Source organism: Oenanthe melanoleuca, chromosome 1, assembly GCF_029582105.1.
Source record: "Oenanthe melanoleuca isolate GR-GAL-2019-014 chromosome 1, OMel1.0, whole genome shotgun sequence".
NCBI lineage: Eukaryota > Metazoa > Chordata > Aves > Passeriformes > Muscicapidae > Oenanthe > Oenanthe melanoleuca.
The window spans coordinates 98,722,227-98,794,315 of record NC_079333.1 but is presented as its reverse complement, the minus strand read 5'-3'; the positions used below and the strand labels follow the sequence as shown (position 1 = coordinate 98,794,315).

The 72,089-nt window shown below is 43.9% G+C and overlaps 1 protein-coding gene across 1 annotated transcript; it reads right to left on the bottom strand.

Annotated features, from left to right (window-relative positions):
* Positions 1-17,684: 17,684 nt before the first annotated feature.
* Positions 17,685-56,430, bottom strand: PTCHD1 (patched domain containing 1). Its single transcript, XM_056506048.1, has 3 exons — positions 55,567-56,430; positions 42,924-43,584; positions 17,685-25,217 (listed from the first exon to the last, which is right to left on the bottom strand). Exons 1-3 carry the CDS (start codon positions 55,993-55,995, stop codon positions 23,563-23,565), a joined length of 2,745 nt encoding a protein of 914 aa, XP_056362023.1. The 5' UTR covers positions 55,996-56,430; the 3' UTR covers positions 17,685-23,562.
* Between the last annotated feature and the right edge of the window lie 15,659 nt (positions 56,431-72,089).

The following is a 72,089-nucleotide window of genomic DNA, read 5'->3' as shown; positions in this document are numbered from 1 at the left end:
CCTGGGTGATCACTGTGCTGGGAGTCTGCCTGGGATCCCTTCCTGGTGCTCCCAGCTCTGAGAGCTCTAGTGCAGCTTTTGGAGTTTTCCTTGAAGCTTCTCTTTCTGAAGTCACATTACCATATTGCATTATGAGGAGGCTTTAATTGTCAAAGAGACCAGCCTAGATAATGATACTCCAAAGGCTCAAAAAACAGAGTGTAAAAGAAGTAGTATCCTTTCTATTTAAAATATAATAAAGGATATTTCATAGGTTTCATAGAATCATAAAAAGGCTTGGGCTGGAAGGGACCTTAAAGATCATCTAGTTCCCACTTCAGTGACTTCTGCAAGTGCAGGTCTGTTGGGATGTTCCCCTGAGCCAAACCAGCAATTCCCTGGAACAGGCTCCAGACCTCACATTTTCCTTCCCAAGACTTTCAGTGCAAGCCTGTGGTTCTTGGCTGGATGGTGATGCCTTCAAGCTCCAGTTGGATCAGTTCTGCTGATCTAAACACGGGGATTTTGGAACTGGTCCTTTAAATCTGTGGTGCTGGGGCAGTGTGAGCCAGCCCAGGGCACTGGCACTGGATGGAAAGAGCTCAGGGCTGTTTAAAAAGTTTGAGCTCCTTCAGCAGAGGTTGTGGCACCCAGCTGAGTGAGAGAGCTCAGGCAGCAGCTCCTTAAGCTTCTCACCCATTTCTTTGCCAATGACCATCTGCCCTGCTTGAGCCGTGTTCCAAAGCTGCCCTGTCCTCCTGGAGGCAGCCTGCAGCTGCAGGTGTGAGGGCTCCAGCCAGAGCCTTGGTCCTAAGCCAGATGTTTGCTGATGAGTTTGTCACAGCTGTGAGGCAGCCTGGGAGCCTTGCCAGGCTGGCTTCTTGTCCCTTGGCTTAGGCCTGAATGGCAAGGTAGACATGTCATGGGAAGCCAGGCCTGTGTTTGAAAGGTGCTGCTGTTACCCCACTGGTGCAAGACCCTGAACTGTAGGCAGGCTCTCTGACCACCCAGCACATCCAGCTGCAGAGATGGGTCACTTGGAATCAGCACAACATCCCTTCTTCATTTCACAGATTTGAGAAAACTCCTCAAAGTGCACACAGCACACTCACATGAACTCCTCCCCTGCCAGGGCTGTCCATGATCTCTGCAGCCAGTACACATGGCAGATGACTCCAGAGAGCTATAGCTGTCCCAAACTTCTATCTACACTAAAGGTGTAGTCAGGTTAACAGATTATAAATTTATTATAAAAACAACCAACCAACCAACCAACCAACCAACCAAGATATAAAGCAACCATTATGTAATTTATCATTGCATTATATTTTTCTATTCTATTATTTATTAATAATACATAAACATATACCTAAAAACCAGATCATATAAGTGAATACTATACAGCTGGGCTAATGTTACAAGAATAATGCTTGTCAGTCAGCCAAAATCACTTCTAGGTGTGGATAGCAGGTATGATGTTTGCACAGCAGATGCTGCTTATGTAGAGTGAAGCTGTCTCCAAGTGCCTCTACAGTACAGACAGGCACAATCATCTGATTCAGTTGGGATTAGGACTGTGTAATTTAGTACTGTAGAGAGATGAAAAGATTTTTAAGAGGATGCTGCCTGTTAGTGGAAGGGATAAATTGGAAGTGCTGCTAAAAAGCTTTGGATTTTGCTTTCAGATACAGAGAAAGGACTCTATAGAGAGAATTCATCTCTTAATCTCTGAGCAGTAGAGAACTGGCCACCTGACAGAATTAAACTGAGTACTGTGGTCATTCAGTTACTGTTTTATTTCTGAGGTTATCTGATTATCCAGAGATCGCATGCATATCCTTTCTGGTTGTAAAAGCTTTCTTTAAATAATGCAGCCAGATAATCAAGCCTCACTCCAGGATACAAAAATATTTATAATTGTTTTTCTATGTTTAATAGCTTTGCTAAAATTTAAGAGTTTATATTTAAAACTTTCACTGCCAAAAAATGTGCACAATTTCTATTCTCTGAAACAATTTTCCTGTTTGCAAGAAAGAGGGGACAGCCTTGCTCAGGTAGAGCTTTAGGGCAGGGCTGGAAAGCTGGGTGAGGAGCAGGGCTGCTGTCAGGATATGTCCATTGTGAAAATACCCCTGAAAAGCTGAAGTTTCTGCTGGCTGTGTGCAGAATGCTCATGGTGTGTGTGTCTGTGGTGGAGAGGGACATGGGAATGGGTGAGGGGAGGCTGGGATGAGGAAGGGGGAGGCAGGATGGAGCCCTGTGGGATGAGAGCAGGGCTCAGGTGGGACTGAACCAGAGGCATCGAGATCCACCGGGTGCCAGGAGGGTTGAACTGGCCTGAGGAATAGAATAGCTCAGGGTGCAAGGGCAGAAATTCTCTTTCTGCCATTGTGCAGTGTAGTTCCTTTTGCTGAGGACCGAGTGGCCATTTGCCATTGTCACCTTTGTGACACCTGTGCAGAAGATTATTCCTGCCTAGGACTGCTTCAGGGCTGCAAGCCTGAAACCTGGGAACTTCCTAGCCCCTTCTGCACTTGTCCTGAGGGTTTTCTTACAGCACCGGAAGGAGATATGGAAAAAAAAATCAGTTTTCAACTTGCCTGTGCAAAGCTGACTTTACAATTCTGAATGGAACAATTGCAGTTTTGGGTTACTTGCTCACTTCACACTCAGGGTTTTCCACTTGTTGTAAATAGTTCAGGTACAATGTAAATAGTTCAGGTACGTAGTTCAGGTACAGATGTGTCACAGCCATGGGGAGGAACTGTCACCTCTGCTGTATTTGCTGTAGGAACTGGGAATCTGTGCAGTGAATAAGATGGAACACGAGGAAGTCTTCTGGGATGGGCTGTTAAATACTACCCTGGAGAGCTTTCTTGTCTTCCTGATGTGCCAGAATTCCACTGGGATTTAAATCACATCACTTCACTGACATTTCTCACAGGTGATGCCTGTGTGTTCTTCAATTTCTGGATGTCTTATCTGAGCCCTTCAGTCTGACTTGCTGAAATGAAATGAGGAATGCTTGGAGTTTCCAATAGAGACCAAGAAACTGCATTGCTGTGGAGAAATGTAGCTCAATAAAATGCCTGGTTCCCTAAGAAAGTCAAACTATAAACTTTTAAAGTGAGTTAGCCCTTCTGACATTAATATTTCTGTGCCTCAAACCTCTGTTTGTAAAATGGATGTAAGGAAGTTTCCTCATTTCACAGGACATTTGGGAGAACAAAGTCATTGATCTTGAGAAAATGCTCATATGCTGAGAAGTGGTAGGGAGGTGAATAATTCTGTATTACAATGTAATTTGAGTAACTTGTGATAAGGGTGGCATTAGAGGAGAACTGAACAAAGATGGAAACAATACAGGGACTTAACAAAGTATTTTGTCATTCCCCCAGTGGAGAATATCAGGGGAGCAGTGCTGCCCTGTCTGTTCTGTGTAAAAAGGGCAGGAGTGGGGTAGGGAGGATGGTTTGTGCAGTTCAACAGCACACAGGTGGAGCTGAGCCAGGTTTGCAGAGCACAGCCCTGCCCCAGCAGCTGCATGCTTGGCACTGTCCCTGGGCTGTGGAGGTGCTGCACAGCACAGCACCCAATAAAAGGCACCAAAAGAAATCCAGGGAGGGTGTCAACAAAACCTTGTGTAGCAAAGCCAAGTGTCCTCATCCCTGGGTGCTCTGTGCTCTGAAATGCTGCTGCCCAAGGGTGTCCCTGCACTCAGAGCCAGCAGCTGTGGCAGCTCAGGTACCAGTGCAGACACACATGCAGCAGGGCTGAGGTGGAGAATTAATTTGCAATTCAAATGCAGTTACTGAGGTAGATAAATTTAATTATTTAGAGACATTCAAGCCAGATTTCTGAGTGCCACACTCATGTGTATTTGTCAAAAACGATCATTTGCTTCATTTACTCTGCAATGATTTTCATATTTTGAATTGTCACCTCAGCTCTTAAAGTTGTGATGTATGGCTGGCACTGAAATATCTGAGGAACTCCAGACAAAGAGAAAATGCTTGGGAATGTGGCTGAGGCTGTTCTTGCTCCATGTGACAAGGAGAAGGCTGCACTGCTCAGTGCTTGCCATCACACCTCCATCTGCCAGGGGTGCATGGGGACAAAGCCAGATCACCATCGTGCCTGGAGGAGCACAGTTTGGTGCCACACATTACAGGAATAAAGCCATACATTACAGGAAATAAAGCCATACATTACAGGAAATAAAACCTCAGCAGATGAATTCCCTGCAAGGGAGTGGGAAAATCTTTCTCGCCTTATTTACCTTGGTGATTTTATTGAGGTGAACTTTCATGAGAAAGGCAGGAGGAGATGAAAGACTCAGAAGGAGCATGCTTAAGACAGAGATGGAAATTGGAACCCTTTGGTAGGGCAGAAATGGAAAGAAATTGGGAGTAGATGTGCAGCAAGTTTTCTGAGAGCATACATTTAATGTTACCCTTTTCAGATGCATCATTGTGAGCTGTACACAATTTTCAGCCCAGGCAGATCTGGCACCAGCATATTTTAGAGGCTTTTCAAGTGGAGTGGCACACTGCAGCTTCAGGCCCTCTGTTCCTCATGATTAATGCATCCTGCTTTCTGTGTACGAGGCACCTCAAGCTGCACAAGTACATCACAGGCACATAAACGGGCAGAATTCAGGAAGGATTTTTCTTACAACCCTGGTGGCTGAAAAATACAGAAAATTTTCCTTCTTTTCACCTGACCTCATATCTTTGGTGAACTCCATTTATCTCAAAATAAGAAACCTGCTTGTTTTGCATTTTGATGGATGATTCTGCTTTATGACATGGCATTTTATGACTAACAGAGAGTATTTCTGGAATGGGTCTTATTGTGCAAATCAAAGATATGCTTTTACATCATAACCAAAAATATTGTGGGACACTGTCCTTAAAAATAATATTTATTCTATATTTTTATTTTATCAAATTTGTTTTCTACCTGCTGTACATCACTGTGACACTTTCTTTTGTTAAAAGACCTCTAGAGGGAAATAGTAAGTTTTCTTTCCTTTTATATTATGTGCTTAGATACCTTGACTTTTAAAAGGGAGACAAATCCTGGCTGTTTTAGAGTCTAGATATAGATATCTTTGATTATATAGGCTACTCAGGAATATATCTGAATTTGTTCTGTTGCTTAGGTGGATGAAGCACACAGTACACGAAGCTGTAAGTCACTCCCTCTAGTTAATCAACATGATTGAGAATTATCTGTCTTCCCATCCCAAATGAGACATACAGAGAAACCTACAAGCATGACAGCTCTCTATGGATCACCATGGCTCTGGTATCTAGACTGATGTTCCAATGAAGAACCATTAGGTTTTTGCACAGGCAGAATGGTCTTGAAGACCCTGTTAGATTTTAGGACGTGCTTTTCAGGATTAGTGTTTGTGACTCAGGCTGATGCAAGGAGCAATGTGCTCCTCCCCATGTCCCAGCAGGCAGGCAGGGGGACTGGCAGCTGCTGGGAGCTGTGCCTGCAGTGTCCCTGCTGTCCCCTCCCAGGTGTGCAGCACCTGAGCTCACCTGGTGGAAACCACAAATCTGGGAAGAAGTGGGGCTCCCCTCGGGCAGCTGCAGCACTGGGGTGGGACAGGGCAGGGGCAGCCTGGCAGCAGGGACAGACTGACAGGAAGGACAGACTGACAGCAGGGACAGACTGACAGCAGGGACAGACTGACAGGAAGGACAGACTGACAGCAGGGACAGACTGACAGCAAGCACAGCCTGGCAGCAGGGACAGACTGACAGGAAGGACAGACTGACAGCAGGGACAGACTGACAGGAAGGACAGCATGGCAGCCCAATCCTCTCCCCCAGAGGACATGGGCTGGGCTCCCCAAGGAAGCAGGGCTGGAGCTGGTGCTCTGCCCCTGTCACAGACCAAAGCCCCACTAGAGACAGAATGAGCTGGGAGATCTTGTGTCAGCACCTGTGAGTTGGATGGAAAGGTAGGAAACAGGCATCCCCACAAACTCCAGAAACCCTCTGACCACCTGCCACCCCTTCTGGATTGTCATGGCCCCCATCTGTTCCCTGCCTCTCCTGTCACACTGTGTCCCCTGTGCTCATCCACAGCCTCCACCATCCTGAGCACCTGAGCTTCAGGCCTGAAAGGAGATCTACCCACTCATTTGCTCATGTGCTGTCAACATTCAGGTAATGCCAAGAAATCTTTGAAGTGGTTCCACTGGTGAAACATTTATCTGACTTATGTGACACTATTGCTTCCTTGTCTGGCCCCTGTTTGCAGGTGTCTCGTCAGACCCACCAGGTGGATGGATGGATGGATGGATGGATGGATGGATGGATGGATGGATGGATGGATGGAAACATCCCTGGTCCAAGAAACTGGCCTCAGTGTGATGATTCAAGCATTTGAGTACTCACTTTATGTGATACATTGTAAGCCTGAGATATTGAAATGATTGAGTAAGTTTGGGTTGCTCATAAATTTTTCAGTGTCCCTTGCAAAGGATGGGGGAGAGGCCAGTCAGGCCTGAGTTGCCATTAAAAGAAACAGAAAATACCACTATTAATAGCTAGTGGAGAGGTGCTGGTTTACTAATTTATTTGGTTTTTCTGTACCTCCAGTTTGCATTAGGTCCAATGAATTAATGAAATTTGAATGAGTTTACAATATTTTTCAGATAAGACCAGTCCTTGCACAGAGAAAAAAAGAAATGTAAGAGGTAGTATTCAATTATGCAAGAATAGGGAGAAAGTACAGAGCAGCTGACTCAAGGCAAATAGACTGACAATGCTGTGGTGCTGCCAATCTATCCTTTAATGATTATTTATTAAGAACAGACAATATGTGAACTCTCCCTCACTGGCTTCTCTTCAGTTGGATGCCATCAATTCAGGAAGGCTAACAACAGTGGTTGTGGAATAGACATATATTAGAAAGTGTGTTAGAGGTTACAAAAAGATGAAGAAATGGTGCAGGTATGGAAGGAGTATTGAATTTGCCTTTTCTGCAATGAAACCAGCATGGATTTGAATGCTGCTGTTGCTATTGATTCTTGTTGACTTCATTGAGAGACACATGCAGTCAGGGACATGGAGTTTGATTTTATGTGCTAAACATTTAAGCAAAGCTGTCTGTGGCTTTTCAAGGCAAAAATTCAATTACTGGGATTTTGACTTCACTATCTATTTTCTCAGAATTATTTTGAGATCTGGTCTCATTCCTGCCTTTCCCCAATACCTTTGTTTTTCTTCACTGTTTCTTCCTTTCTACTGATGACATCTCTATATTTTGCCTTCTTTTTCTGCTTTTTTCCATTCCACTTATTTCTTTGACTTACCCCCCGCCCCCGCCCTTCTGTTAATCTCTTTTCTCTCCCTGCATGCTTTCTGTTCTTTCATTTGCCCCTTTTTGTTTCTCCATGCAAGCTCTCTCACTTTTACATTGATAGACTAGCCACAAGCAGTCAGAAGTTTAGGCTGGCTTTTTATGGCAGTAAAGAGAATGAGCCTTTCCATTTGTGAATAAAATATTCTTCATAACTTTGAATGACTTCTAGCAGTCTGAGATGGTGAAAGAGGAAGTCTGAGGTGAGCTTCTGGGGAAGATGATTGTGCAAAGGCAAACACTGCAGTGTACATGGCATTCTGCATTCTGAAAATGTTAAAGAAGGAATTTGAAGGAGCTGGACACTGTAAGCTTTTAATACTGTATGTTTCCTTGTCAAGTGGCTCTAGCAACAGAAATATTTCATTGTGTTCTTTTACCAAACCCCTTAACTGTGTGCACTGAAGTCACAAGAAAATTTACAGAACTGCCTCTGTATAATGTGATAATCAAAAGATCTAACTGCATCTGGAAAAACAACTGCAGTTCAAGCTTTCCTTCCTATTCAGACTGTTTGCTGAAGGACCTTGCCAGTTCTCTGTCATCATTTGGCATTCTCATGTTTTACATGACAGGAACAATGCCTGTTGAGTTAGCTGGTCTGTCTGGCACCCCTAAGCTTCATGACAGAGGTGAATTGAAAGTTCTCCACACAAGCATTTAATTCTTTGTTCCAAGGAGCAGAAGGAGTTCCATGGACTGTACCCAAAATGGCAGAGATGTCAAGTATGGTGGCAATTTCTTTCAAATAGGAACTATAAAAATCAGATTCAAAACTAACCAGGTGTGTGCAAACGAAGTGCATGCAATATGCAGTTGGACTGAATGACCCTAAAGGTATTTTCCAATCTAAAGTGTTCCACGATTCTATGATGATGCTGACTAAGAACATTCAATGGAAGAAATAGGGCACATTAACAGCAGAAATGGGATGCCTGGAGGAGTGCTTCTTTCTTCCCCTGGGTAACCTTGCTTCTCTTTAGCCAGTTAATTTGGAAAGTGGGAGCTCAAGAGAGTTCTTTATTTAGCACTGGCAGTAATTCTCACCAGCCAGCCTTAATCCAGACACATCAGATCCAGATTCTCAGATTAGGAGCTTTGCCCCTCCATGTCATCAGTGGGCAGAGATATCCTGCAGAGCCTGGTGAAAGAGGGACCTTAACTAATCTCGAAGGAATCTTTGCCCTGAGGACCAGAGGAATTTGGTGGGACAGTTGCCACATGTAGGTGGTATGAAAACTGAATTGAGGAGCAAAGCAACTGCAGTGAAAACACACTCACAGAAGGCTGCATTAATATAATTTCAAATAATGAATATGTGAGAGGAAACCAATTTGCTTTTAGATATCCCACAAACAGAAAAAATATCAGATAAATTATTCATTGTGAATTATTTGCATAGACCGATAGGAACTCATTAAATACCGAAAGATAGATTTGCAAGAAAGAGATGGAGAAAGTGTTTAATCTGGTATTTCTTGTCTCCTAAGCTTCCAATAATTGTCTATCCAGCAAATTAATTTGTCTCTTTCTTCTGATGTTATTCTGTACTTCATGGACCCTTCTGAGTGAATGTTTTACAACAGAGATTTTCTGTGAGCTAAAGAGCTTGAATTTCACAGATACATATTAAAGTGCATCAGGAAACAGTAGAAGACATCACATTTTCTCCACTTATTGTGGCTGAATTGCTACAAATTTTAAATTGCCATACTTAAAAGTATTAGCTACAGATACATAAATCTCCAGTTTTTTTAAACACATCCCAGCCTCTACAGGCCAGGAATTCAGTTTTTATGCTAAGTAACATGACAAGCAATGGAAGGTGCTTCTGTTTCTGAATACACAAGTCTGAGCCAATTTAAAGGGACATAGCTGGGGGCAACCTAAATTGCTATACCATACTTGAGTTGGAAAACACTGGATTTTTGTAAGAAAAGGGGCTGAATTGGTATCTAGGTTGTATCAAGCAGTTTTTTGTGTAACCACTTCCTTAAACCCTGCTAAACATGGTCCCATAGCCAGCCTAGGCATATTCCCAGTGCATGCCTATTCTGGGAATTGGATATACAAATTGACTTATATTTGCTGCAAATTAAACTGATTGTGTCTTGTCCCACGTTCAGGGCACACAAGAAACATTTGATACCTGCTCTTATATGTTCTTTTCATACAGAAAAGTGTTAGTGTGGTTCTCAAATTCATCTCTTCTAGAATAAGCAAGCTTTCCTGAAGAAAGTGCATTTTTCTGACTCCTCATTCTGATTTAATTCCATACTCTTTCCAAGGGTCATGCCCACAGTGTTCAGTTGAAGATTCATCTCCTCTAAGGAGAACAGAAAAAAAAAGTCATCCATGTCTTCTGTATGTGATTCTTTTAATAAATTGGGAAAGGATTAGATGTGGTGGCTTTGTAGCATTGCCACAGTTTTTATTCACTGTGAAGGAGTGACCAAGTGCAATCTCTGATACTCTTCTGCAAAACTGCTGTTTAATCAGTTTTTCTATACTTTGTGTTTGCACCACTGATTTATCTCTCTTCCATGGACTTGGCTTTTCTGAATTTCTTATAGTTGATTTCACATCATTTTTTCTTTCAATGGTATGAGTGTGTTTTGACTGTTCTCAGCCTTCAGAATGCTGCAGTTCTTTCCAATTTGGGCAAACAATGCTTTATTAATATATTCTTTTGTGCACTCTCCATGCTGGTAGTAGTGAAAACATTGAGTGGAGCTGGCCCTGAATAGCCCATGTGGGATCTCCCCCTCGTGCCTCTGCTAGAGTACCACTGAGTGCACCAAATGTGAGCATGCACACACGTGCAAAAGTAGAGATGGATTTGAAATGTGACCTGATAGTTCCTATTGTACCACAATTACTCTGGGATATGAACACAACTGAATTTCAGAAACACTTATCTTTTTTCCAAAATAGTGCCATTTGACATTGTAATTGCTTTGTATTCAAAGCACAAACCAAAACTGCTGCCACAAAACCCACTGTAAGAAATAATGATATGCCCTCTCCACTCATTGTACTTACACTAAACTCACAGTGATAATTTTGTAAAAATTAGTAGCATGCTTGGCTTTTGTTCCCTCTGCAGTATTTTGGATATCCATCATTAGAGCATCTTTCTGTTTCTTGTGGTGTATTGAGGAAAGGAGAAAAGCAATAATTTTGCCAGAACTGTGGATTGCTTTCCTTTGCCAATGGAAGTTGTATTGGCTTAGGCCATAGGGGAAAGGACTGAGATCAGCCTTTTGCACAGGAATCTCTTCTGTGTGTCTGTGAGATAAATGAGGATGAGAACAAGCAAGGAGAGAGGAGGAGGGTGGCCTTGCAGGAGGGCAAGGTGCCAAAGAAAGACAGAGAGGTTGAAATGTGCAGAGTCACTGCCAGAGGAGAGGGGACAGTCCTGCCCTGCAGCAGAGCCTCTGTGTGTTTCAGACACTGGGTGGGATAACCCAAGGCTCCTGGGGCACGCTGGCAGGACCTGGCTCCCTGAGGAGCTGTGTCACCTCCCTGTTTTGAGGGTGTGCCAGAGATTGATCAGCTCTCCAGCTGTAACTGGGAGACCCTTTTCTCCTTTCCTTTTCCCCTCCAGACTTGGTAACCGAGGGAGGAGCCCAGGAATTAGAAATCCTTTGGTACTTCATTACTGGCACATTGCTGGAAAAATGCAGTCCTTCAGGCAGTGACCTAGTTAAGGCTCCTATTTCTGCAGAAATTTGGAGTTCCCACCTAGGAATCTCCTGGCAAATACCTGGTGAGCCATTCCTTTTGTCTCCCACACTCCCTGGAAGGTTGTATTCCTCTCTTTGCAGGTGTAATTCAATTCAAACAAGAGCTGCATATTCCTTGCCAGTCCCTGCCTGGTTCCCCAGGCACTGGCCGAGTCATTGCCTTCCCACCAACCTCAAGGGGAAGTTGCATAATGCTGCAGAGATACAATGGAGAAAGGGATATTTTTAAATGTGTGCTTTATTTTTATTTTTTTTTTAAACCTGTATAAATAAATACAAAATGACAAAGAGGTTCATGTTTACTAAACATTGCATTTGATTGTATGACATTACACATTGTGTGTCACAATAGTTCACCTTGTAATTGTGTCCTTTTAGCTGTTGGTGCATAATTCTATAACTTGTAGGATACAATTAGTCCTGAAGCTGCATCCAGCCACCCCTTTAGTGGAACCCCTGAGTACTTACAATTGCAAGAGTGTATTAGGGGAGCTCTTGAGTCAACTGGCCAAAATTGGGGAATTTCATAAGAGAGGTCTGTCATAGCAAAAGGAGAAGGTAATGGGAAGTGTAGGATAGATTCTTGAGAAAAGAAAAAATATAAAGGTCTGGAGCATTTTTATTTCTGGTTTTTTGCCCCCTTGGTTGTTAACAGAAACATACTGGAATTAATCAAAGTCAGCAGAAACAACAGGCTCATTTAGGAATATGATTTTCTTCATGCTCACTGAGAGCAGGCAAATGGACAAACCTTGCATGATCAGTTTTTACCTGATGAGTTGGTTTGTGTTTGAAAAGGGTAAAAATATACTCAACCACTTGATGAAATGCTGATTCTCCAAACCACTTACCATCCTCACCCACTGAAGGTCAACTGCCAAGGTTTTATAGACATTCCCTGATCATGATTCGCTTGCTTGCTTCTTTAAATTGCACTCCATGTGCTTTTTCACATTCATTCTCTCGTTCATTCTCTTCAAAAGGCTTGAATAGAGCTACTTTGCCCTCGCATTTTGAGCTTATATGAGCTTAAGTATTTGCTGCAATCAATTTTTCAATTCTGTTTGGCCTGTTTAAAGCAAATTGTTTTCACATAGGTTAGAATTTTGTACAGATTTTTCCCAGTATTCTGTGAAATACGTATAAAATAACTGTAAAGGATGACCTTTGACTACTTAAGATCTATGGCTGGCCACCTGAGTATGGCTTATATTTGGTCAATGGCTGAATATATATGAATGGTAACTCTGTGTCTGAAAAAACCAGTTACAGATTTGAATAGAGTGTGAAAGCCATGGATCTGTTGACCTTACAAATAAGCCACAACAAGAAGTTAGAAACTATAGAAAAGTTTTTTTGGCAATCTTTTCCTGATGTTATTTTTCCTGCATCAGGACATTTTTGGTAACATTTAGCTGATTATGCATTCAAATCCATATTTCCATAGAAGTGCAATGTTTGCTATTGTCTGCATTTGTCTTGATATCTTTTCTTAGCTCACATCTGGCCTCTCCTCTCCTGAACAGAAGGTTTTGTATATGATTTTATATGCTTTGAGTTTGTTAGACTTCTCCTTTCAGAACAAAGGTAAAAATGTGAACTTTCCTTAAAAGAAGAAAAACCAGTCTTTTCTGCTGAAAATTTCAAATCCAGCAAAACTATTCACCTCTCCTCCCCTTCCCAGTGCTTTATTTCCACTGGACAACATAGTTTCAATACAGTGGTTATACTCTGCTTGGAGTATCCTGAAAATCCATAGTTCTTCCTGGCTTGGGAGTGGAATAGTGAGCACCTTCAAAAAATTTTGTACTGGAGATGAAGTTCACAAAATTACTGGTAATTGATCCTCACAAAACTAGCTGCCACTTAACTGAAATGATGGGACTTTTGCTTGCTTTCCAGTTCTCTCCTTCCCACCTTCATTTCCAGATGTACTAACAGAGAATAGAGATGGCGGGTGTGGAAACCTTCTGGGGCGAATAGAAGAGTTCATATTTTAAAAAGATTTGTTTGTTTTGAACAAAGTCTTTTTCACCAAAAAACTATCTCTGCAAGTTGCAATATGAGTGTCAGAGGCAGGGCATAAAGCCAAAGGCTGAGAGCTACTAAGATTTGGGAAGGCACAAGTGTGAGGATGCCTGGACAGCATCCATAGCACATCCACTGCTTACAGAGGCCAATTTTTCTTGTAAGCTTTAAAGTACATTAGAAGTTTTTTGCTTTTGCTTTTGCACAGCTGTCTGCTGAAGGAGGAACAATGCTTTGCCTTGCCTTGGCTCAGGTATGGGTTTCCTGTGCTCCCCTCTGTGTCTCAGGTTGTCACCCAGACACTGTCAGAGGGATCATCTGCCTTGAACGCAGACTGACAAAACGAAACTCAGCCTTTGGCTGCCAGGGGAAGGGGGAACAGTTGTCTGCAATGTGCTGGGTGGTGCTGTATACAATAACAAATGCTATTAGCTGTAACTCCTGAGAAGTCTGTAGAAAAGTTGATGAACAGAAAGAGTTAAGTATTTCAGTATTCACCCCATAATTTTTCCATTTCTCCCCTACCCAGGTTCCACACTTTAAAGCTCTGTTGGTTGTAGTCGTCAATAATTTAATATTCTTACCTTATTTTTGATCTGGTGCTGGAACAGACCACCTGAAGAGCTCTCCAGGGCTGTGAGTACATTTAGGAGATTTTCTGTCCATGTTTTCATGGAGTTCTCTACAATAAATCTAGACATTTCTCATCTGAGTTGATTTTTTTTTTTTGTCTCCCTTCACTTTACAGTTTCCAATATGTATTTGTCATTTCTACCTGTGAAATGTTCTCCATGAATTTATTATTTGCTTCTCACTTCAAATATTTTGTACTCTGAGATTCTGGCTTTGAAGCATATGCTGGGAAAAAAAAAAAAAAAAAAAGGAACTCACAGATGTTAGCAATCTTGTCCATAATTCTGAAGTCACATATCACTGCTCCACATTTCCCCTTTCTAAGCCAAATTCTTTTAATATTTTTCCATAAATTAAGTTCTTCAGCTTTATCACCACTGACTGTGAGGGAAGAACTCTTTCTTTGATGGAGAGGTTTGAAAAGTGCTGAACAAGCAGTTTAATTGATATTCTCTCTCTCCCTCTCCTCTCCCTACTTCTGCAAATTCCATACAATAAATCTGCTGTATAAACATCCTCACAGATGGTGATATTAAATATCATATGATGTCCTGAAAGTGAGCTTTGGATGCTTCTCCTTGCTAGTTCTAATAGTGTTATGTCACTCATGTATACATATCAGAGGCATGGCAGGTCAGCAAAATGTTGTTGGCTGTCCTGTGACAGCTGTTGTAGGCACCCTTCCAGTAAGATCCAAGATATTGAACAGAAGGCTCCCAAGAGAGGGGCTAAAGAGCAGGAATAATCCTGAAATTATAATGTGGCCACTGCCTCTGGATCCAACACCAGGAGAGGCTTGGCAGAACCCCACCTCTCTTGCAAAAAGATCTAGTGATATATTGATAGGAGATACTGATTGGAAAAGCTGTCATTAGAGCTTTGGAACAGCCTGCAATATATGCAGAGGGGAAAGAAAAGAGAAATTCAATTGCAGATGGATGTCCTTGAATCAGGAATCACCTTAAGAGAGCTGGAATTTCCCACTTTTTGCTGTAGGTTATGTGCCTGAGGGCTCGCTTCGTCCGGAGAGAAAACCTTCAAAAGAAAAGAAAATAAATCCTTCCAACACATGAGTATTTTGTCAGGAAGTTATGGCTATTTCAGAACATTAAAGTCAGCTGCTCTTCTCCAAGTAAGAGCTGCAGTAAAATAGTGAGGGTCAATTTGTCATTTTTAAGTAAGTTATGAGCCAACATCCATGACCAATCTCTTTTTCTGTATGATTCTGTTTATATATCACGTTCAATTCTCCAGCGCTGGGCTCCAGATTAGATTATGAGTGATATCCTCCTTTTATTCCAAAACAACGAGGTACTGAGTCTATATTTGCAATCATATAATTAGGCAGCTGTGATTTTTTATATTCCTTGTAGGGACAGATCCTGTCTTTTATTTAACAGCCTTAATATACATTACAGCTGCTAGTCTTACATATGTTCATATGATTTTTCTGTCTCATACTAGCTTAGACCTTCCTTCCCTTTGCAACTCAGAGGTTTTATATAATTTCCTTCTCATCCTTCTGTCACAAAACCCCTGAGTTTTATTGACAGCTTGGCATTTTTGCAGCCAGTTTCTTTGTTCCTAAACTCCTTACCAAACTTCTCTGTTGCTCCTCCCCTGCTGATCCATTACTAATCTCAGTACAGTTAAACTATTCTTCCTACCAGCTTTCAACAACATTTCTGGGTTGGTTTTCCTTCTCTTTATACAGAGCCAACTTGTGTTGGGCGTATAAGAAATACATAATTGGTATGGGGGTGTATGCACTATATATACATTACTGGGGCATCTCATTTTCCTGAATATAGCTGACAAATAAAAATCATTTTTTACTTGCAGCATCAGGGAACAGATTGCTTATTATGAAATATAATCAGTATGTGAAGGCATATTTTTTTACAAATTGTGTTTTCTGGCATCAGTTTGTTTGTACACATTTAAAATTTTGTTTCCAGCAAACTTCACCTGTGCAAATTGGTAATTTCTAAGAAGATAAATGTCAGTTTTGCTCAAAAGTATGCCTCCTCACAGAACAGAGCATATTTCAGAGGATTCAATGTGGTCAAAAAGAATCAGAATGGGATATTCTGCATTAATATATAACACATGCTATGTGTAGTCTGGATACCCAGCTAAGGCCTTTAACATGCTTCTTACATTTCTCAAATGTATAAATTTCCAAGTGAACTTTTTTTTCTGCTGATGGACTGTTAGATGTCTTATTCCCTGGCTCTTTCTAGTTAGTGCTTGGCATATATTTCAGTTATTTTCTGCCAGTAAACTGAAGTCAGCAAAAAAAAATAAATCCTGTTCTTCTCAATGAGTTCTAGATTGCCATTAATCTTTACAAGTTTAAGTGATATTTACAGGATGAATGTAAACATGAGCATACTTCACTGTTTTGGGTCCACAAGCCTGCCTAGTTTCTGTGTGCAAGTTAGTTGTGTAAATAAGAAAATATGGTATTTTGGAGCAAAAATATTCTGACTTGTATGCAGCAGTGTAAGAATTGTGTGTGGAATTCAGACATGCTGCTCACGAACATTTGTTGGGCTGAACTGTATTCCTTGATAAGCTAAAAATCAGATTTAACATGCCTTTATTTTGAAGGCATACGTACAGATGAACTTTCAGAATAAAAAGTGCTGATTACACATTTGGAAAGCCTGAATTTTGTAAATTAGATCAGTGCAGATTTGCATGAAGGAGCTCTTGCTAACACAAATGAGGAACACCAGCCTGGTAAGGGGGTTTTGCTTTTTGAGTTCCTGTGTGATGCTTAGACATGACCTCTCTTACATTACACTAACAATTAGGAAAATTGATATCGTTTGAGTTTCAGTTTCAGACAGAATTTTTGGCAACTGCTTCTGGATTCTGAATTTAAGGCAATGAGAGAAAGAATGACTGGAAGGGACAAGGCCAGCAGCCATAAAAGGTGACAGGAATCACCTTTAAATTGCAAACCCAAACTTCCCATTAAACTAAAGTGGCTGAAAGCCCTTGGTAGCCAAAAACCCCAAACCCCTGCTATTTGTTGCAGTGACTTGGGATTGGATCTGGCTCACCTGCTTTCACAGTAAAGTGATGCACATCTTATTTCTGCAGTCAGGTATGACAGAGCACCTGTAGCTGCCACCCTCATCCCTTGGTGGGGTGGTTTGCCTCTGCTTTGAAGCAGTTGGTCCAAATGGGCCTGTAGGGATGCTGCTCCCCTTCTCCAAAACATTAGGGGAAAAGTGGAAATGGGTGATCTGCTTGGGCGTGGGAAGAAGATGATTGAGCACAGTCATCAGAAGATCCTGGAGCAGCAGCTGTGGCTCTGCTGGTGGGAGAGGTGGGTCTCAGTGATGATGGGCCTTCTAAGTTTGTGGATGGTAAGGTCTTGGTAAGAAAATTTTTAATAGTAATAATTATGTATAATTGCAATACCTCTGTTCAACAGTAATACTTCAGGTCTACCTACCTACCAGATCTTAGAAGGTCTTGTTCTTGCTTGAGGAAATAACCTGTAGCTTTTAATCAAATCAGTTTCAGATTTTTGCCATAGCTGTTGGTTTGCCTGCTGAGGCTGGGGTTCTGCTGCTGGATCATCTAGAACATCCCCAAAAAGCACTTAGGTCCCAGTAACATGGAAATGAATAGATGTGAAGTGGTTTTCCCGTGCTTGCTGCTGAGCAGTGTGCAGCCTGGAACAACAGGGGCTCCTGGAGAAGCAGCATGCCCATCATCCTGGGGACATTGCTGGCTCTGTGCTGAGCTGGTGCCCCTGAACTACTCCACCACCCCTCTCTGTGGGGACTTGGAGACCATGCTCCTCCTGACTATTTGGGTTAGGCCAGGAAAATCAGCTTGTTGCATTGCTGATGGCATGGGATTTCTGTAGCAGTTTGGGAGCACAGGAAGCAAAGAGAGAGACAGCCATTTTATTTTAGGCTTATGCTATACATTGAGATTCATTATACAATTTTTCCCCTAAATTAATACAAAAATAGTAAAAATAGATTAAAAAAAGCCTAAACGAAAACCCCTGACATCTTGCAAGCCATTTATTTGATGCACAGATTAAGACTTCTTGGAGCTTAAATAATCTAGAATTGTTTATGCCGATGATTTTATTTTTTTTTCCCCCCAAAATTAAAAAAAGGTAATGACTTGCAGAATGCCAACGACATCAGAACAATTTGTGCCTGAGAAGCGGCTGCCCCAGGCAGGCGCACGTGGTGCTGAGGTGCCCTCACCAGGCAGGAAGCTGTGCCAGGACAAAGGGCAAGGGCTGGCATGTCAGGGCACTCCATTCTGCTCCACCCCATGCACCATGGACAGGAATTTATGTTCAAATGCCCTCCTGGGATCCTCCTGCCATCTCTTTCTCAAAAAACGCCAACCGAACGAGATCGCCCTGCGCTTTCCTGGCAGTGGGTGGGTTTCACAAGGGCTGGGGTCCTGGGGGCTCATCCACCACAATCTGGAGCTAAAGCTTCTTCCTGTTCTCTAATAAGATTGGGGAGGGGGAATAAGGTTGCCCTCCCCACTGCACAGAGCTGAGGTCACTGGGGGTGCCCTGCAGCGATGGTGTAGTGCCTGGCCACGGGTGGAAGATGCTTCCTACCTTGGGGAAGGGGCTCTCCCCCCTTCTGCCTCCTTCTTATCCGACTTGTGTGTACCCCAGAAAGGCTTACTTCTTTCACAATATTTATAAGAAAATAAATGACAAGTACTTTTAGTGATAAATGTAGGGATAAAGCCATGGAAGAAATACTTTGTCCCTACATATCTGAATTGTACGATCTGATTTTTATGGATCAGAGTTTTAACGTGTGCAAAGGCAGGGGAGGAAAAGGCTCTGGGTAATTCTTTCTAATCAAGAGCTTCCAGAAAGTGGTTTCCTACAGGGTTTGTGCCTCACCACGCAAGCACTGGTTCAGTAAAACCCACCAGCAGTGCTGCCACAGTGTGAGAATAGCAAGGAGCTGTTCCTGCACAGAGCTGATGCTCTCTGCAGGTTGCACACCCCAGGAACCCCTGGGCAGGGCTGTGGGATGGGGACAAAGGAAGTAGCAGCACCACAGCCCCGGTCTGGCATCCCCAGTGCCCACACAGCAGTGCTGTCCCTGCCCCTCCCACACTCCCATCCTGCTGGAGTCCACAGCAAACCCAGAGCTGACTCTTATTAACTCACTTCCCTTCCCTGTGTCTCCCTGAACATGCTGTCTGCTCCCCAAGTTAACAAAATAGGAAAAACCACCACTTTGCTAAGTTTTGAAGTCACCAGGTCTTCTCCCACAACCCACTTGCTTTGCTGGCTCTCTGTTTTTCAGAGAAGTCAGTTTTCTTTCTGGACTCCCCTGATCTCTGCCCAGTCATGCCACCACTTAGTTTTGTTTTCCCTTTGAATAAAAATAAAGGTGTTGGCTGATGTGGGATTTCATGGCTCACAGGAGGACAGTCAGCCTAGAAAAAAACATTTAAAAGTACACCTTTCAATTTACAGTACATGTTTTACCTGAATTCAGCGCTGGCTCAGAAGGCTTCTGAGAGCAGATGTGAATCCTCTCATGACTCACCATAACCTCAGGCCACTTTGGTACTGTATTCCCTCCAGCTTCATGCAGTTGACCATGATAAGTGTATTTGCTTGTCTTTGGAAAAGAAGCTATTTTTCTTTGATAGACAGGTTTTTCTCAACATTTCCAGCTCTAATTTTAATCTAACACTTCCACATTTCTGCTTTGGGCAGAAAATTCTGTCTTCATCAATTAATTTTTATGGCAGAGTTATTCCTGCTATAACAAATTTTCTTTATTTTTTTTCTCCGGTTAGAGTCATTGTAAATTGAAAGTGGACTTGTGCTAACACAACATCAGAAGTTATAGTACAAGAAAACTGGATTGGTCTTAAGGGCCATATGCAGGTAGGTTGGCTCTTTTCCCCCATGCTTACCCTGTAGTAAAAATATACTGTACACCATACCTTACTGTATGGGAACTTTAATGTTTGTAGAAGATATATGTGCTCAGTGAGCCATAATCCTACATAGTCTTGTTAGCCTTAGCTAAAACTTTCACTGTTAGATTTTAGTCAGTGCCTGACAGTGTATAATACTCTGTTCTACTCACTGAATTTATAAAAATTTGGATCATCTATATTGCAAACAAAACCACAGTGATACTCGGGCTAAAAAGCCACTTAAGAGTATGACAAAAAATCTGCTGAAGCCTAGGTAGTCTTCCAAACTGGAGGTTCACCAGTAAGGGTAAAATCTTATGCACAGTTAGCCACTGGGAGTGCTTTGGACTGAGAACAGAGCGCTGTGTCTGCACCTGCTCATCAATCAGTGCAGGGAGGTCCATTGACTTTGGTGAAGATAATTGCTCCAGAGGAAAAAGTTGAAGGGGAGGAAGGCCAAAGTGGCTTAGCATAGTCTGAAACTTTGAGAACATGGTTCATGTTGAGGTATTCAAGCTACCTGCAGAGAAGGAGCATTTGGTGCATCCCTCAGACACATCAGGATCCAGGCAGGAGTCTCAGAGACCTGGGCTGAGTGCACTTTGGACACTTCCATGGCTGGACCTTGCCAACCCTGGAGGTGGGGAACAGAATGGCAGCTTGATGTGAAACACAGTGAAAAATGTATCTAAGTTGGTTTTGGCTCTGTTCTGGGTTTTCTGTCTTCTGGGGATGCTCCAGGCTCCTGCCTGTCCTATCCCTGTGTGGAGAGGGGCAGGGCTTCTCTTTTCCATCCCAGTCTTGGGTGGCTAGCAGGAGTTACTGGAGAGAGTAACATGGCACTGGGGGAGAACTGCTGGGACAGGAATCTGCCCTTAAAAAGACTTTTGGGAATGGGCTGGACAAACATCCTTCAGAAATTATTTAAATGTTGTTGGCTCTGCCCTGGGGGCAAGGGCATGGACTGCTTGACATCTCACCCTGCCTTCTGTGGACACTCAAGCCTCTCTGCAGCACTTTGTCACAGGAATGCCTCCACATCCCTTTTCTGACAGGTTTGGAGATAGAGAAGTAATTTTATCCCTGGTTTTATCACCTTTCTTGAAGATCTCTAAAGGCCTCACATGGTGAGATTTAATAAGAGATCTGTGAAACTGCAAGTTTGTCTTTGGATATCCCTTTAAAGATGCTCCTGTCTATGCACTGCAATTAGATGTGAGGAGGTTTATGGTAACTATCTTGGCATCTGGTGTTTGTAAGTGATAGCATGAGGGATAGCAGAGGTGTAAAATCAGTGTTTGCCATGTATTCCTCTCGGCAGTGTACAAACAACCTCTTTGACACGTCCCATTTCCAAGTGCCCCAAAAGTCAGTAGATTTCTGCAGAGGAAATGCAATTCCTCTGTAACTCTCAGCTAATTTGCTAATGCCCTCAGAAGTTTAAAAGCCACTGCAGCTGCCTGTTGAACAGCCAGGGGACAGGGTGACTGGTATTTAAACAACATACTGATGATCACAGAAAATCTACAGTGAAGTAGAGTTAAGGAGTATTTTTTTTGGCTGGAAAACATAGCCCCAAGCCTGAGTCTAAAGAAAACAGGGGAAACAGATATTTTTCCTAGCCTTACATTCATTTGGCTGTCTTCAAGGTGTCTGCCTGTGTTCTGCCAAGGCTGAAGTTGTAGCTGCAGCTTCCCAGCTGCTACCAAAGCAACTGCTGTTTACTTAAGCAAAGAGCCTGTGCATTCCTGGACACAGCTTCCTTTCTTCTGGTCAGGAAAGGGACTTATCCAGGGGAAAGTAAATGTTGCCAGCTGCACTGCTGACTTGTTTTGCTAGTGAAAATGTTACATTTTGCTTCAGGGCAAAATATGTGGTTATCTTATTTTCTGCTAGGAAGGATGCATCAGAAGTATCTCCTTTCTTGAAAATTAATATTCAGTAGGTGGCATTTTCAGGTTTTGCACAGGGCATTTGGGGGTCACTAGGATTTGGATGCTAAAGAGGTGCTTCATGCAATGAACACACCCTGGGTTTGTGACCACAGACGTCCTGGTGACCATACAGGTGCCACAGGCAGCCTCCTGAGCCATGGTGCTCCCAGTGCTCCAAGCCCCATGGCTCTTGCAATACCCCTTCCCCTCCAGAAACTGTCATTGAAGCAAACTTTGTGCCAAACGCTGAACACTGTTCAAGCACTCTTAGTTTCCAGATGAGCTGCAAAAGGGAGTCTGGTTGGAATACATTCATCTTGCACCACAAAGCACGAGTCCATATGAGACCACCCACACACCAGCCACCTTCCTGCTGCTGGGTTTTCACAGGTAATGTATGGTCAGAATACTCTCAGCAAAACCTACAGAACTGGCTCACATATCCCCACTATGGTTCAACCACACGATAAAACCTTACAGTAAAGAGCCTGTCGCTCTTATGGGTGGAGGGGGTGGAGGAGGGAAGAGATGCTGCTTTTTCTGTATTACTCCACATCACAGATGCTGACAGAATTATTGATTTAGAACTCACGGCTCCAAAAAGACTCAGTAATGTAATCTTTTTAAGTTAGGGGTTTTTTTTTGTTTTTCCCCCCTCTCAGATGTGATGTTTTCAATAGGCCTCTTAGATAATGGGCTCTTTGGGGACGTTGTTAAACTTGCTGCTGCTAAACCACAGTCCCAGCCTTCAGTTTGTTCCACACAACTCTTACTGTCTCCTGGAAGAGCCCATAGCTGCAAGGTCTATTGCTTCACAGGTACTCTAGGAAGATGGAGGGATTAAGTTATACATTATGTAAAACTACCCACTAATCCTCTTAGTGTGCATTACCAGTGAATGGCCTGAAATAGGCTCTCACTAAAAGAGCCCTAACATTCACTTTCTTGGTGACATTTTACTATTTGAGGTTTGTATCATGGATTTTGGTGCTGAAATATTCAGTACACCATCTTCTGTCTGCTGCTAGGTCCACTCCCATATCTTAGTAGAGTGCTAACAAAATTACAGTTGGTAAAGCAGATTACATGTTTAACTAGTAGTGAGACATGTATAAAATAGAATTATAGATTTTCTAGAGTGACAGAGTCACATGGATTTTTTTGTTCCTTTTTTTTGTTCTTTTTTGTTTTTATAAGAAAAAGAAACAGCTATAAAACCATGATTAAAAATGTTACAAGGGATGATTTCCATTTTAAAATAATGATACTTTTAGGAAAAAAAAAGTGATTTATAACATAAAAGTGTTTGGAAAGCACTTGGTTGCTGTGTACTGCCTTCTTTCCCAGTACAGTTTGCTATCTTTTATATAGTCTTGCATAAATGTTTAGATTAGGGGAGAAAAGAAAAATTAAATGCGATGGCAAAGACTTATTAGAGCTGACTCACTGACTTGAGTTATTGCTGTGCAGAAAGTTTGTAAAGCCTTTACATCCAGCGAACATTTAGTGCTACTTCAGCCTTGACAGTTGACCTTTCAACATGATTTGGTTTAGCCACAATAATTGCAGCATCTGCAGTACAGGCGATGCAGACGACTGCTTAAGAACCCAACTTCTTCCATTAGATCTTACTTCATGCATCTAAAATTTAACCTCTCTTTGCATGGGTATGCAAATTCTCCCATATTACCTGTTACAGGAACTGAGCAAGGTACAATACCCCGGCTCTTTTAATTCTTTAAATTTATTTTTAATTTCTCCCATAATTTTGAATATTCCTGGATTTAGCTTAGAGGAGGGAGGGGAAACCTCCAAACTCCTTCCTGTCCCCACACATTTAGTCAGTAGTGGTTTCTCTTTTTTTTTCTTAGTAAGACCTAGTGTAAAAAAGCAACCAACAAATCAAGTTAGACTGTTGTAATTTGGTCAACCACTCGGGTGCTATCCATATCCACCATTTCAACACACTCTATTTCCTCACGGTTTTCAGGATTCTTCTTCTCTTTCCTCTTCTTCTTGGAGGGTGGCAGGAAAGTCAGTATCACAGGTAAAATGGCAAAGCAGTGAAAGAAGGTGACTAATGCTATTAAAAACAAGCACCTGAACAGTGTACGGGTCAGATTTGAAGGCACAGCTGCAAGAGGAATCAGACCAACAATATAGCAGAGGTAGCTCTGCAAAATAGCTACCCCATGCACTTCCAGGGCATTTTTCACCCATTTAGTTCTTGTGAACTCTTTGCCCAGGACAAAGGTTGACAACAGTGGAGCACAGTTGTCAATTGTATAATTAATTCCGTAAATTAAGCACAACACAGAAATACAATCTAGTTCCACTTTCCACAAGGTCATAAAACCTATAACTCCAAATTCAACCGAGGCAACAGTTAGAGTGAGCCACACATTGATCAGAGAGTCTGCCACCAGGAATGCAGAGAAGAAGAGCAGAAATAAAGCACTAATGCAGGAGTTTTGTAAGGGGGCTCCCACTGAAGAGGCATAACGATCCATGTACACAAATGATGGATTGAAAACTATGAATTTCACCTTGGAGGTGAGAGAGAGCTTCCTCAGAGTCTCCAGGAGGTCATAAAGTTCTTCCCTCTTGGTTTCCATTGTCTTGGCCACCAAGAACATCCTGGAGGCCACAACATCAACTTCATTGTTGTACTTCTTGGAAAAGATGATATCCTCTGAAAAATGGGCAAACTGAGGGGTCTTCAGGAAGGAGTTCCTCAACATATCAGTGAAATTCTTCTTCGGCAATCCAGTAGATATGTTGAGTTTCCTAAGGTAATTTAAGTAGCTTTCGAACCAAGATATCCTCACAAAGCCCTTGGTATACTCCAGCACGTCCTCCTGGACACTGGTGTTCCAGTACTCGATGGACTCGTAGATGTAGAACCCGATGACCGGGCTGTAGTTGCTGAAATACTTCTGCTGGGCAGTCGTGTACTCGATGGTCCGAGTCGCAGTCGCTACGATGTTGCTCAGGTCTGACCCCTCACTGACCTGCAGGTAGCCCATTAAGGCAAAGGAAATATAAACAAGGTAAAAGAGAACTACAAAAGGCTTGACATAAGTGTTTGTTATCCAGTCACAATAATAGCGTTTCAGGAACCACACCAGGAGATGACTCTCGTAAGTGTTCGTTTCCTCTGAATCATCCGTGTCCTCGCTGAATCTGGCTGTCAGAAGAAACCTATACCATGCAGGCTTCTCTTGCAATACCTCTGGCTTTGGTACCTTTCTGCAGAAGATACTATGCTGGTAGTTGTTTTCTATGTAGCCAGTAAACACCAGGCTGGAACCATAAAAGGAGAGTACATAGAGGTAGTTGAAGAAAATTGCAATACAGGAATTGCAGCAGAAAATTCTGGCTGCTTCAATGTTAGTGAAGGGGCTGGCACCTATTCCAAAAGTGACCAGGTACATGGCAGTGGTGAGAGAAAACGAGAGCATGGAGTCTGCAAAAACAGCTGCAGTCCTCTCTTTAACGTGTTGGTCTTCTCTAGTTTTTCTCCAGGAGGACAACATTTCAAAAGTCCCATACAACCCATGACCTACAATAGAGAACAAAGGTAGTGTTTCAAGTATTCAAATCCTGAATTACACAGAAAAAAGTAACTTGGACATGCTAAAAGACTCAAAGGAGACACAGCTGGCTGCTACCAGGGCTTGAAGGAAACGTCCTGCAGAAGAGAGAAATGATTATGGAGTGTAAACCACAGGAGCATGTTTGTTACCTGCCTAGCAAACCTTACTGCCAGAGCTCGAGGAGAGTTCTGCACTGCTGGCACAGGATTAATGGGTTAAAGAAACAGGATTTTTTTTACTCTGCTTGGCTGTTTCATTTCATTATTTCTGAATGCCTGTGATGGAAGATGCTCTCAAATTAGCTTTTCCTGGTGATGGTATCTGACCTGTGGTGAAAACAAAGAAATACGACCTTGAAGTGTCTATGCTGGAAGCAGAGCATTAGTTGGCTGCTTTGTAGAAAATCTGTAAAAAAAAAAAAAAATCCACATAAGATGAAAATTATCCATTAAATCAGTTACTGATTTCTCCACTTCCTGTACAAATTTTCCATCAGGAAAAAAGAATTCCTAGAAATGGAACAAACAAATAAAAGCACAAATAAGTTTTAGAGAAGGAGAGTGGTGAAACTGATATGGAGCTCCTTAAGGCAGCTTAAGTCTTCTTTATATATCTTATAAAACCAAATACAACCCTATATTTCTTGGCAATGCCTCCACTTTGTAATGTATTTAATTGACTCTCAAAATGGATATATCATTCACAAAAGGAAAAGAAAACCTGTTGACCTAAACCCCTTTGTTTAACCCCCAAGTGCAGGTAAATCAGGAAAAGTACATACTTTTATTTTAATCCCTGGTTGGTCATGTTCTCTTACAGTTTCTATGTAGTGAAGATGCATTTGGAGGACACAGACCTCTGCTGTCTGGCAGTGAACCTAAGCTGGGAATGCAGCCATTGACCATCTACATGGTGAGAGGAGCTGAAGTAAATGTAGTTTGATAATTTACATAGAGATAAACAGAATACAGTATTTGTATCACACCTAAAATGCAAGATGGTAATATTTTCTCATAATAACTCATTATAATGTTCATTTTACTTATGAGATCTTTTCCATACAATCCCAGCCTCTTTGCTGCCACTTGTCTACTTCTCTGCTCTTGGATTATCTCCAGAAATTTCCAAAAGTCAGTCCACTGTGTTTTGCTCTTACCCATCTTCTCTGATAGTATTAGATAAAATGATTGGTGCTAAATTACTTGCTGTAACACTGAAGTGAAATCACTGAACTTTTGAAGCTGATGCTCCAGTCAGGAAGGTCAAGGTAATTCACAGATCTGTCTTAGAATTTCAGGCTGTACCAAAATTGCAAAGTACCAAAATTGCTGTATCAGCTCTGTTCTCTCCACCTGTAGACAATTATCACTTTTGCTACAAGGGCTATAAATACCAGTCAAGAAACCCCAAGCAAAGGAGGTGTTTTGAAGAACTGGAACACCACAAGATATATAAGGGATGGTGGAGCTAGATGAAGGTCCTTTCCAGCCCAAACCATTCTATGATGCTGTGAGTCTATAACCATGTTTATTCTCAAATGCCTCATACAGGCTAGGTATTTAATTAACTTGACAAAATAACCCTTTTGTGGTCAGCACCTTTTACTGTAGGGAGAGTTGCTGCTGGTTCACTCCACCCTTCTTGCAATCTGTATTTTGGCAGATGGCAGAGCTGGTCACTGTTATGCTGAAAAGAATAGGTATGAAGTATTTTATAAAGAAGTCACAATACAGAGCTCATCAGATGAGACAATAGGACAGCTTGTGTATCTCCTTATCACCTGGTGTTTAGTGTAACAAAGTCCACACTCTCATGTATATCAGATATTTTACCTATTTTGTTATTTAGAGTCGTGGCATGGACCTCAAATGACCAATTTGTAGCAGTATTACAGACCTGGCTTTGGCATTCATCTTCATTTTCCCCAACAATGTTTTACAGCTGCTTTCAGAGGCCAGGTCAAGACTGTCAATTTGATAACTAGCACTGTGCCCCCTCTTAAAGCTAATGGGGAATACTGGAACTCCCCAGACTTAAAATCAAGCAAAAAGCACAATCAGTGACTGGCACCCCATTGCTAATTATGCTTCAAATAGTTATTTCTAGGCTCAGTAGGGAAAGCTATTAAGCTTGCTTTCAGTGTGTTCTTTGTAAAGACAGACTGACCTTTATTTAAATGTAACTGATCACTTGCCAAAGTAGGGAGTGAGAGGTTTAATCCATTTATGGCTCCCATGAGTCCTGCAGACAGGCTCGTCTGCGAATTTCACATGGCATCATACACATTAGCATTGAGTGAGCAAAACAGAGTAAAATGAGGTCATTGCATATTACAAATTACTTCCATCATGAGATTTAGCTATAGCATGTTTTTGTAAAAAAAAAAAAAAATAAAAAAATCCAGCATTAATAGGCTCTTGCCTAAAATACTCAAATAGCCATATTAATTTGAAGAATCTTTGACTCTGCAATGAGAAAAGGAAATTAGAGGTAGTCTAACATGATGCTGAACATGATGTTTTAACAGGTATAAGGCTTTAGATAATGCCTGATAACATGACTTCTGATACCCTATTCCTTCTTTAAGCAGAAAAGATAAAACCACAATTTGCTCTTACATAATCTTCAAGACTATCCTAAAATGGAATCTGATTTACAGAACTGCTCAAGTAAATGCATGAAGAGGCGTCACCACATGTGCTCTGCAAAGTCAAGAGAAAAATATTTGGATAGTCTCCTATTTTAGGATAGGTTCCTTTTGTTGTTTGCTACACAATCTGTGTACTAGGAGCTGGTATTTTCCTTCAATTGTACAGTTTGTGATTTCTCTGTCCATTTATAAAATATTTAAAAAAATATAATTTACATTTAGGAGGACATGCCTAAATGACAAAGTTGCAGACTTTTTGTACCAGTGGCACTCCTGACCTGATCCAGTTTCCTCCATGAAAAAAATTTAGGCCCAAATTCAACCACAAATTAGGCTTGGCAGTTAAAAGATTAGCTGTATTTAGTTAGGACTGGATTTACCTAACCTAATTTGCCTCTTTAAATACTGACTGTAAACACAGCTTGGATAACAGTCTCCAACACTGTAACTTGCTGATGTTCATAAAAGTCTAACCCACAGAGATGAGGGCAAAGGTCTCCATGGAGGCATTTTGTGAGAATTTCTTTCACTTCTGTCATTTCAGAGTTTTCATTTTTTTGCATCTCTAATCAATTTGCACAAATTACCTCTATTTCTCTTGCTGTTGCTACATCTACTCCATGTAATATTAATGAGATGAAGGGAATTTTCCCCTTGTAAATAAATTTTGTAATTGCCTCAACTGATTTTCCCTTTTTAATAGAAATTTAGCCACAAATCTGTAATCATTTAGAGCAACTTGTTCATTATTCACGGTCATTCAGTAAATAATAAGTATGAACTCAAACAGCTAATGGGCTACTGGAGATCTTTTCCTGCTGACATTTGCTGTTATGATTCACCAGTCGTGCCCTACAGTCAGGCTGCACAATCAGGAGCTAACAAGAAGTACACAGAAATATGGGATTTTTTTAAGAAAAAGAAGTTCAGGGTCAAAGGAAAATGTTAAAGGGATAGGAGAAAGGTATTGGACAAAATGAGAATCAAACTTTTTTTTCTTGTTTTCTTTTTCTGCTACTTTGCATTTAGGAGATAATCCTACAATGTGTTGCAGGACAGACATTCTAACTTTTGTAGCTGAAGAAAATGAAGAATAAAATTACTGTTAATGGTGAGGATCTCATGGTTTTTCAGCTTGAGATGGGCTACCTTTAATTTTAGAATCTAATAATAATAGTAATATTACCAATAAACCAAATAAATTAGGCCTAGCTTAAATACAGAACTTTTATGAGTAGCCTGAAAATGCTATAAAAAGTTTCATTAGCCTTCTTCAGAAACAAGCCTTGAAATTACACATGCCCTGCAAAACCAATGCAGAGCATACATCAGGAAAAAAGCACTTGTAGGAAGTTGTGAAAATGAAAGCAAAATTTCCTCTTCCTTAAAATTATCAAACCACTTACCTCCTTTTAAAATACTACTTATGTGCAGGCACTGAAATGGCTCTTTCAAACCTCAAAAAAGAAATTCATCCTTGCCCCTGTTAAGTGGTTGCTCAAGCAAGGGACCTTCATGAATTGGCACGGGCAGCCCAGACTTAGTGCTGGCTCTGCTCCTGACTGCAAACAGCCAGACCAAAGCAGAGGGAGGAGAAGGGATTTAAGCAGCCCCAGAACTTGTGAAAGGGCAGCAAAGTGACATTCTGGTCACTGGAGTCACAAACCAATTCTCTATCTGCTTGGTTTACCTGAAACAAGGGCTGCTGCCTGCTTTTGTAAAACAAGCTATGTGAAGTTTTGATCTTATTGTGGTAAGATGAGACATGAATATCCAAACAGACTTCTTCCATCAGAGAAATTAAGGGGAATGACTAAGAAAGAGGTTTTTGGTTCTTCTTTTTGCACTTTTGCCCATCTATAAAAGTAGAGAACAATAGTACACTGTGGGTCTCATCTTTTTTGTCATTCTTTTGAAGGTTGTATGTCTCTGTGTGTGTTTGACACTTGAGTAAAATCCCTCTTAGTAAAACTCCACTTACAGGTTGTGAAGTTCCAACCTTCTGTGTGGAAGGTTCCATTTCAGGGGTAATAAATTTTATTAATCCCATTTTAATACAGAGGCACACAAAACACTAATAACAACAGCTGTGCCCCTCAGGGATGCTAGGTGCTGCACCAGGATGTATGGTGCCCATTAGCTGCCACAATTAACACCAATAAAGCATCAAACTGTCTTCCAGAGGGAGCAGACTTCAATAGTGGCAAAGCTGGGCTATGGGGTGTTTCTCCCTTCTCAGGCATTACTTCCCCTCTCCTACTAACTTCTATCTTCTGCTCCCACATGGCTGCCAATTCACCTGTTTCAGTCTACACTGGACTAAAGGAATGGTGGGCATCAGAAAGCAGACTTTTTTATTTTTAAAGGTTACTTTTGAAACAAAATCTTTTCCTGGTGCTGATGGCACAAAAGACTGTCTGAAATGGCTAATGAGTCATGGTAGGATATATGGGAGCCTTGTAAGCTGGGTGGGTGAAAATTCGAAGTGGAAGCATGCTCTGATAGAATTTCTGAGGTTAATGTGGATTTTGATTTAAGGTTTTAGCTTGCACTGTAATGGCTGCATCCCTGTAACACTATCAGTTCAGCTGGACCACTGTTGTCCCACTCAGGTTGATTTAGGCCTGAAATCACCCCACTGAATTGGAGCACTTGTCTGCAAAAGGAATTTAGTGTCCTGTGAAAGAGAGTGTGAACGTACAGAGGGCAAACTATGTTGCACCAGCTTTCTTTGTGGATATCTGGGAAGCACAGCTTGATTCACATTCAAAGTGGAGTGAAATATCATCTGCAGAGACAAACACCAGATGAATTAACATGAAATAGCTAGGATGCTGTAAATTCATATCCCAGCCTGCTGCCAATGCAGGCAAGGTCTCAAGAACTGCTCTTGTGCAAAAATAGCACATAGGAGATCAGAATCATATCGCAGGAATTGCCCTTTCCAAAATGGTACCTGCAATAACACATGATATAATGAAGGTGCAATGAATTTTCCTAGCTGACAGTATTAAAAATAACAATGTACACTGCTCAACTCTGCGACTGCTTTCCACAGTAATGCCAACAAAGAGGCTGAGATAATTTCCCCCTGCTGACTTATTTTTTTCCAGCTAGATCAGTGATCTCATCAGCTCCCATATTCTGACAAGCCAAGTGAAACCTCTAATCCGGACTCCCTTTGTCACAGGAGTTGCAATCAACCAGTTGTTGACTAAATATCCAGCCTGCCTCGTGTGGCCTCTCCCAGCAGGCACAATTTCAGCCCAGAACATATAGCAGGCTCAAACTGCTACTGAATGTGACAGGCAGAGCAAGAATATTTGCATCCAGCTGAAGCAAACATCTGGCTCCATACGCTGTTCTCACTAAAATAATAAAATACTACAGCTAAAAAAGATCCTTCAGCATGCAGACAGAATCAGCACCAAGCCTAAATTATACAACCCTTTTCACTGAGTGGATAACAATATGGAAAACATAACAAACCTGGCAAGGATTAAGCTGACCAGCTATACTATCATTAGCATGCTGTTGTAACAAACCCTAAGCAATGTCCAACTTTGTGGTCCATAAATGGTGCAACACTCCTGTTTTGCTGCATGAATGTCAGACCTGAAGGAGGGTGTGTACTGCTGAACATCCCACAGTGCAGACTTGTCTGTCCCAAACATTTGTGCTGAGCTGAGAAAATGCACTGTGAATCCTACTTGCTTTTCCTACACTTGCCTGTTTGTGGGAGCTCAGTTCACAGTGTAGAGTAAAATCCTAGAGGATACTAACATCCTGTAAGGTACTCATCTAAACAACGTTTTTCAGGTAGCAGTGTTCATCTCAGGGAAATTGTGACTAGGGGACTGCAGGCTGTGGAGAGTTGAGAAGTGTTAAATGCATCCTCTTTGGCAAAATGATTTAAGTCCCAGCCACATAAGCACAGCCTGAGCTCATTTCATACCTCCAAGCACAGGTTCAAAGGCCAAGTAAGCCTGAATGCTATGTGCAGGCATGGCACATGGATTCAGGACACATGAAAAGCAACATGGGATGGGATGGACCAGCGTAAGCATAGGCTGTACATATTGCAGTGCTTTATTGACCTCCTGTCACACAGACTCCACATGTCAGCATTGTAACCAAATTACAGGTACAACATACCTGTAAACATGGTAACAGCACTGTGGGGTAGATTCAGTATTTGCAATTATTGTTTTAAAGGCTACTAAATTTTACATCTAAGATATATTATGGCTGCAGGTACTAACATCTGACTTGGGATCTTCCCAAGAGAGAAACATACTGAAATTAGGTAGGTGAGTCTGTTAGGTGTCTAGGCATGAAACCATTTGATCAACCTCTGGTTTTGCTTTACATTTGGTTATTAGCCATTCACCCTCAAGTGTCAGACTGATCTCTCCATCCCAGTCAGCAAGCCTCATGCATGCCCAGTACTCCTCACCTTACTACCAGCATCAAAACAGCAGTATCTTGGTGCATGCACATCAGATAAAAATCTGCCTCAGTCTCTGGAGAGAGAGTTGTGTTTTGTGCTTCATCTACTTGGCAACAAAATAAGAGAAACCAAAATGTTTAATAATATGCTCTCAGAATCTGCTGTGTTTCACAGCTGTGGGTGGCTGTGCCCACAGAAATGCACTGTGAAGAGAAAGTGTCCCCGTGCAGCACACGCTGGCGCGGCTGGGGCGTGCAGAGAAGATGTCTTCTCATCTTCACACTGAGAAATGCTTCACACTGGGAGACCACAATGGTATTTTCAGTCATAGATCCTGCTGAAAGACTCTCTGGGCCATTAAGCCTGCACTGAAATTGCTTAATGCACAGTCAGGAAAATGGGGTGTGCCTGGAAATCCAGCACCAGGCTGAGCCCCACTGACGTCTTGTGCAGCACTCTCAATCACAAAATGGAAATAGGCTCCTCATAAGACTTGTATGGATCTACTGCACTGGAGTAATTTAGACCCCAGTCTTCTGGCAATGAATTTCTGCCATAATATCCTACATTTTTAAACTGAGCTTTGGGAAATGGAGCACTCAATCAGCTCTCTGCTCTCCTGTGAAATCGCCTGTTTTGGTCAGGTGCAGTCCTTTCTCACCTACTCTAAAAAGTACACATTTGCACAAAGCAGGCACAGACTAAACAAAATCAACCCCTGGTCTCACCCTAAATTGTGGACACAGTCAGCAATGCTTGAGATACATGGTGAACACCAACTATAAGCTCCCCAATACTATTTTTTATCATGGCAAACAAACAACAATGAGCCAACCTTTTAGAAAATGGTACAAGTCACAAGTTAATTTTAAAACCATGATCACATATTACATATATATATATCCCATGATGACATATAACTATTGAAATGAAAATCATTCTACATATAAATCTCTGGCTTTGAAGAAATGCATACACATACACAAACACACATAAACACTCTGTAATTTTTCTATCTATATAAGAGGGAAAGAAACAAGGAGAATGAGAAGTATTTTGATTAAGTAGAATTAAACAATGCCTTCACCACAATCCCTAATGAGCAATGGTGGTAACATGGTTCACTCCTTTTTATTTTTGGAGTATGCATATTTTAGAGCTATTTACTAAGAAAAAATCTTACTATTTAATATTGCATTTCAAATTATTTTTTTTAAAGTATGCCAAATTCTGTTTAAATTAACAGCCTCCTATTATAATGATTATACAAGCAATTCAGCACTTATATGGTTGATCTTGAATAGACTCCTTAATTTCAATAAAATAAAATGACTGATTTAGGTTTTGGGTGAATGTTGGATATTTTTCTTGTATCATCTTTTCTTACTTTTGAAAACAATATTTGAGGTTTTTTGTTACAGTGATAGAAGGAATGTCATATAAACACATTTTAAAAATACAGATACATTTGAGAGAAAACTTGAGTTGCTCTTGTATTTTGATAAGCAAACTAAGTTATAGTTCAAAATCTACTTTTATATATAAAGAGAACATTTAATTCCACTTAAAAATCAGTAAAATGTTGTTTTGGCACTTAAATAGCAGGCTGTCAACTCTGTTTAAATGTGTCACTTGCTTTCTTCTGTTTTTACAAAAGACCTGGCAAAAGTTAAAAGTCGTATTTCTTTCAGCGCAACAGAAGGAGCTGTGTGTTAGCAAAATTTGGTTTTAGCTGCTGGAATATTTATATTTGCAGATCCCAGCCGAAAGCATTTGAGCCAAACCTGTGCCGTACGTGCAAGTCTGTGCATCTGGAGCAAACACCAGGGAGCACCTGGCTCTGTCTGGCCTCCAAAGGGTCTCCCTGCCCCAAAGTCCTGCCAGGAATGCCTCTTATCCTACTGAGCTTGGAAACACCAGAAAAGCCCCCAGGAAGCAGAGTGCCCTGTGCAAGCTGCTATTTGAAGAGAGAGGGAGAAAGCTGCGTGGAGGATGACAAGAGCAGGAGGGCAGGGGCTGCTCAGCACTGCTGCTGGCAGGGTGTGTGGGCAGCCAGGACACCCTGTGCACCAGGGGAGCTGTACAGCATGGGGGAGTGCCATGCCAGGGCAGAAAAGGGATGACAGGCGTGGCTGGCAAGATGAATTCCCCCCGTGCACGCAGCTCAAGCCTCACTAGCTGAGGAGATGGTCACATGTGGAGGTACCCTGTTAGGAAACCCGGGCTCATCTCACATATATGTTATGCCTCTTATCAGCAGACAAAACTGAAAACTGATTTTCATCATTAAGTGATTTTTGGACAGATGCTGTGTAAAAGAAGCACTTAAAAGTGAGAGTCCCCTGCAATCACCTGTGCTAGGTTAATGTGCTACAGAACAGCCAAGTGACATACAGCAACCCTCCTGAAGATGGAGCAAGACATAGTGGGTGCATTTGTGGCAAACAGGTTTTAAATCTGCTTTAAATTTCTAAGGCCACAAGCTAAAATATCATTTGCTTCTAGGAGTGCTGTCCCAGTGGAACATGGGCCAGTGGAATATGGATTTGTTTACCAAACTTCAGGTTTCTCATTTTCTGGTGAGAAAGCTACAACTGCAACATCTCAGGCATACACTTAAATTCTCCTGTTTTAGTGATGTTTGTCACTACTCTTACTCATAATATATAGATCAACCATATGTGAAACACAATGTTCAGAAATTTGCAAAAACTCAGTTAAAGCACAGCCAACTATTTTTACTGATTAAAAAAAAAAAATTACAAGTTCGGAACTCAGCTTGGGCTTTTCACAAAGCATCCAGCCTTATTCCAATTTATTTAATTCACCTCTGGATTCTCCACCAGAGGTTTCATGACCTGAAAATGACTGGAATGACTGGTCCCCTTTCTGCACACAAGCCCCTAGGGGGGTGTCATCTGTTTGAAGTTCACAACATGCACCATCTCTCTCACAGCCAGACCTAAATGAAGTCACATCAGTTCCCACTGACGATCCCCAGGTCTTCATTGAGCACCCCAGCCCAGTTCATAAAGTGTACACAAACACACACACATACATATATACATATATATACACATGTACATATACACACACATCTCCTATAGATATATATAGAGATAGAGAAAGGATTCCTTTCTTTAACCTCTGAACTTCCAGTGTACTCTCATATATGTGAAGGTTTCTCTTGAGGGATTTCACTACTTGAAGAAAATCAGGATGTGAGTGAACTCTAGCACTGCCTGGGACACCTCTGGCAAAGCCCTCCATTGCGCCCTTGCATGCACCGAGTTCCCTGCAGTAAAAGAATGCATTCAGTAAAAGTGTAACAGCTTTCTGCTACTCTTTGCATAAATGAATGAATGCTCATTGAACACGCTGCATCACCTGTATACATTCTCACAAATGTATACTGAAGCATCAAAATTGAAGAGGAAATGGCTGTACAGCACTTGGTTTCAATATTAAGATGTTTTCTGGACTGACTTCCTATGGATACAGCTCCTCTCTTCCACAAACACTGTGAATTATCCGAGTCACCAGCAGTCTCCTGAAGCCAAGAAGCACGGACATGCACAGGGGTTTCACTGGCTCTGTGGTGGTGAAGCACTGGGCCATTATGCTGGCTGTGTCATGTGTGCAGCTGAAGCTCTACCTGCTGCTTTTGCACTGCTCAGGAAAGGGCTGGTGTCTAAAAGAGTCTGCCACCATTTGTTTTTCAGGTTTATTTCCTGCCCATACAATTGTAGCTTCTCTGGGTTCCTTAAGGAGATTGAGAAATGATCCTTCAGGAGGAGAGATGGTGTGAGGAAGACCAGCAGGTAAAGGAGGTGATTAATCAGCTCCACTTTGGGTGAAAAGTGCTGACTTTTGGGAGGACTAATTGGTACATTGAGTGAGGAGGGGTGGCCTGGGAACCTACTTCTGCTCTTACTCCTCTTCCACATGAGGAGCACAAATGCCAGGTGATCTTGAAGCACTGCAGAAGATGCATGGCAGCTTAGAGATGTCATAAAAGACTGAGGGAACGAGGACAGAAAAGGGGGAAGGAAAAAGCATGATGAGCAAAGTGACATGCCTAGGATTCTGTCTGTTCAGGGGAGATAAAACCAGATAATTTTATTCATTTCTTAGAAGAGAGATGAAAGGAACAAACCACAAAGTGCTTTAGGACTGTAACTGAGCTGTGCAGGGTTGAACTGGGAAAGCTGAGCAGATGGAGTGACAAAAAACTAAGTGTACTTCCAGGGCACTCTTGGAGTGCTTTGGCAGTATGAAAAAAGGAAAGGCTGAATGGTGGAAATCACTGGGAAATCAGAAACAGCTGAGATACAACTGCAGGGTGTAGTGGGGACCTATCTGAGAGCCAAGGAAGTTGTTGAAGAATACAGGGAAAATGGTGGGAGAATGGGCCCAACTGTGGCTGAGAAGAGGGGAGAAATAGAAAGAAAACTCAAGCAAAATGGCAGAGGGGACTCACTGACAGGAATGTGAAAAAGAGCAGAAAAGATGAAGGAAGCTTAGGGAGACCAAAAGATGCTGAGAGTTGTGCAGACATTAGGAAGAAGATGCCAAGGCCTGGAGCAGGAAGATGGGTGAGACCTGCTGGAGGAGGCTGCCAGATATTGCAAAAGAGATGGATGAGATGGGAGAAAGGGACATGGGGGCAGGCAGCTGAGCTGAAGGAGGACATGCTTGCAAAGACAGCATAAAAAGACAGCAGAGGGACAGTTGGACAGGTAGAGTGAGAAAGCTTAGCTGGGGAACAGAAAACCAGACTCAGTAAGCTTCACACTTTTATTAACTGACAGCAGGAAAATCGGTGGAAAAATACTATACAAAGTCAAAAATTTGGGGATGTGTGGACTGAAGGGCACTGGGGAGACCTGTGGGGGGTGGGGGGGGGCTGCTTCTTTCTCTTTGAAACTCTCTATATGTAACCAATGTTGACTCTTCAGCTTTATGGAACATGGCAAACACTTGGATGCTTGACAGGGAGGATAACAAATGCTTTTTGGGTGTATAAACTTGGTGTAAGGTGCAACTCCCTACCAGCATGTTCTTCCAGAGAACTAAGCAGCAGCCAGGCCAGGTGCCTTCCTGGCACCGAGGCACAGCACCAGTGAGCCCCACGCACTGGTGTGTGCTGGCCTGAGCAGCCTCAGGTTTCTGTGCTGCTTCTCAGCTGCCCTGCTTGGTTTAGTTGCCTGTTGCCTTCATGGTCTCTAACCTTCAGCAGTCCTCTTGCTTGCCCTTATCTGCTTTTCACTCCTATCATCAAACACACTGACCTCTCTTTTTCTGGTCCCTTTTTCCTTCCAGCCTTCTTTCCCAACTGTGTCTGACCTCAGATCCCAACTATGGTGCTCCAACTTTTTTTATCTGTAAAGCCCCTGTACAGGTACTTCACTCACTCCTCCACCAGCACAGCTCTCCCCCAAGCAAGCCAGGTGGAAGGTGTGTGTCCAACAAATTAGTGTTTCTAGGAAGTGACTGGAACTTCTCTCCATCTGTAAGTTGCCACTATTAGCCCTGGTTCCTCCAGGTACCTTCCAAAGTGCTTCCTGTGCTTCCTCCTGCCAGACTCAGCCCTGTAAGGGTATCCTTCTCCCCCTGACTTTCCTGCCTGGGTCCTGCCTGACATTTCCACCTGCTCCTTCCCACTCCTCCCTCCCTGGATCTCTCTGTTGACTGCTTTTCCTTTCTCTCTTCCCAGAGCGGGCACGCTGCAGGGCAGGACGCGGTGGGGTTTGTACGAAGGGTTTTCATTTGCCCCCGTTTTTGCAGAGTTTCACACACAGCTGGCTATATTTCCTTTTACAGTGTGCTACAAGCTCAAGCCACTCTCATAACTTCTACCTGGTTTTCCCCTGCCAGCACTGGAGGCTAAATATAAGCCCTGGAGCTGGCCCCGCGTCCCTGCCCATATCTGGCAGCGCCCGGCGTTCCACCGCGGCTTCACAGCCCGTGCTTTTCACAAACTTGGCAGCTGAAGACAGCCACTTCTGCCCGAGTAAGCTGTGCTCATTTCTGGAGAAACAGCAAACACATTGCTAGCTTGCAGTGCAAAAGGCTATGCTGCAATTTTCTTTCGAGTGCTTAGGTTCCACTCTGCCTCTGGGAAGGGGAAAAAAACAGTCACGCCAAAAACTTGATCAGACAGCGCTGGTTGTTGTCCAATGATTTGTTTGGTAACACTGTGATTTTTTGAGGAAAACAGTATTTTTAAAGGTTTGGCAGTTTTTGAACAGCATTTAATGTGTAATGGAAACTTATGATAGATATATTAGCATCTGTGCCAGACCAAACATCTGTAGTTTTTAATGAAGAAGGCAATAGGAAATCAGAATTTTAATTCTGCTTTACTGCTGACATTATAAATCAGCTATTTTAAATCAAACTTAGTTGTAGAATTAATTTTTTTGGTTCCTATGGTCAAAAATGAACAGTCTTAATTCAGCAAAGTATTCCACAAGAACTAGACATGTCAGCAAACTTGTCCTTAAATTACTTGTTTGCACACTGATAGATGTGGATGGCAGTTTTCAAAAAAACAGAGAGACATATGTTAATTCAAACTGCATCCAGACGAATGGTGGGAGCCTGCTAATTTTCTCAGGTTTTAGGCTTCATTTTCAGGTTAGAAGTACCTGTGTTAACCTACAGCTGGAGAAGAACAGTTCTCAGTTTGACTTGACAAGATATCCCAGAGAAATGAGTGGCTGCAGCCAGCCTGCCTCCTGCTGCCTCTCCCACAGCCCCTCAGTCCATGGCTGCACCTCCAGGCACCAAAGGGAACCTTCACTCTGTCAGTATCTGCTGGGGAAGGGGGTCTCTGGCAACATTTCTCCTGGCTTCAGTTTTTGCCATTGAGTTAGAAATCAGAAAAAGAAACCTGCCCCACCATAAAAATCGTCACTGTGGTGACATACTCAGACTATGCATAGTCATCTGTTGTAAGCTGGGTTACAGTAGCGTGCCTTAATTAAAAAGCAAAATAAATTAGGATAAACTAGAACAAACTACCATGATTAAATCCAAAGTATGAAGTGTTTAAACTGGCATGTCATATTTAACACATGGAGTAAGCAAAAGATACTCCTGCCTACATTTACACAGCCTGAGCTTAAGACTGCGATTTGGTAAGTTACAGTAATTTAGTAACTTTTTAAATTCCCTGTTGATGCAAAAACTGAGGATTCAACATCTACAGAGGCTGGTACCCTTCACTGTAGCTTGTTTATTCTTGGAAATGGATGATGAATAAGGGATGTCAAAGAAAACAGGATGAATGAAAGAAGTATTACAAAGCACTTTGATCAGACTATTTTCTAGACATGCTGCCTATATTTTTAGAATGGGCTTGTGACTGGACAACCTATTCAGAAAGTAATTCTTGAAAATATGAAGAGGTTGATAATTGCAAAACATTGCTGACCAGCTAATACATCTTGGAGACAGTGATGGTCTCCAGATAAACTTACTGAGGAGAAATGGTGTGAGATAAGCAAGCTATAATTCAGCAAGGACAAGGGCAAACTTTTACATGTTGTTTGGAATAAATGACTGTGAAAACAGGGTAGAAAACGACATGAAGGATCTGTGAATTACCATGTATCACCAACCAAATGCCAACCATTTCATACTGCTGAGAAAAAAATGAATGACATATGGCGATGTATGAACAGCAGTGCCATATGCAAGATGTGAAAAATCATCCTCCTACTCTACGTGCTGCTGAAAGCCTCAGTCTGAATGCTGTGCCTGGATTTAGACACCACACTCCACAGAAGATGTGGAATGGTCAAAAGTAAGAAGACTGCTGGAAGTCTGGTAAACAGACTGAGGAAAGCTGGGATGAAAAGGAAGAAGACTGGGCAAGTGAGAATGGTAGCAAATATGCAAAGAAAAAGAAAATAAATGATTTTCCAGATGCAGTAGATAAATAAGGATGACAGCTAAGTTGCAAAAGGGGAACTCAGGTTAGACATGATGCAAATGCTGTAGTGGTTGTGCAGTGAAACACAGGGGGAAGTGGTCCAAGGAGGAGACAAAGTGCATGATGAAAACTATCTGTTATGAAAGATGTAATCTCATCCTGAGTACAATGATGTCTGGAGAGTGTCCCCCCGCCTCCGCAACACTGATGAAAAGTTAAAAATCCTCAGCTGCTATAAACCAGGGAAACGTCATTAATGATGTATACCAGTAAGGGGCTGTGCCTGAAATGTGTCCGGTGTAATCTTTTTTTCTATCTCATTTCTGCTTTTAGCCTTGAGATTATGAGTAATAGATACAGGGCTACATCATTAGCCAGAAATCCTTTAGCTTTCTAAAGGTCAGTTAATCTATGATCTAATCTGACGGTCACTGAAATTAAGTGGAAGCAGTTCAGCAGCTTTAATGGAGATTCTTGGTGTCTGTAGCCTTCAGTTGCCTTGACTTAAAACATCCTTTATAAGCAAAACAACATTTAGGTACAAAATACATTTCAAAAAGTGTGCTGAATCTTTCCGCTGTACTTCAGGAAAAAAAAAAAAAAAAAAAAAAAAAAAAAAAAAAGGCCAACTTGCCTTTCTAGGTATCTTCCAGTTTAAAACAGATCTCATTAAAAACTCCAAAATGCTGTCAGTGCCTTCTGTTCACCTGTTGATATTCCCATCCCTTGGGAGATTGTATGCAGCTGGGGGAGTGGGCAAGATTTACAGGAAGTTGGCTGCTCTATCTTGACTTGTTCACAGTGGGAGCTGAGCTGCCCTTTTAAGAGTGGAATACTTCAACCAAGCAAGACCAAAAAAAAAAAAAAAATCCAGAAAAAAAAAAAAAAAAAAAGGAAAAGAAAAGCAGAGTTGACTATACAGCTTGGCACTTAAAGAGGCACTAAAATAGACATGTGAAACTTTTCATAGCTATCTGTAAGTCTTCGAGGATTTCAAGTCTCAGCATTGTCACTACTAGTAAAGATCTGAAAGGTTGTCCCAGGGAGCAGATATTTGATCCCTAAACAAAGCTAATATTTCATATTTTTGAGTCAGTTCCCCCATGTACTTTCATGTCATATGTCTGAACTTTAGACTGCTTTTCTGCTGCTCTTGTAACACATCTGAAAATCCCTTCCCATCTAAAGTTACACTTAATATACCCTACTTAGTTTGAGGAATTGAATTTTATAATACATGAACAAGCATAAAAACCCACTAAAGAAACCAGAGACTCAGGCCAGAAAGATACCTTTCTTTTGACTCTGACTTTCTTGTGCTGCATTTCCTCTAGATTACAATGTAGTTTAATTTTCATGGATGTCATCTGAAAATGACAGCCGATGTAATGTAGCTGAATTCTGTTTGTCACTGAATATATTCTGTATGTTAACTGGTAGTGTGGTGCACTGAAGCATAGTCTTTAATTAAAGTGCAACAATACCACAGTGCAGCAGCACTACAGTACAGCACGGCACAGGAACCTGGCGCTGGGTATAAAAATAGCTGCGCTCAAAACGTGTCATATCACTACATGATGTGACTAAGTCAGTGGAGACACTCTTACACTTGAAACCTGAAGTATTACTGAGCACTGATTTTCAGCTGGGGAAGCTGTGATCAAATGAATGCATGTATTATTCTCCACAAATGAATAATGGCGTGAACAAGGACATATTAAACACCTACAGTGCACAAAGCCTTTCACACTGGTTATGAACCAAACACAAACAAAGAGGCTGTGAACTCTCCAGAGCTCTCGTTTTGTCTCCTGTGAAGTCCTCCTGCCTCTTTGGGTACAATATGCAGAATTTCCACAAATGCCCTGGTGCCAGCAGGAGAGGGCTCTGGCTTTTAAATGGGAGCAAGATGACCACATGTCTGTCCTCCTCTTTCTTACCCTCGAGGAAAACAAAACAAAACAAACTGAAACCACTCCATACTCCACAGTGAGTGAAGGTGGTACAAAACCCAGGGAGATAAAAGATGTTTCTGCTGGCACAGGAGCTTGCAGATCTATCCCTGACCAGGTTTGTCAAAGTTCAGTCCCCCAGGGCTGTGAAACTCCCCCTGTTTGCTCAGCCAACACAGGGACTTCTGGAGAAATGTAACCCAGAACCAACTCTTATTCCACAGACAGGCACCTGCCAAGCCAGGACAGCCCTGCTCTGGTCTCCAAAGGAGCCAGCACTCCCTAAATGCCCAATATGGACAGCCCTTTGATTTGCCAGCACAGCTGACACTGTCTGTGTTGCATGGGGACCACTGCAAAGGTCTCCCTCCAAAACCAGAATCAAACATCCACAGAGGAGCAGCAGCTGGGCTCCCTCTCGACAAAAGGCATGGCTTGCACATCCTTGTTACTGCACAGGCTCCACATCCCACAGCATTGTGCCGTGCCACACTGGAGCCCCAGGCATGATTTTAACATCCAGGCACCACAAAAACAGTCTAGGAAAAGAGGCAGTGTGGATTTGGCATGGGGCAGTGCTGCAGGAATGAGACAACAGGAACCATGCAGTGATGCTTGTCTGCTTGCTGGAAATGCATCGGGGAGGCACAAACACACAAAAGAGAGAGAGGAGATAGTTACCTAACATGACGAAGGGGATTCCCAGGAAGGTGGAATTGTATTTCCCACCAGTGAGATTGATGATCCCAGCAGCAGTCAGGGTGGCAAGGGTCACTGTCAGCAATCCCAGCAGGCCCAGCCAGGGTTTGCTGCGGACACAATCCTGCATGGAGCAGCAGAGAATGGCCAAGGTGACCACAAGGACCAAGCTTGTGATCAGGTAGCGTTCTGACACCCTGCTCGTCTTCTGGAAATCCTCCTTCAGCGAAGAGGAAGTGAAAGGATACATTTTGACTTTCCTGTTGGATTTCTGGAAAAGTTCAACAGTGTCACAAAAAATGGATTCCCACTTCTCTGCCACCATGTCATTCAAGGAGTTGATTGCCTGCAAGTAGTAGGTGAGCTGAATGGCTTCTGCAGACTTCACCCGGTCCTTGCTGTGCACAGTAACCCCACCGAGCTGGTGCCCATTGTACACTTCCCTGCCATCCTTTAAGTGAGTAATCGGATAAGTGATTGCAAAATTAGTTCGATTAGAAGAACGAGCAGCCTTTAATTCCTCCAGTACATGCACTATGTCGTCCACTATGCATGTCTTGTCATTGTTCAGGATACATATATGGGCAAACGTGTAATTGAAACCAGGTCTTTGAACTTGGATCCTGGTCACTGCAGAGTGCAACTACAAGGGAAAGAGAAATCACACACGTTATTCATCAGTTCATCTCGCACAGCAGCAGCCAGAACAACAGCAGGTCCTCACCGCCGTCCCTTTTCCATTTGATCTCAGCAACAACAACAAAAGTTCTGGTGACTGTGGTATTAATAGCACACTCATTGCAAAAAAAAACCCAACAAACAGAAACATGCATCAAATCAGCAGTATTATTCCCCTGTGTCTTTTGCTGGTAACTCTGGCATAATGTGATATGCATATGTGCCACGTGCAGCTGCTGTTTGGCCTCTCTAAATAAGCAAACTCAACAGGTCCAGATAAAGCCAAACCATGTCCAGAGACACTGTTGTGCTCAGGACTGCCCAATTACTCTGAGAGATCAACCTGAGGTGCAGAAGGCAGAAAAGCCCTGTGGCCAGGTGTGCCAGCTGTGCAGGATGTGCTGGCGGCCACAGCTGCATGTCCTACCTATAGAGACACAGCAGGGAAAAGAGATCTGGCAGTAACTAATCTGGCCTCTTTTCCCCTCCCTCTCTCCCCCATCAAATCCTCAGTAGTCTGAGAGCAGGAAGCAATGGCAGAGACAGACATTGGTTTTCCCTTGCTCTCCCTGAGAGGTTCTGTTAATTAGTGAGGGCCCCCAACTTTAGGGTTTGTAGGTTATTGTTAGGTACAGTAGCTCTTAGCGCCCCTTCCTTTTTGTTTCTCATCCTTCTGAAATTTGCCATGCCTGAGGTCGGAACCCAAAAATATTCAGTTATTTTTGAGCACCAGAAAGGCAGAAAAAATTGCCATCTCTTCTTGAAAAAATCTCTTGCAACCTTTTCTGAATCCATTTTAGTCAACGTAGAAGAAACAAGAAATTTTAAATATGGCAAGAGAATAGTTCTAATAGACTAGGGTTACAATGTTTTTCCAAAAATAAAATATAGAGTTTGCTAACATGTATCATTCTGTCTAATGATAAACACAGCTTAAAAAAATAGAAGATAGTGTACAGGAGAGCAGTAGAGTTTATACACTCATCTGGGGGCAATGGAAAAAATGCTTATTAATCCTGGCAAACCTGCATCTGTTGAAACTGAACAGTCATAGTGACTTTTGTGTGGTATTTGAGACTTTTTTGCAGCAGCCCTCTCATCCCCCCATTATTTCTATGGTACTTTCAATCTGATTGTTTTGTAATTACATTGCACAGTCTGTGATGGGTATAAATTTAGTTACGTTGCCTCCATTCCATCATACAGACAAAGATTACGACATTTCTATACTTTCATCTTGTTTCTCTAGTAGCTTGGGGGTGTATTTTTCCACCTTTGAGTAGTTTTAATTTTTTTGACAGAAATACCAGTTGAATACTGACATTAGGAACATAAGTTTGAGAAATGAACCGAACTAAGAAATCTTTTCACAGTACGGTGACACCATGATACCTGTCCATGGTGAGAAGCAAAATTTTCCATTGTGGTGGGAGAAAAAATGTAACTGTCTGTGCAACAGATTAGGGTCTTATGCAAAACTTTCTTCTAAAACAGAACAAAATAAAATATGTGCTGGAACATGACAAAGAAATTAACCTCTATGGAGAATACTTCCCATCTTTTCAGTTTGGGGTTGCAATGTTCTGCTGTTTTGGGGTACAAATTCTATTGTGAGTGACTACAGTTCGGGGAAAATGGCCTGATTTATCAGATCAAACACAGATATCTGATTTTAATTTTTTTGCAATGGGAGCTACTGCATGGTTTTTACTGACAACAGCTATAAAACAAGACGTCACATAAAGAAGCACAGCTGAGGGAAACCAGGAGGAATAGAAAGAATTTCCTGCCTTTATTAGATTCAGAATACAAGTCCTTCAGAGAGGATCTACGGAGCAACACAATGCAGAAGAAACTAAACTGACATGCAACTTTTATCAAACAGTGTGTGTTGCTATTTACCCAGCCTGCCTCACTGCAGCATTTGTTTCCTTCCACATCTGAAGCACTTTCTTTTAATATTTAGGTTATAAAATAACCTCATCTATCACAGCTATTACTTCATCTTTAGTGAAAGGCTAGAAGCTAAATGTCATATTTAAAATACTCCTTTCCTCTTGGAAATGATCATTTCAGGCTGAGGAGTTTGTTCTGCAGAAGTGGCCTGGTGCTTCCAGACCATGCTGGGCTGGACCAGGTGCTGTAAGGGGGGACCTGCCCATCCCAGCCCTCAGCAATGGGAAGAGAGGGAAGCAGGCAGACAGCTCTGTGTCCTGGCACATCCTGGCAGCTGAGCAGCCCCAGAGCTGGCTGCAAGCTCGTGCAGTTTAGAGCAGCTATGAGATATATTCTGAGCTTTGCCAGTGGCCACAATGTTTGATCTCAAATTGGTGGCAAACAGCCAAAGAAGAGGAAAACCTGCCATTCCTTCCACCCTGACAATGTATGCTGAGAACTGCACCAGCACACCCAAGCATTCAGCACTGGGAATCCTGGCCCAGACTTTCCTTCTCAAGACAAACACAATATTTATCTGCCCTTTTTCCAGACCTGATGCTAGGAAAGCCCTCTGCTGCCCCAGTTCAGGGCAGGGCTGAGCTGCAGCAGGGCTGTAGGCTCTCTCTCCTTCCTCCCTTTGCCTGCCTGTGGCAGCCCATGAACCACAGGATGCTGCCTCTTCCCCAGGAGAGCTGCAGTCCCATGGCACTCTCCTTTCTGCTGCCTTGCTGGGAATTCAGCTGCAGCCACACAGATTTTTCCACCCATCCAGAGCCCACACTGACAACCTTGGGTGACTGGTTTCCACAGAAAACAGAAGCTCCAAGAGCTTACAAGGGCACATCCTGTGAGTTCAAAGGATTGCACAGTCTGCAATTTGGTTTGCATATGGTCTACCAGGAGGTCCCAGGAAATTTCAGTCTGATGGTAAAGGCTGTTGTGTGATGGGGACAACATTAACAATATGCTAATGCATAATGTATATTACACTCTTCAGTGCAGAGGATTCTAATAGCAAGTAACTATTCTCAGAATAAACCTGGCACCTAGTCCTGGGACAAATGACTGACTACCAGATTCTCATTTATCCAGCTGTTCTTCTCCTTACTGATCCTATTAGGAGAAAGGGAAATTTAAAGGAATAACAAAAGCTGAATGAATGTTTTTTCTTGAAAGGAGACATGCACTGCTTGCTCATCACTCCCAGCTTTTTTCAGTTAGCTAACAGTGCAAGGAACCAAAAAGCAGTTTACTGCTGAGATGCCAGAGCACTGCAGCAGGATAACTGCACAGCACCACCTAAGCTCCCTCACCACAGTGGCACACGGTCCCTGTAAGTGCTCAGACACGAAATAATAACATCCACCTCTTCCTTTCACCATTGTTACACAGTGACCATTCCTTGGACTTCCCCTCTCCTTCTGAAAATGGTATTTATGTGTGTCCTGCACCACCTTAGAGATTTCTAGAACAGTCTTTTCCTTTAGTTTTTTAGTCATTTGCATTTGGTAAAATCTTGGTCTTGGTCTTTTTCTTACTTTACATCCCATGCTCACTTGGTTATTTATTTTAGACAGAGAGGAATGATGGCTTCAACCAGGAGACAAATCCCTTTCAGCAAATATCTCCAGATGAGGGCTGTACTGGTCTCACACCTCCATACCAAGATATATTTAAGTCTGTGGCACAGCTGACAGATGAGAGGTGGTGAAATTTCACGGCCCTGCCAGCTGGTTCTGTCCATGGGCCCAGGAGGGGATGCCAGAAAGCAAAAATCCTTCCACTTATCTGGGCTAAGCCATTTGCATCAAGGCCTCAGAGAGCCATGGCTGGAAGTTCTTCAAGCTGTTTTATTTTTGCTGGCCCTCCTACCTCTGCCAGCAGCACAGGAAGACAGGTGCCAGGAACCAGAGCCCTGCAGTAGGGTCAGTTTGGGTGCCCTGGGGTGGCCAAGCCCCACACTGGGCTCTGGGACACAGCTCTCTGCTGTACAGAGCTTGGCACCACTTTCAGCAGTGCCATCAAAGCTGAGCCTGAAGGCAAAAGCGTTGTACTTGGAGATGTATGGTCAGGACAGAAAGGAAAACTCGTTTTTATTCTTAAGTCCCTACAAAAGATGCAGGAAGCTACAAGAAGGGATGAGAAAAACCTGTACCCCTTTGCTTAGTGGAGAAATTCTTTAACTCAAAAGTGAGAAGGTGTTACCAGAATTTTGTTAATTTAATCAGGTAACACAGAAGTCTGCAGCCTCCCTGTGAAGGAAACAGATCCTTTCCCAGCAGGGATGGGTTAGAAACTGCTGATTCATCTGCAAAGTGGTCCAATCCCAGAAACCCTTTAAGCTCACATTACATAATCTCCTACCCCAATCAAATCCATGGGCAAAGGGGATGAGGACCCAATCACCAGTGTCCCATTTGGGTCTCACCTTGCTGGTGGCACAGCTTTGCTCCCAGGGAAACTCCACAGTGACAGCAAAATGCAACGGGACCATTCAGTCTTTGACAAGCTCCCATGCCCAACTCATGAAAACACATCCTCTCTTGGAAGCTGGGTCAGTCACAGACACCATTTTAAATCATAAGGATGTGCACAACTACCTCCTGCTTATCATATATACCTCAAAAATATGTTTGGTTTTGCTGCTGAGCGATGATATGTGATGTTTATACGGGACATCACTCACTGTAAGGACTCAACTACACTTTGTACTTGACATACAGGCAATGAATGGCCAGTGAGACAAAACCAGCTGGATATATGGATGTCCTCCTGCACTGCAAATGATCTGGCACACAGACATGTTTTACTCTCAGGAGCATCATCTTTGCAAAGCCGTATCGCTTTGCTGTTTCTGCTATTATTGGACTTATTTAGTCTTGCAGTCTCCATCTGATGGTTCAAACTCAGTATTAGCTTTGCTCTTCAGGGTTGCCACTCTCAGAATTTTTTTGCTGTCATTTTCACCAAGAGTTTTTTCCATGAGTCTTGGAGCCTGAAGTATTGCGATCTTTTTTTTTAATCTCAGTTTTCATAAAAACAAACAAAAAAAGAGATAAAGAAAAAAAGAGTCTGATCTCGTGGTTATGGAGGAAAGACAGAAGCTCTGTCTCATTACCTATTACTGTTTAAAATTTTATCACTGTTTTGGGTTCAAGACTGAAAAACTAGAAAGCAGGATGAAGACAGTAATTTTAAATATACACTTCATTTTTATAAGAAGCTGGTTTACTCTTTTAGTAATTTTTACAGGTAACTTGTGCCAAGGAAAATGAAGAGGAGAAAATGCCTTTAATGGATAGCTATAAATTTCTCCACTTTTTCTATGATCTCAGTAATCTCTGGCATTTCATACCTTTGCAATGTACTTTTTTATTCACGTCAAGAGGTGGCCTCAGTCAAAACGTAAAAAGGTTATGAGAGGGAGAAGACTTGCACAGCTTCCAGCTTAATTTACAAAAAAACCCCACTGTGGGTTCTGCAGATACGGCAGAATTGAACTTCCAAGAGTGTGTTTTCATCAGAAGGTGCAGAGAGGGAGGGCAGGGGAGCCCCTGCCAGGGCTGAGCCCTGTGCCAGTCTGGGACCGAGGGTCCAGCCCAGAGTTCAGGGGGTGGGGGCAGCAGCCCCCTGACCACACCAGCCCAGCAAGGGATGCAGAGTGTGCACACAGCTGAGGGAGGAAGCCAACAGATCCTAATGGCTGGGGATAAACATTAGAAGTCACAGCTGGAGAGCAAGCAGCAAGGATCGCTATGAGTAGCTTGGCTCTTTTTCTCAGTCAGGTTTCCTGAAGAGACGCTAAGATACTAATTATGCACGGGATTTATTTTTGTAACTAATTTTTTCAGCTGTCCAAAACACATTATGATTTATCTTTCCTCCAAACAATTTTCAGAAAAATAAAATCTAAAAATTGTTCCAACTACAAGTCATCAACTGAGGGACAACTATTAGTGCTCGAAGCGGCAGATGTGCGTGCATTTACATTTCCATCTGTCTTCTTGGTAGCTACAGAAAATCGCTAGATATGATTTTTCTTTTCTAATCTGAAGTGGAGAAGCTTTTCTAATCAATACCATCTTAATTCTGACACCCTGTAAATCTGCCTGAATTTGTTCCACCGAGAGAAGCCCACTCTGGTTTTTTGGGCCGACTGCTGCTGGAGGACAGGACACCTGGGCAGCAGAAACCTCTCTGCACAGCCTGGTGTGCAGCAACAAGATAATTTTTCATGATGGGGGAAAAATGAATAAAACTTTGCTCCTGTGACTGATCTTGCATCAGTTCCACCACGGGTGGCTTTCTCTGTGTACTTCAGATGTCTCCATGAACACCCTTCCATCTCTATGCTGCTTCTCAGGGGGCTCTTACCAAGGGCTCCTCCAGCAGAAAGCTGAGGAACAACCTCTTCTGCACCACAGGGAAACCTTAATAGCTGCAGGTTCACAGCCCACGGTGCTAGTTAACAACTCAGCTCCTCCTTCTATCTTCCAACAGGAGAGAGGGGGTTCTCCTGCTCTGAAGCCCAGCTTAAGTCAGGGCCTTGTCACAGCTTTTAGGCAGTACAAATGTGGCCATTGGGGAGCCCTGGCAGCCCTCCCTCAGCCCTGTGACCCTGCCTGGAGGTGGCCTGGTCTGGGTGGCAGTGACACACAGATGTCCCTGGCCCCTGTCACCTGCCCTGCCCACTGTGTGCTCTGCCTGCGGGGTGATGCCCCCAGCACACACAGCACATCCAGCCACCTGCTGAAAACACTGCCCTCCAGGTGCTCTGTTTGTCAGAGGGGAAGCAAAGTCTGACCTGCCAAGGCAGGAAAGGCAAGGCGACACGGGATGCTGGGGATCCCGAGCACGGGCTGCAGGGAGCATCACACACAGTGAGGCAGCAGGGACAGCAGAGGGGCCTGTCCTGGCCAGTGCTACTGGGGATGGTGGGCACCAGTGGGATGTGACCGTCCTCCCAGGCACAGGCAACTTTGGGAGTTCTGCTCCAGGCGCTGACCAGTGCCTGCGGGAGAGACCAAACCCTCCTGCCTGCAGGAATCCCGCTGAGCTGCTGCTGCTGACACGGGCAGCTCGGGGGGTTCTGCACACACTTCCACACTGTCCTTGCAACGTGCTATTTACCTTCCCTCTTCCTTGGCTGTGCCCGGATCTTACCTGCGTATCTTAATTCTCATCTGTTTTCGCATAAGATACATTTTAGCCCTGCAGCATTGTGCTGCTATGACAACAGGCTTGCACTTCTGCTGCTTTCACACCCTTGTTTTTCTTGTATTAGGACTCTTCCCTCATCTTACAGCCTTGCTCTAAAGACATGACTTCATCCTTTATTTTGTTTTCAGCAGAATGCACTGTATATTCTATTGACTATTTCCCAAGAAGTGTTTTTAGTGCCTGAGCTACCCTGAGAAGGCGGAGACCTACTAGCTCCATTGCTAGATCCACAGCTGATTGCCTGTGTCCAGGCATTCAGGAGTAGCCAAAAGTTTCTAAAAATGGGAACCTGCGTTACTGAGGATCGCAACAGACCCAGCTTTCGGCTCTGCCGAACAGCCACAACCCACTTCCACTGACTTTGGAAATAATGGTTCAAGTGTGCCATGTTTGTACAGCAAAGCAACTGGGAATAGCACAGACAAGGGAATGTAGTTATTTCTAACCAGGGTTGTTTCCTCCACGAATTTCCTCACACGTACAAAGTAAGTGAGGAAATCCGTGAGGACCACAGACAGAGCGTGCCAACACACACGTTAACAGGAACAGAATCATTAAGGAGCAGAGAGAGGAAATAAAACCCCAACAAGTATGAGGTCTGCAAGATTTTGAAGCTAAACTGTTTTGTTCTGCAGTAATCAGAAGTTATGAAGTTTTTAAATAAACCTGTCCTTAAACAGAAACACCTGACTTTACTTCATTTGTGAGTACAAATATATATCTAGTCAGTTACTTAGATCAAATAATGGTCAGTTTATAAGAGAAGCAATCTATAAACACTAAAAATCTGTAGTTAGTAAAGGTTTCTTTAAGAAAAAAAACCCTGTCATCTACAGATTTTTATAGAAGCAAACTGCAAATATAGTCCCCTTCAGTAAAGCATGTTACATTTCAATTCCTTTTCATCTTTATGTCTTGATACCTTAAGTGGAGCTTTTGCCAAAAAATATTAGTACTGTGTTATTGCTATAAACACAGTAATGGAAATGGAAGAGAGAATATTTTTCTGCAAAAAAAGGTAAATCTTTAATTTAAAAAAGTCTTTAGTATGGTGCAGTTAAGTCACTGAAAGCATACAGGAATAAACAGACTCAAAAGGATCTGTGTCTCAAATTCTAAGTTAGAACATGTTTTCTGAGGTTCAAAAATCTGGCTAGGTCTGTATTCCCAGAGAGTCTGTATGACTTTAACCTAACAAGTCTCTTGATGCAAGTGAAAATACCACCATGAAATGGTAGGGGGACTATTCTAAAACTATGTTTAGGTGGGCCTCTAGGTTTTCTTAGACAATTTCTACAGACTTTATATAATCATCTGAACCTCTGCATGATGGCCCACACCAAACAGCCAATTATTTTTGCTTTTCTAAGCACTTACTGGAAATACAGGGGTAAAAGCACACTTTCTTCAATTAGGTGTTTTTACCTCCTACCTCTCTCTCTCAAAAGATAAATCTTGAGGAAGAAATGTCCTGTACACCAACAGCACAGGATGCCAGTTCCCTGTGCTCAGCTATAGAGCAGGTACTGCAGCAAGTAAAATTTCATTATTGCCCTCCCACGATATCTCAGTCTCAGGATGCATCTCTTCCGTATCTGAGATTCTACCAAGGCTTTTTATTGGAACACCTATTCAAGACCAGAGGCTGAGGATATGTTTAGATTTCTCCCTTCTGCAAAGGACTATGGCAGCTGGAAACACAGTGTTGGGATGGGAGGCCTAGAATGGGTAAGCACTTACAGGGAGCTGTGAGAATTATGGATAGAGATTCACACAAAAACAAGAAATAAAAGAGTACTTGGCATTGTCTCAAAAGCAAAACTATTCTATCAGGCAGCCACACACCTCTCTGGTAATGAGGAGACCCTGTGTGGAGCAGTTTGTGTGCCCATCAAGCCTGGGGCTGTCCTGGGAGCAGCCAGTGCTGGCAGATGTGACTGACAGCAGAGCCCCCAGCAGCTCCTGCTCTGGGAATGCTGCCTGAGACCTGGGCTGAGACATTCTGGGGCTGAGCCCTGCCCACAATCCCTTCCCAGCCAGCACCAAGGTGTCATGCAGACTGGCAATGGTGACTTTCTCAGGCTGTTAATGTGCCCACTAAGCTAACCAGAGTGTCAGAGATGTCACCACAAAAGTAATTTCACTGAATAATGATTTGATTCGGATGTTAGACTGATCAGCTTTAGAAAGTACCATCTATGTTTCAGTTTCAACTGCTCAGAGCCCAAAACTTTGTATCCCTCTACAAAGGGACAGTAAGAGAAGCTGACTTCTTCCTCTGCTTAAAAGAGGGAAAATCTCCTTTCCTTGGCACATGACTAGGGAAGCTGCTCAAGGCTCATTCCTTTCCCTCTTTGGCAGACGAAGTGGGATATGGCAGGTAAGGAAACCAACATGATGTGCTCCAACAGCAGCCAGCATCTGCCTGGAGAAACCATCCTCCCGTGCCTCCCATCCTCCTGCTTGTGGGTGGAGATGCAGCAACAGCCATGTGGGAGGAGCCAGCGTCCAACCTGACATTTATTCTAAAGCAAAACCTCTCCCTTGGGGAGGTCATCCTCCAGAAAAGGAAAGAAAAGCAAAAGCTGCTGTATAGGTTCCCTGCCCTGACTGTGCTCACATGGCAGCTTCAGAAATGTGAGTGGGATTTACTCTGTGGTTTCACCCAGGACACTTATTTACAAGCACAGTCCTTTGAGTTGGTTGGCTCTGGACTGCAGCTGGGGCTGCCTTTGCTCCCTTCTCCCTTTCATGCAACTGAATGTGTATAGGAAGACCTTGATGGCCACCTTTTTCTTTCTCCTTGCCTTGGTGGGCCCTGCTAACACGAGATGATGTAGCCCTGCATCACCACAGATACAACAATGCTGGGAGCTAGGAGCCCTCCCTCCTGTTTTGGTTTCTTTGGCCCATGGGGCTGGGCCATCCACAAGCTGCCTGAGCCTGCCTCTGCCCACAAACAGAAGCATGATCATGACAAGGAACTTAATCCATTCTACAAAAAGCACACTGGAATTAACTAGATAAGTAAAGAGTTGGAAATAATGCATCAGACACACCTGACAATGTCAAAACAATCAAATGGCAATGGTGTTCATTATCTTACTAAAGGAAAAATAATTTTTTTTTGGTGAATTTTGTCTATTAAAAACAAGGCTCTGTTAAATACTGTCAGAACTTTCTAAGTTATACCTCTTTTGCTGACGTGATAAATCTTATGCAGAAGTTTGCCTGCAGAAAGACTGAGTTCCATTTATTTGTGTGTCACTCTGCTATTGATAAAACTACAGATCTCCAGAGAAAGGAGTTCAGAGAAAAAAATCCATTATCATTATTATCCTATGACTGAGTAAATGTGCACATACTGGATGCAAATGCAATTCACAGTGCAAGAAAATGAAGGAATGAAAATCATTTCTGTGGAGTTTTCTCATTTGCCAGTAACATTGCTGTTACCGTACTCAGTGAGTCGACACTCATTAAATGTTTGCTCTTTACTGTTGGGTAATATGTCAAAAGAAAAACAGAAAATACTGAGTGGCTCTGTACCACAGTTCTTTTTGTGCCTACAGTGGAAATAAAATATAAATAAATTCACTGTAACAATTATTTCATTGTTTAGTAAAGAGAGAGGTCTCCCTGTTTTTTGCATCTGTTTTTTCATTTTAGAAGAGACACTCCTTGAAGCAATTAAGAAGAATTAACATTGGCTTTTATAGGGGCTGACAGTTTGACATTTGGGGAAAAAAAACCAACCAATGTTGAAATCTTTTGGGCTTCCACACGGCAACAGCAAAAATGTGCAGTACTGAGCTAGCCACACCTCTGGTTATTTCCAAATGCTCCTTTCCTTTTTCTTGAGTGAACTTGACCCTCTTAACGCTCAAGTTTTTGCATCTATCATCCCTGTTTTTCTTCCCAGGACTGTTCAAAACTACTGGGGTATAAAATAGAGTACCAGCTTCAAGAAAGGCAGGTTTCTGACATGATATGATATATAGTACGGTGAGACGTCCTGTCAGACTGTGACTCGCACGCTCCGTGCTGCTCCAGTGGGGAGATGCTGCCCGCTCTAACTTGAACCGGCAGCACAGGCTGCACCATGCCTGCAGTCTATAGCTGGGCTGGATTTTCTCTTCCTCTTTGAAACCGGTGGTGGTGGGCTGGGAGTGGAGGGGAAAAAAACACTACCCACTAAAAATAAGCTGCTGAGTTATGTCATTTGCCTTGATGAGCAGTGAAAAGAAGGTTTTGTGCTACCCCTACCCATGCAGAAGTGCAGTCCAGACACAGCGGCAGCCCCCAAAACCATTCTCGGCAGCCTGATAGACTGGTACCTAACTGTTTTTGAAGTTTGAGTTTATCTAAGCCCGAGACGCCTTAACTCGGGAGTACAACTACCACGCGAGTAGACAGACACCAAAAAAATTATTTAAGCAAGCCAGACTGCCCTTCTCGCTCACCCAAAAGCAAATAAAAGCAAACGGGGAAAAAAAGAAAAAGATGGGGGAAAAAAAAAAAAAAAAAAGAAGGAGGGAGAGAGCGGAGCCCGCGGCGCTGGCGGGGAGCGCGGTGCCGGCTCCCCGCGGCGGGCTGGCGTCCCAACTGTTGCAGGGAGGTGAGCGGGGAGCCGCGGTGGCAGCGCCCGTGCGGGCGGGCAGAGCGCGGCAGGCGCGGGTGGGTCCGGCCGGGGGCAGGTGCGGGAGCGCGGCGGGATGCGCGGCGGGATGCGGGGCGCCGGGCCAGGCGCGGTGGCGATGCTCGGGGCCGGGGGACCCGCCGGGGTTACCTTGAGGATGAGATCGGTGTGGTGCTGGTCCAGCATGTTGGCCTTGCGGAAGGAGGTGATGATCACCCGGCCGTACCTCCCAGGCGTCTGCAGGTCGGAGTAGAGCCGGTGCTTGGAGCGGTTCACCGGGAAGAGGCTGTCCACCAGGTTCCTCTCGATCTTGGCCAAGCTGTGCGTGGGGGCCAGGAGGTGCTCCACGCTCTCCTCCACCTGGTAGCGGCTGAAGCTGGCGCCCAGCAGGATGGAGATGAGCACGGGCGCCGAAGCGAAGAACACCGGGTGGCTGGCGACGAAGTGGCCGAGCCGGGAGAAGGACGTCCCCAGCCCCCTGTGCAAGACCTGCCGCAACATCCTAGTGCGGAGGGCGCGCAGGAGAGCGAGCGCCGCGCCGGGGCCCCCGCAGCTCCCCCACGGTCCCCGCAAGACCATGGGGCAGCCCCGCCGGGCGCCGCCTCCCCGCCGGCCGCGGCTGCGGGGGGCCGGGGCCGCCGCCGCGCGTGTGCGGGTGTGTGCGGTGCGTGTGCGCGCCCGCCCGCCCGGGTGCGTGCGCGGGGCGCCTCGGGCGCTCGTCCTCCCGCAACGCCGCCGTGCCCGGGAGGAGTTTCCCAGCCCCTCGGTGCCCGACTTCCCAACCCGCCGCCCCTCGCCGCGGAGCGGCGGCGCGGACCGCGGGGGGTGTGTGTGTGTGTGGGGGGGGCAGCCCCGCCGCCGCCCCGCCGCGGGAAGGGGAAGGGGCGAGCGCCGCTCCCCGCCCCCGCCGCGGAGTTTGCGCGGGAGCGGGGCTGCCCGCAGACTGCTGACTAATCCCCCGGCCGCGGCAGGCGCGGCGAGGCGGGGCGGGCGCGCACAGCCCTCCGCGGCGCCCCCGCCGCCGCCGCCGCCCTCCGCCCAGGGGCGCGGGGCCACGCCGGGCGGCGCCGAGCTCGGGGCGGCGGGCGCAGCGCCGCGCCTCCCGCCGGGGCCGCCCGCCCGCGGCCGCGCTCGGGACGCCGCGGCGCGCCCCGCCCCGCCCGGCCCCGCCCGCCGCCGGCACCGCCGCCTCCCGCACGACGGGCGGCCCGCGGCCCCGACGGGCGGCGGCGGGGCGCGGAACGGCCGCCCCCGCGGAGGGGAGCTGGGTGTATTTCGCGGGCGGCTTTGTTGCGGGGACGCGCCGTCAGAACCGTCCGGGCGCTTCCCCCGGCCGCGGGGGCGGGCCGCGTTGCGGGGTGCCCGACGGAGCGCCCCGCGGTCCCGCCGCACGGTACCGCGGCGGCGGCGGCAGCGCGGAGCGGCACAGCTCGCGGCCCCGCGCCCGAGTGGGCATGTGCGAGCGCCGCACATGCCCATTAGGGAGAGCGGGTGCCGGCGGCGGGGCTGTCCCTGCCCGTTCCGCGGTCCCCGGCCAGCCGGCATCGCCTCCGGAGCCGGCCCGGGCCGCCCGGCAGAGCCCCGGCACCTGCCGGCACCTGCACCGCGCCGTGCCCGGGCAGCGCTGCCGCTCCCCAGCGCGAACCGCAGCCCCGGCGGCGTGTGGCTGAGCGCTGCCCACCTGTGTGCGGGTGCCCACCCTCCCCGCCGGATGCGGTTCGGGGGCACGGCCTGGTTTTTAAGCACGAATTCTATCTAAATAGCAGAAACGAGCGCAAATGCTGTTGGCATATTCGGGCACGCTGATTCCTATTGCTGTTATGTGGCCCGAGCTGCTACTTCCCAATCCAAAGGTGTTGGTAATGGGAATCCAGTTACTTCCCAGGCTGGTGATTTTACAAATCTGAGAAAAGGAAGTTTCTGTTTGACAGCTGTTTCATGTACTGCTGCATAAAATGGCAGTGGCTCCCTGTTTTGGTTGTTGATGAGCTGACAGTCATCCTCCCTTTTACATCTCGATAGTCTGACCTTAGCTAGTGTTTTGTCATGGACGCTTCACACACGAAACCTTGACATCATTCCGGTCTCCTCTCAGCAAGGTCACACAGCTTGAATGCTAAACTCTTTCCACATTTCACTTGTAACGTGGCGAGCAAGTGAGTGGCTTGATTGGGCACAGCCAAGGTTGGCAAGGTCCCAACATCTTCTGGTTCTTCTGGGTGTTGTGCCCAAGACTAGGAATCACTCCAAGAGTGATCTGCCTGTGTGATCGGTGCAGCTGCACCGAGAGTGCCCAGTCCAGAGATGCTGGGGTTTGTAACACGATTGTGCTCCACTCCCACAGAGGTGGCTCCCCACTTCTTCTATCAGTCCTACGTAAGTTTAAGAAAGAAAATTTAATCTGAATATATTTTAAAGAACGTTTCAGACATAAAAACAAAAGCATAGTAGAGGACTGGATCTGAGTTTAGGTGACCGTTCAGTATTAGGTCAGGCCTCAGAGCCCAGGTGTCTTGCCTCCCAGTCCAGCACTCCCCTCCCTGCCCATGATGCACACAGATCTGAACACAGGCTTACTCCCCTTACTCTGTGTTGGGGGAGCATTGGGATGTGCTTAGTGCTCTACATCATTAGCAACGAGTAAAGAACTTTTGTCATTGCTGCAGGCAGTATCATCTGTGCTGGCTTTTTTTTTTTGGGTCTCCACTAAAGATATTTTATCATTATTAAAAATGAAGGGAGATTATTAATTTGTTTCAGTTACCATCCAGTGGCCAATTCACAGTTCTCCAGGGTATCTCAGGAAAACTAGTTTGAGGATCTGACCTCCAGCCCAATTCTCAGCACATCTGCTTTAGGTAAGGTATAGGTGACCCTGGGAAGACTCAAAGAATCATTTGAGATTGTTGAACCCAACCATTAACAATATATATGCATTTTTGCAGGGGCATAGAGGAAAAAACTGACGCATCAGCAATTCTGCTGGATGTTCCTCTGTCTTCCCAGAGCAGTGCCAGCTTTACTGCCTGTTGTAACCAGCATCAGGCTGTACTGTTAGCTGCAGTGGAAATTGTGTCTTTCCAAAGAGAGCTGTAGGTTTTCACTCCACGAAATTCTTGGCCCAGGGAATTGCCCTGCCTTTGACTGTGGGGCTGCCCATGGGGAGGGACATACAGGGGTATGTGGGGCAGCTTGGCACTGCTGGAGCTCAGCTGTGAGTGCTGGAGCTGCACTGAGCACATTGCAATGCCACAAGCACACTGTGGATGTTTCCAAACCAGAGGGGAAACCTGCAGACTCCTGACTCTGCAGGTAGTGAAATCACCTTTTACTGAGCACCATTGCTCTGGCACTCCAAAAATTGCCATCAAAATGCGTTCTGTGGGAATGTGCTTGTCAGGAGTGGAAGAGCTGGAGGCTTCCCACAGCACTCTGTGAGGACCAAAACCCAGTGAGCTCTTGCCTCTGCTGTAGGGGAAATTGGCAGCACGTGCCAGCGAGCACTGAGCCCTAACCTGCTCTGCATTTCTTCAGGAGCAAAGTGGAAGGGTAGGATTTCTGTCACGTATGTGTGCCACTCTGCTAGGCTCTGAATGGCGCTTTACAAAATAGATAATGATGTCTCATTGCTCCAGAGAGTTTCCAAACTAAATTAAGAGAGAATGATGGGAAGAGATGACCGTACAATGAGGTGCAGATGCTGGGAATAGGGATAATGAGGGGGGAACAATATGATTATATCCTTTCAAAGCAAATGCCTCAGGGTAGCTACTTTTGGGGACAGAGTATAAAAGGGAGATGGGGAAGATGTGACTCAAAGGCAGCATCTGCACAGGGTTCAAGTCTGCTCTCAAGAGCAGATCTGTCTTCTGGGGAGCATTTGTTGACTCTCAGATCCCTGCAAAAAGACTGCCTTGACCCACAAGCAGAAGCTGTCAAGGCTAAACAGGTCATGTGGATTAGCATGAAGCCATGGTGTCATTCCCAGGGCCTTCAAGGCCTTGGTGGATTCAAGCAACCCACAGCCCAGGATGATTTGAACACCCAGAAATGAGCATATCTTTATGCATCTGCTCAAATCTTGCTATGATGGGAAGTTTTAAAACTAATGGGAGAAGAAATTTTATTTAAAATAACTTATTTCTCCTACCTCCCTAAAAGTGGTCCATTAAAAATAAAAACTGAGAGAAGTGATGGAGGAGTGGATTCCTGATGAGTAACTTCAGATGAGTGAAGAGGGCCTAGGGGAAAGGAAAGGTGTCAGGAGCAGCTGGGATGGCTGTGGGAGGTATGCAGAGAATCAGGATTTTGCATTGTTTAGTTAGGCATGTGGAACCACAGAAGATATTTTAGGAGCATGTGCAGGGGATTTAGTGCTGCGGATGGGGGATGTTTTTTGCAACAGGGCACTGAGCAAGGTGTAATGCAGGTTCCAGCTGGAGCTTGCAGAGAATGAGGTTACCCACGGTGAGGAGATGGGTAACAAAGAGGTTTTTTTTTTTTTTAGGGGAACTAAAAAGAAAAATTTCAAGGAGAGTTTAATAATTATGGTTAGACTCTTAAGGTTGCAAAACTTTTTTTATTGACATTGGTTATGTTATTCTCATTTATACTGGCTGAAAGTCTTGCTGGTGACATGGAAAGACCCTGTGCTTTTTGCCAAGGGATCAAGAATATGTGTAGCCACTCCAGGATGGCTGGGGAGAGAAGTAGCTCTCATTGCATCACCCAACCAAGCTCTGCTCTATATTTCTTGGCCTCAAGTCTGGGACCTGGGCCAATGCCAATTAAGTTGGTGAGGGCACAGACAAGGTTAATGATAAAGTTAATCTGCCATTGCTGATTGGTTGTGAAGGATCCTCACAACTTGCAACTTTTGTCCATATGCAATTAATAGAAAAGTGTGGCAGAAGGAGGTGTCCTCCTTATTTCCAGCCCAGGCTCCATCACAGTAGGAATATTATACAAAAGTATCACTCTTTTTGCTCATATGTGCTGCTCTTCTAGAAAGCTGGCAATATTCTTATACTAAAAAGGGTTTTCTAGAAGCAACTTTGGGAATTGAAAGCTAGTCTCAGTGCAGTTAGTAGTTTATATTCAACCAGTGAAACTTCTCTTGCCTCTTTTCCTCTCCTCAGTCCCACCTTCTTTGGGCTGGCACCAAGGAATGTGACATCATGGGCACAAACAGCATGATCAGAGCATAAGAGCCCCAAAACTGAGGTGACTTTTTAAACTGTGCTACCAGAGAAAGAAGAAATGAAATAGAGGAACAAAGCAGCATCACAGCCTGTGTTTTCCCTCTCTACACCAGTCCTTTGAGTTGTGGAGAATGGGGCTGTCTGAAGAACAGCTGCCCAGCATACAAACCCAGCATACAAACCAGGAAGGAATATCCTGCCAAGGGATGGCCACACATTTTGCAGTCTGCATCCACAGATTCCATTGCCAGAATTCAAGATGGCATATTTCTTACCTCCCTCAAACAGGCTGCTGACAAAATCAGCTGTGTTGGAGTTTTTTTTCAGTGTGTGTAAGCCCCTAATGTTCACCAAATGGAAAGGAAGGGAGGGACAGAGATGAGGAGGAGCTGTGGCTGTGCATGCCCTTTGGTGCTGCACTCCCCTGATGTGCTGCCACCTGTGACAGGACACACTCCACATGTTGGACTTGCTAATGCAGATCTTGGGAGAAATCACAGAACTGAAACATCTTCGTGCATCTGCTGAAAGAAATCTTCCTGCCTGCTCCTGCATGACAACGTCTCTTCCTTGCAGTCTGTCCTGTAAAATGCAAATATGTAAATGCTCCTCTCTGGCCTGTTCCTCCAAGTGGATAGAGAGATATACAGGAACAATGTAAATCACCAAGAAGTACTTTGACAGCTGGCACCTGTTTCTTTCCCAAGTGCCCTGGTGGTCACTCTTGGGCAGGTCTTTGCTGATTCATGAGGGCTGCTAAGAGAAAGCATGTGTGACATCTTTCACAGGGTGTAATAAAAGGAGGAAAGTGCCCTGTGTGGCTGGAACTGCAGTTCTGTGGTGTGTCTCTGAGATGCTCCATTAGCCTGCTCTTGGCAGTGATGATACAAAAACTAAAAATCCCCAATTGTACCATTAATATGAATAGATTGAAAAAAAACCCTGGAATGTAACAGGAAACCAATGAGCCTGTGCTTTTTGTTTTAAAATTTTTCTTTCTTTCTTTCTTTCTTTTTTTATTTATTTATTTTTTTTTTTAATTTTTATTTTCTCTTTTTTTTCTTTTTTTCCCTCTGCTTGTATGAAAGCTCAGTAGATGGGAAGGATGGATCTGTTCCCTTGCATATTGGCACAGGCTGCACAAAACCACAGCTCTGCTTTTATTTGAGTTCCCCTATATTTTGTTAGATCCAGATTTGCTTCTTAAGCTAAAACCTTTGGGTCTCTCTCTGGCAGCGTTTTTGGCTGCACTGTCTGATATTTGTGATTGACCAGACTATTAATCATGGCCTCTCATCTGTTTATTTTAAAAGAGTATCTGCTGACACTTCTGCCAGACCTAGGGAAAGGTCTTTCCTTCACCATAAATAATAATGGCCTGATAAAACAAGAGTCCTTCCTTGCAGAAAGATGGATTAAGTTCTTGTTTTGAAATGCAGTCTGAATGGTCCTGATGTACTGAAATGTTACAGCTAATATAAGCAGACGAGTCAATTTACAGCTTTCATACTACATTTTAAGAAACAAAACAAGCAGATGACACACAATGAATCTGCTTGGTGTCCTGGTCTGGTTGATGTTAACTGAATGCAGTTGTATTAGATAACTGGATGAAGCAGCTTTCTAAAAAAATAGAAGATGCACTAATTTTATCAAGAACATGAATTTGTCTAAAGAAGAGGACAGACTTAAACAATATATCCTTTGGGAAAAATGTCTGTGAGCCAATGAAGAAGCATTGCTGTATATGTGTTACTCTGGATGCACAATTCAAAGTTCTTATTGGAATAACCCTGATTATTCTAATATTGGAATACTACTAGAAAAGGAATTATAATATTCAGGGTTCAAGGAACCAAAATAGAACAGAGGATTCATTTGTGGATAAATTATTTTAAGAAAATAGGTGTTTTAAATTTAACTATCACAGTGAAGTGTATAAAATGTTTGACTTCTCTACTTTAAAGGTAAAGCACTGCTTTAAGAGCCAAGTTTTAGTATAAAACAAAACATTAACTGGGAGTTTAGTAAATATGTCTGGAGATACTGGGATTTTTGGCAGTGTAACTCCTAGAATAGTGTGAATGTTTCTCTTTTGTTTATATGCCTTCTTACAAAAATGGGCAAAAGAAGTAGGTTGCAATAGAAAGCAGAAGAAAACACTGGAGCTATTAAAATAGGTTAGCATCTGATTTCAGATTTAGGAATGAATACATACATATGCACACATACATGCACGTGTATGTGTGAAAGCACACACACACTATATGTATAGAATATGTGTCAGTGCTTATTTATATACTTTATAAAAGCTTAAATAAAAGCAGGAGATGTTTAAGTTGGATACTAAAAATGCTTTTTAATGGTTACACTTTTCTAACACTAATGTGGAGCAGCAAGGTCAGCTGAGAAGGGTGCAGCCTTTCTAGTACTGGTGGATTTTAAAAGCAAGCTGGATAAATGTATAAGGTGTGATGTAAGTATTGCTAATCCCACTTTGGTGTAGAAGAATGGACTAGGTATCTTTGGGGACTCTGTCAGACAGCATTATTTTATGTGCCTTCAAGGTATGGGCAAAGAATAGGGCAGATATCACACTTCCACATCCAATGAAGTATAAGAAAAATAGCCTGTGATTTGTGGAGGCAAAGAGACTTATTACTGGGCACAGTGAACAGCTCCTACTTAGCTCATCTACTTTCTCTTTCAAGAGAAAATGTGGGTTTGATGGAAGTCCCTGGCAGAGCAGCCAAGTTGTGTAGACAGGGCTGATCAACCTATTTCCTCCCTGCTTTACTTCTTCATATTCTGACTTACATCCCCTTTACAGCCTTTGGCTAGGCTTTGTGTCTCTAAAGCTGTTAGTAAAAAAAAATTATCTGAATATATATTAGAGATGTACAGCGTTGGGACAGCACACTGACTCAGAATTGTCTTCATATTGCTCTATCACGTTCTTCCACCTGCATCTAGATTGCATATTGAGTCATATTGACAGTGTTGTTGGCTATAAAGTAAGAGACCTTCAGTAAAGGACATTTTAAAAAACCCTGTAATTTTTCTCCAGTCTTTCAGAATGTCTTTATGGACTGGTATCAGACTGAGTAGATTTCAGACAATATCACAGGGGTTTTGCATCATTTATAGGATGCAGCACAGATGACAGACCAAGGACTGAAAGCTGCTGGAATCAAGTTCTACAACTGCTGTGTTGCTGTAGGCAATTCATTTCTATTCTCTCCTTGCCTCAGTTTCCCCATCTTTAAAACTGGGATGATAAAGGTTTTCAGCCTCTTCCAGGGAGCGGAATGACCATAATCAGCAATTTAACAACATTTAGGAAATACAGTATGATAAACCAATGTAGAGTTTTATTCAGACCAGAGAACCCTTACTATAAGATTATTCTTAACCTTATACTTTGTTATGTTTTTTCAGCTGTTTTTAAATTTTGTCATGAGCCAAGTAATATAATGAATTGTAAAGGGAAAGTGAGTTTTACCTACTCTTTAACCAGCCCATTTTCAACTTCCAACAAATACAGATCCCAGACGGCCATTATTACACCCTGCACCAGTGCTTTCTTGACAAACACCAGAAAACTGCACCAGGGATGTGTTTGCCAGCAGTTTGGATGTACCTGTGTGCTGCTGTACCTCTGTGCTGCTGTCCTTTCTGCCTGTCACAAACATATCTTTCCCCTGCATTGCTGCAAACACCCATAAATGAAGCCAGGGACTGGCTATAAGCAGGAGAAAAATAGAAGAGCTTCTTAGGACCTTTAAGAAGCAAAACAACAGTCAAAACAAAACAGCAACATTATCATAAAGCAAGGGATTTGCCATTCTTACACCCCTTATATTAATATGTGTTCACAAAAAACAAACCACACCATTTTAAAATAGCTCCTAAAAATGTCTCATTGCTTGCTTACCCCACATTGCCATGCAAAGAATATGCAGGACAGTAGGAGAAGGTTTCTCTGTACTGTATTTAGGGTAAGACAACAGTCTGCCTATTTTTATTTTTAAGCACTAAAAGTCTCTCATGACAAAGCACAGATTGTACAGTGCTGGAAGAAACCCACATCAGTAAGTCACAAGTGTACCTTTCATGAGCAGGTGAAATGCATACAGTCTTTGAGAGAGGTCAGTTATTCTTCAGGTATACATTTTCAGTTCAGAGCCATCAGATAATTAAGAAGAAGTGTATTCAAAATAAGAAAACATTGGATTCCTTTTTCTCTTCCATGCTTTTCATAGGACTGGCTTGATTTTCCAATTGCTCCTGATGTTTCTGAGATAAAAAGAGAAGCAGGAATTATCCTACTGTATGATGTACATTTGATCTTTATAGGGTTTGTGGGCTTGCTTTCTATGAAAGCTGCATTCCAAACAGCACTTTCTGCTCATGAATATAGAATTACATTACTGTAAATGTTACATGTTGCTTTACATTTTAATTGAGGAGCTGGTGTTCTACCTGGGTAAGTGCCCATCAGCATTAGATGACACACAATTAAAGCAGAGTGTCTAAACCTAATTTTCTAAGGCAAATGTTTAAAATCACATCTGTGCCTATTTTTGGATCAAAACCCCTTATCAAGCTGTACACTGGCTTTCCTTGCAAATCCGAATGTGCAGACCATGGCAGTATGAATCATCAGCCTGCCTCTGATCAGCATTCAGGGTATATTCTGGTTTGTGTATAATACTAATTGAGTTTGGCTTTGCACCTGAAAGCACACACTTTATTTTGACTGCATGGGAATATCATACAAGGAAAGACTCTTCTATATTTCAATGAAATTTTCTGTACATTTGAGGAAGTCATTAACAGTAATTTTTTTTTTCCCTCAAGGCTGCTGCAAGCTTACATTTTGGTTCATGGGAGATGAATTCTATTCCTAAAACTAAAATCAGTATTTCATTATTCTATAATGCTTATGTCACAATAGTACTTAGAGCCTTGTCTTGCTGTTCCTGTAAAATTCTTCCAAAATTCAGTAAATCATAATAATCTCCAAAGTCACTATTTGCACATGCTAAGCAGATGGTTCCTAAGAGATGGCTGCTTAAACCACACTGAATTTAGCATGCTCAGTTTGGAGCTTTGCAATTGCTTTTTTTGGAAGCCAGGGGCTGCTCTGGTCCCTGGCAATTCTGGTAAATTCAGGGAGATTGTTTTCCAGGTTTTTTCTTTTTTTTTTTTTAATGCATCCTTCTCTGATATGATGGAAGGTGAATTAGCCTGACTGCAATGGAGAGGAAGAGAGGTTCATGAAGATAGAGAAATCTTAGGCAGCTGATGGAGAATAATGGTGCAGCGAGGAGCTGGGACCAGCAGGTGGGATAAAACAGTGAGAGGATGAATCCTGGTCTTGAGGAACACATTACTTACAGGAGTGGAAAATGAACAGGGAGAAGTGTCTTTCACCATCACCATACATCACCCTCTTTGTGTTTCTGTGTCTCTTCTGTTGCCAGAGAAGACTAGTGACAATCACAGTAAAGGGAGTGTTTTATTCTCCCTTGAAAAGTTTCCTTCTCAGCTTGTGAGGTCTAAGTCTGTATATTAAGCCTTCAGCTCTCTCAGTGGGTCCTCTGATAATAATGCATTCAGGGACTCGTGTGGGGGATGGGAAGCCATTTACTTTAGAGACATCTGCCTCCACCCCCAGCCCAATTCCAGAATTTATATGCAGATGTGTATTGAAGAACATTCATGTTGCAGAGTCAGGCACTGAAATGTTCAGAAACACCTAAATTCAGCTGCCAAAACATTAATTTGGCCTTAGTGTAAATACCCATTTTACTTGCATGCTGACCCATTAGCTATATTTAGGATTAAGCCATTCCTTTTTAGGTGTCCAGGGTCAATTAAGGAAGGAGTCAGAGTTGCATATGGAATATGTTCCCTGGAGGCCAGACTCTGTGTCATTTGCTGTAGGTGCTGGGATGTAGCTATGACTGGAATAAGAGGAAAGATGGTTTAAAGAAAAGACTCAAAAGTTACATAGCTGTACACCCTTTTATACATCAGACTTTGTCCTTGCCTCTCACTGCTATGTCTGACTGCCTGAAGACATATTTGAGAGCTGGGAAGCGGATTTTTGTCTGGGTAAAAGTGTGGGAGAAAAGGGCTAGAGTGAAGAACAGCTGCAGTAAGGTGGGTGAACTCAGCTTTGGCTTCTGAATTTTGTTATCTGTCTTCTTGTCAGGGCTGGGAGATCCTCTGAGTGAAAGAGAAAATCAAGATAAGTGACACTAATTCCTGGGTCGCTGATCTGTAGCCAGAGGTCCAGGTGGCATGGAATGGCCTGGACAAAGGTGAGGCTGGCTGCAGCTTGATAGAGGAGAGGGAATAGCATATGAAGAGCAGCCAGGCTTTGGCACAATCAAACTCACAGATGTGAGAAAAAAGGTAATGAAAAAGGGAAACCTTCAGTACGGTGGAGTTCAGGGTCGAGAGTGACCTCTAAGCTCCAGCCTCTCTTGGTAAAGCTTTGTAATTTCTTCCCATTTGCCATTGCTGAGTCTCTGCTGCTTTCAGCGTTCTTTGGGGATGCCACCAGCCCGCTGATGCATCAGCCACAGATTGTAAACAGAGGATTACCTGAGGAAAAAAAAGAGTCCATTAGTTCTTGTAAGGAGAACATTTACACTGACTGTGGTTCTGTGGGGGTCCCCTTGCCTCCGGTTCTTGGAAAGAGCCGCCAAGGGGCTCGCTGGGGACGCGCTCGGCCAAATCCTGGCCGTGTGACGGGGCCGCATCCCCGCCTCTGCCGGGCGGCTGCACAGGGCGCAGTTGTGTCCTACGTCCATAGCAGATCCCGAATTTTCCACTCTTCCTTGCTTTCCTTTCCTTTATCCTTAGTTTCCCTTTTCCCCTTGCCTTAGACCCGCTGTGGGCTCCCACCGCTCCTCTGCCGCCTTCCCCGCGGGAAGGAGAGGGGAAGGCGGGATGGGGATTCGGGAAGGGAGGTGCTGGCAGCTCGGGCACTCTGGGCGCTCCGGGCTCTCCGGTCTCTCCGGTCTCTCCGGACAGCTTCAGGCTCTCCGGGCACTCCGGGCTGTCCGGACAGCTTCAGGCTCTCCGGGCACTCCGGGCTCTCTGGGCTCTTCGGGCTCTCCGGGCACTCCGGGTGCTCCAGGCACCCCGGTGTCCCCGGTGTCTCCAGACAGCTCCGGTCTCCCCCGGTCTCCCCGGTCTCTCCAGACAGCTCCGGTCTCCCCCGGTCTCCCCGGTCTCCCCGGGCTCCCCGGTCTCTCCGGTCTCCCCGGTCTCCCCGGTCTCCCCGGTCTCTCCAGACAGCTTCGGTCTCCCCGGTCTCCCCGGGCTCCCCGGTCTCTCCAGACAGCTCCGGGCTCCCCCGGTCTCCCCGGTCTCCCCGGTCTCTCCAGACAGCTCCGGGCTCCCCGGGCTCCCCGGTCTCTCCGGTCTCTCCGGTCTCCCCGGTCTCCCCGGTCTCTCCAGACAGCTCCGGTCTCCCCGGGCTCCCCCGGTCTCCCCGGTCTCCCCGGTCTCCCCGGTCTCTCCAGACGGCTCCGGGCTCCCCGGTCTCCCCGGTCTCTCCGGTCTCCCCGGTCTCCCCGGTCTCCCCGGTCTCCCCGGTCTCTCCAGACTGCTCCGGGCTCCCCCGGTCTCCCCGGTCTCTCCAGACGGCTCCGGGCTCCCCGGCGCTCCGGGAGGCGGCGGTGTCGGGCAGCGCTCCCGCCTCGCCCCGCCGGGACGCGGCGCCGCGCAGGAGCTGCCGCCGGGCACGGGCAGCGACCTAGAGCTCTGGTGTGGCACTTTGGGAAAACCGGCCAAAAATCCCTGAAAAAGCTGCTGGTGCTGCTGGCGCTAAGCATATGGGTGTTACCCTGCCAGCACAGCGGGAATGAAGTAATAGAGTATTTCTGCCCCAAAGAAATGGTCCGGTCGTGCTCTTTGGGGTTTTGTTCACCTTCCACACACACAGGTGGATGCTGCTGCCCGGAAGAAGGGCAAATCCAATGCTGTGGAAAAGCAAGGCAGGAGCAGCCGTGGAGTGCCCAGGTGCGGCACTGGAGTGTAGGGAGTCAGAGGATTCCCGAGCAGCAGCGGCAGCAGCAGAGTGTCTCTGAGTAAGTGTCAGAGTGTCTTGGCAACAGTACAAGATGTCTGCAACTTTCCTTCACTTATGCAGAAAACACGTCGTGTAGGCAGTGCAGTGGTGCGTGAACACAGCAGTGTAGGCTTGGGTTTGAAATATTCGCATTGAAAGCAAAGGCTTGTTTGGTCGGTGTAGAGAGACTAAAAATTTTGTGACAGAGGCTATGGCATTTCTCTCCCTGGCCATTAATTGGTTGTTACAAATCTGCAGTGCAGTAATTCTCTCTCTCTCTCTCTCTCTCTTTTTTTTTTTTTTTTTTTTTTTTTTTTTTTTCCTCCTTTCCTCTCCTTTCCTTTCCTTCCAATTATTTATTCTAATAGTAATATTAGTTTTCGGTAGTGTAGAACATGAACTAGTTTCTTTGGTAACCAAGTCGGTTACACACCCACACAAAGTTAGAATCTGCTAGGTGCAGACATTTTCTCTTTTGGAAAAGATGTGGGTTTTGAAAAGCACGGCAGTAGGGCAGCAATATATGTCTCAAAGAGTTGTTTCAGAAGTCCTAGATACCATATGCAGATTTATATGTAAGTCCTGATCTTTTGTTTACACACACATATGGAACTAGAATATACTACCAATATATTGATTTCTCCAGTGACTTCAGGATTATAGACTTCTTGTCGCAATTTTTCATGCTTCCTACTTTCTCCCTCTCTCCTACCCACATGTAGAGAATAGGTGGCTGTGAAAGAGCAGTAGGGGTACAGCACAGGTGAATAAGTCTGCAAATACATACTGCATTTCTTCTTAATTTACTTGGTACAAGTAAAAATTTGCCCTGTTTCTTAATCTGTCCCCTGAAATTAAAGAGATGAAATGCAGCAGCTTTTGTAGATAACTTCTTTTTAGGGATTTAAGTACAAAAATTACCTTTCAATTCTGATTGGATTTTGAAAGAACATAGCTACATGCAGGATTAAACCAATTTGTGAGTATGAATTCTGACAACTAATGTAACTGATAATCCCTGTCATATTGTCTTGATCATGATCAGTAGCTTATTCTATAGCAGGAGTAGAAACTTGTAGACTTTTATTGCATTTTCTCTAGTGACATATCGAATTCTGACAAAATTAAGCATGTACATTTTTAAACATACTTCCCTTGTTCTTATATATGAGGCAAGAAGGAACCAATACCTGAGAACTGAAAGGTAGCTATAATCAGAGGCCGAGCCTGGCAAGGCCATGTCATTGCTCTTGTCTGAATTAAGTATTCAAAAGGAAACAAACAATAAATAGGTAAGAGTGATTTAGAAGCCTTACTTTTCTTTTCTTTCCTGTTCTGAATCATCAGTTATAATAGTAGGTATGTTTTTAGTTAAATAGGGTTTTTATGCTAATGTAATGCCTTTTAACTGCAGTTCTTCCAAAGAGGGAAAAGCCTGACACAAATATAGAGAGCACCTGAAAGTACTTTTATGCAGTACCTGTTATTTCATAATAACCCTTCCTGTGCTGCAATAAAGTACATAACATGCAGTGCAGTTCAGCACTAGAAAGCTGGAAAGGTTACATTTCAGAGTTTTCAGGAGCCTGATGGAGATTGAGCTGGGTGGTGTGCAGTAAGCACTTTTTACAGTCCTGCATGGTTAAAATTTAATCAATTATAAATAAAAGCTAATGAAAACATTAATGGTAAGGAAAACCTGACTCGAAGCCAACTGACACATTGCTATCTTCCTTTTGGTCCCTTATTGTCATACTGTGGCCACATCACTTTCCTGCAGGGAATGTTTCCTCTGGTCTTCTGCACATTCTGCTGTCTCCTCCTGGTGCCAGACAGTCCTTTTTGCAGCATCTTTCCCAGGCTCTTCCTGTCTCTCATTGCCATAGAGACAGTGTGCCTGTGAGAGCCACTGCAGAGATGTGCTCATTCAGGCCCAGGGGTGGCTGGAGAAGGAGCCCATGGGCAGACCTGGAGGCCTAGGGTGCCATGGAGAGAATTCTGTGCCCAGGTCCTGGTCTGTGCTTCAGTACAGAAGGGTAACAGGCTCCAGAAATGCTCCACAACTGAAATGAGCTCATGGGTTCAGCCAAAAGGCTTAAGGAACTCATTCCCAATGCCCTGGGTCAGCTGAGATATTTCTGTTAAAGATGATGCACAACCTTAGCTCATATTCTCAGTAGTAACCAAAAGGATGCTTAGAGCAGGAAGGCTGGATTGTAATACAGAAAATAAGCAAGGACTCAAGATAGATTTTATTCCTGTCTCTTGCCCAGCAATTCTGTGTGGTTCTGACCAAATTGTTTCCCTTATTTTCTTCTCTTCAGAATAAGGATGTTATTTTGTTTCCTCTCTTTGTAGAATGAGAGCCTAAAGCCATGATCTGACCTAATCTCCATGCACATACACATTCCACATTTGCTCCAGAACATGCAGGTGTAGCCCCTTTGGCACCTTTGTGCCTTGCCATGGAACTGTAGCCTCCTACATCCTGTGTGGAGAGGCAGGTTCAGGCCAAGGTGCCTCAAGGTGTGGTCCATGTCCAGGTATCCTCACTCCTGCTTGCAGTAACACTGGCCACCAACATTGGCTGGAGCAACAGGAGTGTAGGTGCCAAATACTTGGTGACAGTGTTTACTGAGAATAAAGGTCAGCTTGGTTCAAAGCTGAGTTACCCTCTGTGACAGAAGTGAATGTGGTTAATGCTGTGGTAGGGCAGAGTGCTGTCTCTGCTGCAGGCCCTCTGCCATGTTTGCATGTGGGAGAAGAAGTAGTGGGAAAGAAATGGGGAACAGGGTGAATCATGCCCCACTTTCCCACCTGGCCATGGCACTGGGGACCATGGGGCACCAGGGCAGACCCAGAACACGTGCCATGTCTGTGTGCAGGTGTCTGGTGCAGAGACCCTTGTCCTGTGCCAGCCAAGTGCTGTCCCTGGTGGTGAGACAAGGTTAACAAACATGCACTGAGGCTAATAAAGCTTGACTCTCAGTGGGGCTAATTAGCTTCTCTGCAGCAACATGGCAAAATGAGTGGCAGCTCTGCAGCTCAATCACTGGGCATAGTCCCATGCAGAGCTGCTCTGCCTTCCTTGTCTGCTCAGGGAGAATCTCCTTCTCATGCAGCACTGGCAAAGTTGTGAGGACAAGTTGCCTTTGAGGAGTTGAGGTACAAAGGTGGTATCCTTAATTATTGCTGTTTCTGAAATGGTAGCTAAAAATAGCAAAGGTCATAATTTACAGATACATTTTTGTATTGATATTCTGACACATTCAGCTCTGGTTAGCTCCATTTTCCTGCTTTCTGTTATTTTCTCCATCTCTTCATGAAACATGTCTTAGTTCACAACAGCCCTTAAGTGTAAGGATATGTTGGCATGCAGGCTG

Excerpts from the sequence above, each read along its gene's own strand:
- PTCHD1 (XM_056506048.1), bottom strand. The coding sequence starts at position 55,995 with ATGGTCTTGCGGGGACCGTGGGGGAGCTGCGGGGGCCCCGGCGCGGCG. Across the intron at positions 43,585-55,566 it reads ACACCGATCTCATCCTCAAG|TTGCACTCTGCAGTGACCAG; the intron begins GTAACCCCGGCG and ends TTTCCCTTGTAG. Across the intron at positions 25,218-42,923 it reads AATCCCCTTCGTCATGTTAG|GTCATGGGTTGTATGGGACT; the intron begins GTAACTATCTCC and ends TCTCTATTGTAG.